General features: G+C 33.5%; 3 protein-coding genes and 1 non-coding gene across 7 annotated transcripts; 2 read left to right on the top strand and 2 right to left on the bottom strand.

The window, feature by feature from the left end:
• Positions 1–12,080: 12,080 nt before the first annotated feature.
• Positions 12,081–16,174, bottom strand: LOC120067446 (dehydrodolichyl diphosphate synthase CPT3-like). Of its 2 annotated transcripts, XM_039019014.1 has the most exons (4): positions 15,691–16,174; positions 15,354–15,439; positions 13,131–13,187; positions 12,081–12,996 (listed from the first exon to the last, which is right to left on the bottom strand). In XM_039019014.1, coding segments are annotated over exons 3-4 (735 nt in total). In that variant the 5' UTR covers positions 13,133–13,187; positions 15,354–15,439; positions 15,691–16,174; the 3' UTR covers positions 12,081–12,263. The 2 variants fall into 2 exon arrangements, with proteins under 2 accessions (XP_038874942.1, XP_038874938.1); XM_039019010.1 differs by having other exon boundaries at positions 12,081–13,187; positions 15,691–16,173.
• A 14,128-nt stretch (positions 16,175–30,302) lies between these two features.
• LOC120070226 (dehydrodolichyl diphosphate synthase CPT3-like) lies at positions 30,303–32,580 on the bottom strand. 3 transcript variants are annotated; one of them, XM_039022108.1, is made up of 3 exons: positions 32,399–32,580; positions 31,805–31,840; positions 30,303–31,398 (listed from the first exon to the last, which is right to left on the bottom strand). In XM_039022108.1, exon 3 carries the CDS (start codon positions 31,360–31,362, stop codon positions 30,481–30,483), a length of 882 nt encoding a protein of 293 aa, XP_038878036.1. In that variant the 5' UTR covers positions 31,363–31,398; positions 31,805–31,840; positions 32,399–32,580; the 3' UTR covers positions 30,303–30,480. The 3 variants fall into 3 exon arrangements, with proteins under 3 accessions (XP_038878036.1, XP_038878035.1, XP_038878033.1); XM_039022107.1 differs by having other exon boundaries at positions 31,805–31,837; XM_039022105.1 differs by lacking the exon at positions 31,805–31,840.
• A 15,203-nt stretch (positions 32,581–47,783) lies between these two features.
• On the top strand, positions 47,784–54,702 carry LOC120091678 (UTP--glucose-1-phosphate uridylyltransferase). Its single transcript, XM_039049786.1, has 21 exons — positions 47,784–48,227; positions 48,424–48,471; positions 48,863–48,954; positions 49,235–49,325; positions 50,782–50,842; positions 50,953–51,030; positions 51,105–51,155; positions 51,251–51,324; positions 51,672–51,744; positions 51,821–51,878; positions 52,016–52,062; positions 52,176–52,241; positions 52,406–52,438; positions 52,560–52,612; positions 52,702–52,777; positions 53,011–53,067; positions 53,154–53,237; positions 53,328–53,426; positions 53,521–53,625; positions 54,246–54,317; positions 54,417–54,702. The coding sequence occupies exons 1-21, from the start codon at positions 48,142–48,144 to the stop codon at positions 54,441–54,443; spliced, it is 1,431 nt and encodes a 476-aa protein (XP_038905714.1). The 5' UTR covers positions 47,784–48,141; the 3' UTR covers positions 54,444–54,702.
• Positions 53,819–53,963, top strand: LOC120070437. The gene has a single exon (XR_005479933.1). It is a non-coding gene; the product is annotated as a small nucleolar RNA snoR2/U65 (small nucleolar RNA).
• Positions 54,703–72,089: the final 17,387 nt, after the last annotated feature.

The raw sequence follows: 72,089 nt of genomic DNA, 5'->3' as shown, positions 1-72,089 counted from the left end.
CAATCTCTCAATCTTATTGAGATTAATGTGACCAAGTCTCCAATGCCAAAGATAGGCCTTTTGAGAAATCTTTCTTTTCTTATTTTGAGTCTCTGTTGTTTTAAACATCTATATATTTAAAATGGCTTTTACCTCAGTTGGTTTTAACACGTATAAGTTATTTTCTATATTTGCATAACATATTTTAATATCTTTCGAAATAATGAACACTTCGTTATTTTCAAAAGAGACTTTGTAATTTTGTTCAAGCAAATAAGAGATAGATATTAAATTCCTTTTCATAGAAGAAATATAATAAACATTTTCTAGTAAAATATGTTTATCTCCAATAAATAACTTCATATCTCCCACTGCTTTGGCTGAAACAACATCCCCGGTCCCTACCTTAAAAGTTGTTTTGCTTTCTGTAAGCTGTCTCCAAGAACTAGTTTCTTGAGCAAAAGCACAGATATGATTAGCGACACTTGAATCTATTATCCAGATCTTTTGATCATGTTCCACTAAGCACATCTCTATGACAAACAAATCGTATTTACTTTGTCGTGCTTTCTTTGTTTCTTCTTCTATGGTATTCTTGATTTCTTTAGTAGAAGCCATGTTCTTAGTTTTCTTAGCAATAGAATAATGTTTCAGGCCCTTTTATTTGCCTTAATCCATTTGTCATATTCATTCCAACCATTTTGGTCTACTAAAGATTTGAGAGATTGAGGACATTTCTCTGTTAAAATAAATTTTAAATCATCGTTTGCTAGTATATTTGATTTCAATGTTGAATGATTTTTACCATTAAACATATCGAAAGTGAGTAAATTTGAGGAATTCAACATGCTGGAAATTTAAACAAATTCTAATTAGTAAATTGTGTCTAAATCCAATACAATTTTAGCAAAAAGAAATAATGTATCTAATATTTATTATTTATTTGCAACGATATATAGTGAGTCGGAATAAGTGCTACCGAGGGGCAATCAAATAATCCTTCACTAAAGCAAGACATTCTTGACTAAATACTATCTCCAAAATAACTCTTATTCCTCTAGTCATTTAGTTATCATTTTTGGTCAAGAATTTACTAATACTTAGTAATTTTGTAAATGTACCATCCATTTTTAGACTTCAAAGGTTGACTCAAATGATGCTTTAGAATTGGATAGTCAAGGTTGGGTACTGACCTAAAAAATCTTGTCCATTTCTGGAGTTTGAGTTGTTCTGAATCCCATGATACGACCCTCCAAGGGGATAGTCGTTTGTCAAGCGACTAATAAAGGTTTCTTAAAGTCAACAAGAAGGTGCAACATAGGAATCTCATAGTCCAAACTAATGGAAGAGACCACAGGACACATTGACACATATCCTTCACCCACTTATTATGAGTCACTTCCTCTATTTACCTTGCTATTAACCCATACAAATACTTTCTGAATGGAGGTCACTTCTAGGGTGACTCGAAGCCGAGCATGAATCTCACTGTGTGAACTCTTAGGGATGTGAGAGCTAAAAACAGCATATCATATATGTTATTAATCTCCTACTGAAGTGTTCTAAATGTTTGGGTATAATTTGTACTTAGGTATATTTCGGCTAACAAACAAGTCTATGTGATTTATCTAAGTATAACATTTATATTTGAATTTAACCTATGATGTCTAGGTGATAAACCAGTTTTAAAACCTCACACGCTCACGCATGCTCATGAAACTGGTTAACAACACTCAGTATATCGGCTAAAATCCCCAGGTAGGAGGTGTAACATAAACCGTCAACTTAAGGACCTTAAGCCTTAGACAGGATTATAGACCGATCGAGTTTGTAACCACATTTTATAAGATAATGGCCTATTTTAACTATGAAAAGAAGTTGTTATTCAACCTAAGTGAGCATGCATCTTGTCTTTGTTATACATTTTAAATGTCTGACTCACTTTATAACCCATATAAAAAAAAAATAGACATACTATAATATTCACATAAGAATTTCATACATTAATATAACACTTATATTAAACTTATGAAACCCAACTCATGCATACTATATACATTATAACTAATTTATAACATACATCAATGTATGGAACATGCTTTCCTATGGTGGGATTTTAAATCTACATCGCATACAATATGCACATACATGTTTAATTTAAATATAACATACATTACATGCATAAAATATTTAAATAACACTTGATATGGATCAACTTTGGCATCCTAAGCAAGCAAAAACTAAATTTATTACAATAATAAATGTTAAAAAAAAACACTTGAGGAAGCCTTTGGACTGCTCGAATCACCCCTTCAAAGCTCTAAAAGAGGTCGAACCAGTCTATTTAGGGTTGAATCGGACCCCAAGCCACCAAACCGGTTGAATCGGACCGTCCCACGAACCAATTTGTGGACGGGTGCATTTCTGGGCTAGGATGAGCAGCATTGCAACACTTCAAATTCACAAAGAACAGCGTTGCAACGCTATCTGGGCAGCGTCGGCAGTAGCATCTTCTCTAGATTTTCCAGTTAAGCTTGCTTGCTTCAATCTTCAATTACAACCTAGTTTCAACTCTATTGACTCTATTAAAATGACAGACCCTTAGTCAAAAATTAAGTCTCATAAACTAAGAGCCAATTACAAATTTAACACTTCGATCAAAGAGAAATCTAAAGCCAAAGTTGAATTAAAAACTATATCAGTCACCAAACATGCATTGATAGAAATTCACCCACCAAACTCAAATTAACGTTAATTGAATGCTTCTATCATGCTCTGATACCACTTGAAGATTAAACATGCATAAAGCAGAAGTAAACAGAATCATTAAGTAATCTAATTACTTTTAATTTGAGCTACAAAAGCATGCTTAAAACAAATTTAAGAGAAAGAGGGTTTCAAGCATGTATACCTTTGAAGAATCCCTCTTGATCCTTGCTATACACCACGAATTTGACCTTTAAATCACTAGTACACCACCAAAATAATTTTCTCTACTATTCTCAGCCTTGGATTTGAGTGGATGAACTCTCAATTGAGATGGATCTCAAGTGGTTAGGAGAGTGTTTTTTGGAGAATTTCATAAAATAAGATTTTTCAGCAAATTCTCCATGCAAGCACACTTCAAATCTGAAGTTCTTTTAATCAATGAAAGCATGCAAAAACTTAGTCTTTGAGCTAATTGACACCTTAATTAGCACTAAGTGAGTGGGGAAGGTGTCCAAATATGGAAAAATCCACTACCAGCTTCAAAAGTTGGTTTTTTCCACTAAAGCTCATTTTTCAATTTTTAAATTAATTCAAAATAAGAATAATTTAAAAACTAAATTCAATTTCCATAAATTGAATTTAAAGAATGAAAAATGATTTTAATTTTGATTAATTAATTAAACAAATTTAATTAGTAATTAATTAATAATTTCATATCAAATATTAAATTAATAAAACGTCTAATTTAAACATGAATCTTATTCATGTAAGCAATATTTAAATCAACATTTAAATATCTTAAACTCTCCAAATACGTTTAATTTTGATAAATTTAAACGTTAATTATTTCAAATATAATTGTCCAAACCCTGGTTTGAAATTGTACACTTCAATATTCAAACCTTAAATTGAAATTTGAACACTTCAAATTGAAACCCTAATTTCAAATTTAAACACTTCAAATTCCTCAATTTTCTAATCCAAGATTTAATCTTTTACGAATTAGTAGAGTGATCTTATGGACCTACAGATCATGAGCTCTAACGATCTAAGATTAATCGGTTAAACTCTTTAATCCGAATTAATCAATATTCGTTAACCACCAAGACACACCACTATAGCTCGATGGTTGCACTCTCCTCACTGTAGATATATTTCTGCCCACTTGATTTAACCATAATTAGTAAGTCAACTCTTCATAGGTTGTTCGTAATAACGGCTGAGTCAAATGTTGTTTTACCCCCGAAATTACATCTTGCTCCTTAAATCTCATTGATCCTCTAATGAACAATTAGTTTATGATCCAATTACTGAACTGAGTCCCTTTCAGGCCAATGAAAGGGTGGGGCCCTTTGTTCAAGACTTGGAATAAGCACTTAAGAGAACAACCTCTCTACTAACCCTAAAACGGTAGGAGTGAATTCCATCTTACACTCTATATCCCCAGCTATCTACCCGGTCTTATTCCTAAAATGGGAAGCTTATTGAGCCGACGTTGTTGAGCCAACCCTTACCTATGCAAATCTAAGGATAATCTCGAATAAACAGGAGTTCATAGTTAGCTCAGAATTCAGGTTGAGTTATCTAGATCATCGATTTGAAACAATCAGTCTTAAACAATAACCAACATTATAAAGTAAGAGTGACTTATTTATTGGTCCCGGTCTTATACAAACTCATTGCATAGGACGCCTCCACTCACATGTCTCCACATGAACGATTGAGGATCACATCATTTGTACTATCTACAAAGTGGATCGCGTCTAATAGTGTTATCAGAATAAGGTACTCAACCTTATTCATAAACTATAGACTGTTTTTGCTATTTACTCGAACTTGACCCATCTTTATGTCTCCAAATAAAGTTCAAACATTCATGTAATAGTCATGGATCTTAGTTTATTGGATTTATTCTATGCAAGTACAATTTACCTATTCAACAATAATTTTTATTGAATAAATATCAATAACATCTTTATTTCAAATAGAATATATTAAACATTACAAACTTCAAGTTTTAGGACATACAACCCAACAGGAACCTCATTCGAAAGTATGCCTATTTGTAGGCTATCCCAAGGAAACGAGAGGTGGGTACTTCTTTGATCCAAGTGAGAATACAGTGTTTGTATCGAAAATGCTACCTTCTTGAAAAAAGACCACATGAGGGATCATAAACCACAAAGCAAAATTTTTTTAAGTGAAATTTCTAATGAATCTACTGAGACTTCAACAAAGGTTGTTAAAGGGGCTGATACATCAACAAGAGTTGTTGACATCAGCTCATCTAGTAATTCACATCCATCTCAAGAGTTGAGATTGCCTCGACGTAGTAGGAAGTTTATGAACTCATCTGTATGCTACATGGGTTTAACAGAAGCCCAAGACATCATAGTTGATGATGGTCTTAAGGATCCATTGTCTTATAAACAATCAATTGATAAGGATTAATGGATTAAAGTCATGAATTAAGAAGTGGAGTCTATGTACTTCAATTTTGTCTAGGAGCTTATAGATCAACCTGATGGGGTAAAGCCTATATGTTATTAATGTATCTATAAGAGAAAGAGAGGTGTAAATAGAAAGGTACAGACCTTTAAAGCTAGACTTATAGCAAAGGGTTATACCCGGGTTGAAAGAGTGGACTATGAAGAAACTTTCTCACCTATTGTCATGTTAAATTCTATTAGAATTCTCTTGTCCATAGTCAAATATTATGACTATGAAATATGGAAAATAGATGTTAAGACTACCTTTTTGAATGGAAATCTTGAAGAGATCATCTACATGAATCAACCAGAAGGATTCATTGAACAAGATCAAGAGTAAAAGGTTTGCAAGCTTAATCGGTCCATTTATGGACTGAAACAAGCATCTCAATCTTGGAATATAAGATTTTATATTGTGATCAAATCTTATGGCTTTCATCAGAATATTGATGAGCCTTGTGTTTATAAGAAAATCATCAACAGCTCAGTAGCTTTCCTTGTGTTGTATATGGATAATATCCTACTCATTGGAAATGATATAGGTTTTCTGACTAACGTAAAAAAATGGTTGGCCGTCCAATTCCAAATGAAAGATTTGGGAGAGGTGCAGTTTGTTCTAGGGATCCAAATCATTAGGAATCGTAAGAACAAAAGGTTGGCCTTGTCTCAAGCATCGTATATTAGCATGATGCATGTCAAATATTTGATGCAAAATTCCAAGAATGGTTTATTAAAAGAACTATGAAGTTTCGTAGCGGAAGCAGGGATCGACCCAATCTTCAATTTTTCACAGAACAATGAAATTTACAGAACCAAACAAAAAAATTATACATTCATTCTAAATTTATAGCATGTGTTTAAAGAGGAAAAAAGGGAGAAGAAATTCATACCTTTGAAGATCACAAATCTTCTTCACGAAATCCCTTCTCCACAAACAGACACGATCCAACAAACAAAATTCCAATGAGGACCACCATAAGTGAGACCTCTGTATTCTCTTTTAGGATGAGAATCTCTCAGGAGTAATGGGTATCTGATGCTCTAGTTTAAATATTCATATTGTAGTCATGGGTTAGTTTATTAGATTTATAAAAGAATGCAATTCAATAACATCTTTATTGATAGAAAATTTAAATAATATCTTTATTGTGAATAGAATATGTTTAATGCTTATAAACTACGAGCTTTAGGAAATTCCCAACAAACTTCCACTTGGACTAGAACTCCAGTGGGTTTTAAATATATACATATAAATATACAATGTTGAGTATGAGAGACCCTATGTTTAGAGCTACTAGGTGTCAATCTTGGGTGCAATGAGATTACATAAGGAATCTCACCAAAACTGCGACATTTTGGTGCTGAGAAGAAGACATGCAACTGGTTTTTTCTTGGCTGAAAATAGGTTGAAGAAGAGTTCTTCAAATTTTTGCAGAAAAAATCCATTTTGCTCTTCAAAACTCCCTAAATTCGGCTTATTTTGAATCCTGCAATTTAATCTAAGGTCTTAGAGAATAGTAGGGAAGATCCAGTTGTGGTCTAAACGAACTGCTGAGGAGAATCAAGCTCAATTTGAAGATTAAAGAGTTCTTCAAACGTATATTACTGAAACCCTCTTTTTATTTGATGAACATGCTTACTTAGATGCTAAAATTAATGAATTAAAGTGCTTAATGATCCTAATTTCTTCCGCTAATTGATGAATTAGAGTGCACCTCTCTCAAACTTACCATTGAGGATCTAGTTGGTCCTAGTGTTGAGGTGGATGCATCCCTCTTTCTGTTTGATCAGAACCATTCAAGTAACGTTCCTGTGTATGTCTCCCCTATTGCTAAAATTGTCAAAGTCATATATGTTGTTGAGAAAGATCAATCATTGAATGTTGAAAATAGAAAACAGTTCCAGGAATTCTGAAATTGTTGAATCGTTAAGGGATAGTTTATCTGATAACAGTCCAAATGTGGGTGATGTTGAGTCAAACACACTTTAAATGTTGATACTATTGAGAATGATGCATTAAATGTGTTGTCAAATTTCATTACATCTGGGGTGTTGAATGATGTTAAATGTGTTGAAAATGAAAATGATCATAGAGATACTGACAGTCAAATGGACAAAAGCAACTCAAGTAAGTCAAGTTCAAAAATTGAATATGAAAATAACGAATTTGATAAGGCTTAGGAGAGAAGAAGTTCTTTTGAGGAAAGTGATTGAGGCTCTAAGGAGAAAGAATCAAATGAGAGTTCAACCAGCCCTGTTGATGACTTTTCATTATACCAATTAGTCAGTTGAAACAAAAGGAAAAGAACAAAGGTGTTAGTAAAGATGCTGGTATCTGGAAGAAAAACTCTAAAAGTACTTAGTAAAGATGTTGGTATCTGGAAGAAAAACTCTAAAAGTACTGATGTCTCTGACACTGAATGGATTAATGTATAAGAGAATTTTTCTAAAGAAGATTATCAAAGTGCGCAGATTGAGGATATTAAAAAATCTGACACCAAGAGGAGAGTGAAAAAGAAAGACATCCCTTTTGTGCCTCTAGATGGTATATCCTTCCACACTGAAGATAGTGCAAAGATGTTAAAGTTTATGGTAAATAGAAGGATTTATATTGAAAGAGATCATTCAGAACAAGCTCAAGTTTGCTTAGAAATTACGGAGTCACTCGTGAAGGCTGATATTGTTCGTTTTGTGTTGAACCTTGGGCCCTACTACCCTCAATTGGTTCATGAATTCTTTGTGAATCTCTCTTGACAATTTAACAGTGAAAGCAGCTCTGACTATAAAAGAGTTCATGTGAGAGGGCATTGTTTTATTTTTTCAGCCTCTCTCATCAACAAGTTCCTAAATCTTCGTGTTCCTAAAAATGTCACTAAACAACGACCCTCTATGTCTGATCTTGTTTTTGAACTCACAAAAGGTGTTAAGCGTGCTTGGCCCAAGAAGGGTCAATTACCTTGTTCTGATCTTAGCGTGAAATATGTGTTGCTTCACAATATATGGGTTGAAAACTGGTGTCCATCATCTCACACATCTGGTCTCTCTACCATGTCGGTAAGTCTCCTCTTTCAGATTGGCATAAGGGTTACATTTAATTATGGTGCTTTCATTCTTAATCAAATCAAACATCATTGGTTCCCATGCCGCTAAATGCCGCTTATATTTTCCTCATTTTATTTGTGGGATTCTTCTTACTCAAATGTATGATATTCTTAAGGACTTGGATGTGCCTAGTCCTCTGCCTACTGCTCTATCTTTCAGCTATAGATTATATCAAGGAAAACACATACCTGACCTGGTTCATCCTGATGTTCCTGCAACTGACAGTGGTTCTATTAGAGAGTTTCTTTTGACTCTGTGTGGGAAAAAGGTGATGTGCATTCTAGAAAATGAGTCCAAAGATCTTGGTGTGTTGATTCAGAAATATATGCTTGAAAGTCTGAAGTGGATGATATGCTAAATTTGCTTCGTGGCTCTTTAAACAATCTTGATCATGGTGAAACCTCTAGTGCTCAAGATGTTGTGGTGAAGTTTGATGTTGATGATTGGATGTGTTAATTGTCTCCCTGCATGATTTTTTTTTTAAGCTTGCCAAAAAGGGGAGAAGTGTTTGTTGTCGGGTTATTGTTTGTTCTTTTGTGTTATCAAATGTTGTTGGTTTGTTCATTAGATTGTTCTACTTTGTTTCTATCACATTATGGTTTTGATTCTCTGATGGTTGTGTTCTGGGGTTTTTTTTTTTTTTTTAAATTTGTCGTAGCTTAAAAAATATTGGCAAAGGAGAAATTTGTTAGAGTTTGTGTGGTTGGAAATACTTGTTTAAGCATCTCAAGTATTATGAGATGTGTATCTGCATTGGTGGTTTTAGGAAAAGGAATGTTTACGACAATGTTGATCCTACAAAATACTTTCCTTATTAGTGGTTTCCTTTATTATCTTATTTTGTTGATATCTTTTCCTTTTTAGCTTGTGTTTCTATGGAAGTTAGGGTTTCTTGTTGTGTTTCCACTGTACATATTTAAAGGGATTTTAGTTTTTCAAAAAAGGCTGACCATTCTATTTTGTGTGAAACTTGTGTTTGAAAAACAACTCAGTGTGTATTTGATTAACATTGCAGTGTATTGACAGAGTTGAGTTTCTTGAAGACGTACTTTGTATTCCTCACATCGAGGCTAAGAAAATCCTTTAAGAAAGGATTCTCAAGCTTAAGGGGAGCCTAAGCCATTCGAACAAAGGGGACTTTGTTCTTAAAAGGAAAGATACAATACGATTGGGAAGGGGTCTCATGACTTGAGGTAAGCTCAAGTCTTATAGAGGGGAAGTCTCGATCTTAAAGGAAGCCTAAGATTTTCTTCACCGACAATACAACTTAGGGGAAGTCTAAGACACCGTGAGAAGGAGTGTCACACCTAGAGGCCAGGGAACCTAGATTATTAGTTGAGTGATAAAGTTGTATGAGTGTCATTGTTATCGTGCGTCTATTACATATAAGTATTTTTTTAAAATTACTTATCATTGATATTAGTAAAATTATCTTTCCTGGGTACACTATCCCCAAATGTAAGTGATTCACACCGAATTGGGTTGCCAACCTCTGGTGTTATTAATTGTCTTGTGGAATGTTATAGCATTGCTCGTAACATAGTTAACTTGCAGTAGGTACCTCCTTATCTCTTTTCACCTTGAATCCTAATTAGAATTGGTTTAGAAGATTTCAAGTCAAGGTAGATATTTGTTGGGATGTCTTAAATCCTAATTAGAATTGGTCTAGGAGATGATTTGGTATGTTTATTTGAATGCCTTGAATCCTAATCAAAATTGGTTTAGGAGATGTTTAATTATTTATTTAATTTGTTTCATTTCCCACTTTGGGTTTAGATAAATGCATTATATAAGTACTTTAACTCTTGAGGCATTATTAATTCTGGTCATTCTATATTATTTGTGACATTCTCTCTAATAAAATTGTTTTCACTAAACTCCATGGACATAGCTAACATATTGGTAGTGAACCATGTAAATCTATATTTCGGTCTTCTCTATTCTTTTATTTTTCTTTTGTACTCTTTACTTGTCAATTTTGTAACACAAGTTGAGAAAGTCTTTGTACAGTTAGAACAACCTCTTCGTGCTTGGTTTGACAAACTTGCCAAATTTATGATTAATAATGATTATCATCAATGTCAAGCTGATCATACTCTGTTTCTGAAATATGCAAATAACAAAACTGTAATCTTGACTATATACGTAGATGATGTCATCATCACAAGAAATGATCTACGAGAAATCCTTAATTTGAAAAAGATGCTTGCAACTGAGTTATTGAGTTATTCATTGAGTTATTCATTGTGATTAAATATGCTTAATTTATTTATGGACTAATTAAGTTAGACCACTTAAATGCTCGTTTTATATTTAATTAGTCATTGATTAACCATATATTTTCGAATTGAATTTAGAATGTATTAAGAACGTAAATGAAAAAAATATGTATCCTAGAACTCATGAACGATTAGCATCCCAATCAAATTCTGCCTAGAATACTGTTTTCTTGGAAATATTGACTATAGAACTGGACAAAATAGATTGTTCTAGTGGTTTTAATTGGTATAACATTAAACATAGCATCTATACATTTGATAGAATTCATTACTATTAATCATTGTTGAAGAATTGAAGGGATAAGACTAAAATAGATAGACGTGTCAAATTTAACTTCATCTTGCATCAAATTTAACCTCATCTTACGATGTTAAATCCAATTTGATAACTATTTGATTTTTTTATTTTTAAATTTAAATATACTTCTTCCTAGTTTCTTAAGGTATTTGCATTTTTTTTAAGTAAAATGTTGAATTCTTAACCAAATTCTAAAACAAAAACAACTTTTTTAAAACTTCTTTTTTCAGTTTTAAAATTTAACTTGATTTTTTAAATCTTTGATAAAAATTAGATAACAATACAATAAATTTAAAAATAGAAGAGTTGTATATAGATTAAATTTTCAAAGATTTAAAATTAAAAACTAAATAGTTACCAAATGGACAATAGATATAAATTACAATTATTTAAGAATTAATGAGTAAATTGCTTAGATAAGCATTTGAACACAATAATGCATCCTATAAAAGAACCAAACCACTGTTGTGCAAGAACAAGTTTGAATGAACATGGTATAGCAAGAGACCAATAATAGAAAGAAAAGATGTTTTTAGTTCCACTTAAAGGTAAAGAACTAAAAATATGATCACTTTTGAGCAGCAAACTTTATCAGTAAATGCACACAACCTAATAGAATGGAACATAACAAACTAGTAAATGTTAATATTAACATCCATTGACCAAATCAACCATCGCACCTCAATCATTTTTCTCATTTTTCTAAAGATATGTTTGAAAATGATTCTAAAATAATTAAAATCACATTTATCATTTTTTAAATCATTTTAGAACAGGCTCTAAATCATTCAAGACAATTTTGATATGAAAATTGCATTTATAAGTATAAGATAAAATGCCAAGTTAATGTGAGTGATAAAAAACGTGTTTTAAAACGATTTTAAGCACGACACCCAACAACTGATATAAATTCTAAAGGAAACAGAATAAGGGAAAAACCATATATAGGTATAGCCAAACAAATGATATTTTTAGTAAACAAATTAACATCTGTATATCCTATAGATGACAAGATCCATGTTCAAATCCCCTACCCATTTGTATATTAAAGAAATAATAATAAATAAATAAAAACCCCTAAGTTTTGTCATAGTTCTTCCAGTTGAGAAAGGTAATATAAACTTAACTCAAGTAGTTTGATAAAGATGTTGAAATTAGGAAAATTGAACCAAAAAAAGTGAACTCTGATTCTCACTTCATATCAATCGTAATTCAGAGTACCTGTAGTTGAAACAGTGTCCTGTTTGTTCAACCAATACTAACATAACAATAAGTTGCCAAAAAAGTTGTACAGTTATTATAACCTGTGTACAACATACATAAGAGGTGTTCTAGTGTTACATTAACTTACCCAATAATACGAAGGGAATTAAAAAAAAAAAAAAGAAACACAACTAGGAATGAAAATTATAACTGTTTCCTCTTCTTTACCAAATGATGATTGTTTCTTTGAAAATTCAACATTGCCCACAAAAAATGCCAAAAATTCATTTCTGGCCAAAGTACAGAAGGAGAATACAAATAACATAAAGAGGTCTGCCACAAAAGGAAATTGCTCAAGCGGGCCTCTCCAGATGTGCGAATTAACATATCAGGGTCGGGAGCAACTCTGGTATACATATGCTTCTCGACATCGGCTACTGTTATGGAGTTCTCACCATTTTTAGCCACACCTAATTTGCTTAAACCATATCCTACTCCACTTGCACTTTTTGAATTCATCCCATTCCATTTCTCTTCACAAGACCTTTCAACAGCATGAACAATTTCATCAGTGGAAGTGTAAGCAACACAGATAGCAAGTTCTGCTCTGTTATTGTTTCTAGTGGCTTCCATAGCTCTTTGAACTGCTCTCCTGACAGGTTCACTCAATAGATTTAAGTTTCCTAAAAAGTGAAGTCTAACTCCATATTGATTCACAAGGCTTTCTTCTCTAATCAACAATTCAACTTTTTCCAACATCAGATCCATCACACTTTGAACTTCTTTAGGACTTCTTCGAAAATTATCGATGCTGAAGGCATAAACGGTTACATACTTCACACCCAATTCATAGCAGTACTTGAGCATGAATGTCAAAGCCAAATACCCAATCCTATGGCCAGCCCCTTCTGCCAGCTTTTTTTTCTTTGCAAATCTCCTGTTCCCATCCATTATGAAAGCAACATGAACAGGAATCGAACCCATCGATAGAACAATGAAAGCGCAACTCCTAAATAAACTAATTACATATTCAAATATCTGATTAAGTATAACCCAAATATTCATACACACATTTCCAACTCTCATTCTGCTTTGATTGTTTGATGTGTATGTGTAGCACCAAGACGCCTGTCAATGAAGCCAAGATTTATTAAATATAAAAAGAACCTTAGTTTCACTCCAATCTACAACTTTCTTGAAGGTATAAATGTATTGAACCAAATATCTAAAGTTTTATCTTCGAAATTTGTCAGAAATTATCCCCAATCGGATATGGTACTCATAGAAAACACTCCATCAATCCATCTAATCGCAACAAGGTAATAGAAACAAATCCCGTCATTTATATTAGAAATAATAGAGGTGAAAGCCCAGTTCAGGTAAGATGACGAAATGGGTAGTCATAAAATAGCAAAGAAGATTAGGAAAAAAAAAACAAGACAGGTGTAATCTATCAGTTCAATTGTTAAAAAAATATTAAAGAACAGAGATATTTAATAGATAAAACATATAAAACAATAGAAATTCTAGGCTGTTCAACTAGCAAGAACGTGTGAAGGTGAAAACTGACAAAAGATAAGGAAAAGAAAAACTAAGCAAAAAACGCATAATTTATCAGCTGAATTGGTCAAAACAAAATGTGAAATAACATTTAATCAATAAAACATATAAACCAATCGAAATCAAACCAAATCAACTAGCAAAAAGCTAAACAAAAACTGGGGGGAAGAAAACTAAATAAAAAAACAAAAAACGCATAATCTATTAGTTGAATCAGTCAAAACAAAATATGAAAGAACAGACACATATAATCGATAGAAAACATAAAACAACAAAAATCTAGGGTGTTGAACTAGGAACAACGTAATTGAAGCAGAATATTCAAAAAAGAGAAGGGAAAGAGAAAATGGAGTTGGAATGTGGGGGTGTGGAATGAAGAAGAGACGAGAGCACCCTACAAAGGTGTGTTGGAGTACGAACGGTGTCATCAAATATATGTGTTAAACGAGAGAGTTAGAAGAAAGAAAAAGCAGGGAGAAGAAGGAAAGAGCAAAGAACATGTGCTCTGATTTATTACCACAATCCAATTTAGGACGTAAGCTTCACGAGTAATAAAAGGGTTATATAGAAGGTTTTCTCACGGAAGGTCCATTTTGAAGCCCAAATCAAATCTAACTTTTTATTTAGCACTAACAATTGCAATGGTGGAGATGGAAGATCGAACCTCCGACTTCTAAAGAGGAAGATCATACTTGTTAGCTATGTTTATTTTCGCTTAAGCTAATTTTTTTAAAGAATAAATTGAAAAAAAAAGTCACTGAACTTTGTATTTTGTGTCAAAAATATTCCTGAACTTTCAAAAGTTTCAAAAGTATACTTGGAGAGCATTCGGGGCGCCAGTTCGAAATCAAAAGCTTGGAAATAAAATTCATGGTGACTTATTTGAGGTTTTGAAGCCTAAGAATCACAAATGTATGTGTTTGAGGTGCATGGTTTGAAAGTCTAGGTTTTTGAAGTTTGTGTTTGGAGTACAGGTTACTTATGCCTAAGTTTGGGTAATTTGATTTTTTTCTAGTGTTTTAGTGGTTGATTTATGAACTATATAACTCTGGTGTATCATGGATTGATTTTTTATTTTTTTTATAAGAAACAAATGAAATTTACAAAAGGAGGGCATGAAGCCTTAACCAAAGGAATTAATGAAGACTTCTCCAATTGGTCAAAAGAGATGTAAAATCATGGATCGATTTTTATTATAATTTTAAATGAAAAATTTAATCTATTCATGTTAAAATGATTTTATATTTGATATGTCTATTGTACACGTCAATTAATTTCCTTGGTCTATTAACTTCTATGATAATAATGTAGAAATGAAGATAAATTAATTATTTTTATTTAGAAAAAAATAATTTTAGTAACACAGTAACAAAGCTTTGAAATTTAGTTTTATGAGAAATTCATAACAACTGTTCTTGGATGGCCATCTAGTAAACTTGTTAACTCTTCCTATCATAGATATAGATTTACATAGCATAGATAGTGAACCCGAACACACATAAACAGTCACTAACTTATCTAGCATGCGAAATACAGTCAATTGGACTCGTATCATAGTCATATTATTATAGCTAATTTATCCAGCATACAAAATACAATCAATGAATCTCATGTCATAATCACATTATTATAGCTCATAGATGTCAGCATGCTCCTATCGACCTTATCTAGCTTAGCATAATCATCTTAGTTTGGGCATTGGCTCAAAGGCATTTCAGTAGTAGTGTCACTTACCTCGAATTTAAGCTCAAGTATTAAAACAATCTCAAGCGTAGATTTGTCCAAAATCACTTCCAATCCTTCAAACAAAAACCTTGAACCTACACCGATCATGCAATAAAAAAAAAATTAGGATTCCAATTCCACCATTTAAGATGTCAATTAGAGTGTTTCGGAGAGGTAAATTCTTGCCGAAAAGTGGTTATAACCTCTTCGAAATTGCTGTACGACTCTTGACACCCAAAACTTACCTCTAAAGTACAAAACATATTGGATATCGATCCATTGAAGCTAAAAGTTAATAGATATTCAAGATATTCCCTAAAAATCCTTTAAAATACCAAAACCTTACCCCAAAAAACCAAGATTCCGACAACTTCCAGCGGCTTCCGGCGTCAATAAAGGGCTGGGCGGTGACGGCAGAGGGCGGAGGTGCAGCGGCGTGCGAGTCTGCGAGGCGCTAATTGGAAGAAACGCCAAATCGAACGACCTAGCGATTAGTGATGATGCAGCGAACGCCGGCGACCGATCCTGAGTACCGAAAACGTGGGCGGACGGTGACTGGTGTGCGCGAGGGAGACCGACGGTGAGCGGCGCGTCTGGCGGTCACGACTAGATCTGTGCATAAACGGAGGCGAACAACTGTTGTGCAGAACTCACCGGCGAACTCCCTACAAATCGATGACAACGGGCGGACGAAGGACGCGGCAGCCGACTCGACGATCGGCTGGGTTGAAGAGTGAGAGCGAAGAAGATGAACATTATGGGGGTTCGTGCGGCGTCCAGACAAGGGGAAATTTTAATTTTTCCTTTTTTTTTTTTTTTTTTTTATTCACATGTGTATGCATAACCCCAAATTTCATATAACTATATCAAATCAACTTCGAAATTTCAAATCTCTCCTCTAATTATATTTGAATTAATTGCTCTTCACACTAATTAAATTTTAAACCCAAAAATATTGAAATTTACGCCAATCAATTCAAGATAATTATTTTAAAATTACTTGAAAGGGTGCAATACTTCAACCATTGGAAGTCCCAGATGGAAGAGCCAATTTCTTGTTTTTGTTGGTGTGTGTGTGAAAATGAGTAAGAAAAGGAAGTGGAGAAAAAAGAATGTATGATAGGAAAAAAGTTGTCAACGGCCAATGGCCAATAACAACTTTCTTATGACAATGGTCGACTATCATAGATAAGTCATGCATCAATCCACAATCATAGTAGTTGGTCACTGATAAATGTGATGGTCAAGGGTCAACGCTCACGACGGTCGGTGATCGACAATTACAATAGTTGGTCGCTGACGATCGTGATGGTCAGTAGCCATCATAGAGTTTGGTCGCTAGATGTCATCATGGTCAATCGTTGATGGTCATGACGTTTGGTCACCAATGGTCAAAAGGTTTGGTCGTTGATCGTCAAGATGTATTAGCTTATGATGGTTGGTCTTCGATAGTCAACATGATCAGATGCCCATGATCAATCAAGATAATCGGTTGACGTTCACCAACAATTGATAAGAAGTAGGAGATGAAGCAAACATTTTCTCAAACTCATGACATTCATTTAAAAAAATAAATAAATAAATCATATTCCAAACTCTTTTATTCTAAGGGCCAAACATGGGTTTGGCTTCAAATATCAAATCCCCTAATTTTAACTCTATTGGACAAGTACTCACTTGAGCTTTCAAAAAGAGTTCAAAAATACTCTTACCATTAATTTTGAATGGAAACTATTCATGTTTTATTTTAAAAATACCTTTGAATTTTCAAAAGTTTAAAAAATACCCTTTACTTGAAGAAAAACACAAAATTGATCTTACTTAATATATGAACATAAATTGTTGAATACCTCGTTGCAAAAATACTTCCAATCTCAAAAGTAGCATTAGTACTCTTACCTTAAAAAAAAGTTAAAAATATTTTTATTGTTTTATCAACAATTTCCCTCTTCCATGTTTTCTCTCTCCCTACTTTAATTTATGACCTAAACTTCTCTATTTCTTTTTTTTTTCTTTTTTTTTTTTACTATCTTGTTCTCTTTCTTGTTAGTTGTTTGACGTTTGTTGATCTCATTTAACAAATAGTAAAAGAAATTACCCATTCAGTTATGATATATAGATTATAACAGAAGGATAATAATCAAAGTCCAAGGGAGTCTTAAGACTTAAAATGCTTTAATGAAATTGTATGTTAATAATTGAGCGTATTCATAGCCTAAAAAGTCCTTTTTGTATTTGGATATTTATCGTTTTGGTAAGTTTTAAAAAGAGATTTTGAATTTTGAATTTTGAATTTTTTTTTTTTTTTTTTTGAGATTTTGTGGAATTTTATGAACTAGTGTTGGTTTATATTTTTTTATAAGAAAAAAATTGGTACGACAATAGGACAAATGGGAGAAAAATGATATATATAATTTGTTTTAAAATTGACGAATGGAATAAAATTTCAAACAAATTAGTCGCTTTATTTTTATTTTTTATTTTGTAAGGTTAAGAGTATCAATGCAACTTTTGAAAGTTTAAGAATATTTTTATGAATATTAATGCTTTGGGTCCCAACTAAGAGGTTTTTTTTTTTTTTTTTTTTGAGTTTAAGCATATTTTTTAAACTTTAAAAAATTCAAAGGTACTTTTAATTAAATCAAACATTAACGATTTCCATCTAAAACCAATGATAAATATATTTTTAACCTTTTTTTAAGTTTATGGGTATTATTTAAACGTTTGAAATTTCAAAGATAGTCACAAAATACAAAGTTTAAGCCTATTTTGTATAATTTAGTCTTTAAAAGAAACTATATATCGGAAAAATACATTTTTGGTCCTTAGATTTTGGTGTCTGTTTTCATTTGGACCTTAAGTTTCAAAATATTGTACTTTTAGTCCTTAAATTTTTAACATCAGTTTCATTTTAGTTCATATGTTACAAAATGTTATAATTTCATTATTTGTATTTGAGTTTTCTTTCAATTTGGTCTCTAAGTTTTAAGATTTATATTTTAACCTTTTTTTTCATGAAATATTCACTTTTAGTCTTTAATATTAATGTCTATTAATTAATATAAAAAAGTAAAAAAAAAAATTTGTGATTAATTAAGTTTCATTATCTTCTTCATCGATATTAAATTTAAATTTTTATTTTTATTTTATAATTATTTTTAATTAATTAATAGACATTTACGGTACAAATAAAAGTGAGTCTTTGATAAAAAAAAATCGAGTTTAAAAATTTTAATCTTCAAATCTAAAGATCAAATTAAAGCAAAACACAAAATTGACTAGAAGTATAATATTTTGAAACATACTAACTCAAAACTTAAGAATGAAACAAGTATGACCAAAAAAGTATTTTTTTCAAAAATAAAAAAAGGTTTTTGACCTTCTACTTCCTTAATTGGGATCTTCCTACTCTCACTTTTAAAATCATTAAATGCTAACAAAGAGCTTACTACATATGTAATAAAAAAATCCGTAAGCTCTCTATTAACATTTAACAGTTCTTTTAGAACTGAGAGATTATTTAAAACTATTCTAGAAAACTAGAATAAAATGGTTCATTTTAAAAATTCAGAACCAAACAAACACGTTAAAAATATGTTTGGTCCTTTTACTTTCATGTAAGTAATAATCTGGCCTCTATACATAGTTACAAATTTTAGTTTATAATAATTTAGTCGTTGTACTATAAACTTTAAAATAATTTAATTGAGCAATAAACATTTCCATTAATTTGTATTATGTAACAACATGGTCTTAATTTGTAATTTATAAATACATTTGATCACCCATCAGTTTATCAATCTACATTCATTAGAAATTCCATCAAGTTTTAATAATACTTTTTATGACACGGACTTGTTATCAAAATTTTTAAGATACAGGGACTAAATCATTATATATTAAAGCTTAAAGACTAAATTGATACAAAATTGAAAGTGCACATATTAAAATGTTCCAAAACTTTCATAGATTAAAGGGAAATTGTTTCAAATGGCAAAACTGTTGAAAATACTTATAAATATAGTAAAATTTTACTTTTTATTTTGATAGTGTTGAGATTGATGTCCTAAATCTAGTGTATCTCGTTGTTTGTAACACAAATTATTTATCTAATAAAATCAGAAGAAGTTTATTTGACATTTAGACAACATTAATTCAATCCAATAAACTAAGATCCAAAGTTATATGATGTCACTTGAACAGTATGTGGTTGAAATATAAGTGGTTCATGTTTAAGTAATAACCTAAAAGGCTTGCAGTAAATGGATGAAGGTCGGGTACTTATTCTAATAACACTACGGATACAACCCACTTTGTAATTGTTACATGAGATGTAAGTGTTACAAACAATATGAACCATATTGTTCGTGTAAAGACATGTGAATGAGGATATCCTGTATAAAGGAGTTTATACATAGACCGGACCATGAATAATTAGTTTCTCTTTATAACACGATTACTTGAAGAAACTAATATTTTACTAGGATGACCATAGGAGACTTGATCTTAATCTTAAGTGAGTTGTGAACTTCTATTTATGACGACAATCCTTTGATTTATGTGGGTGAGAGTGACCATGATAGCCAACCCAATAAGCCTACAACTTTGGGGATTTATCTGATTAGGGAGCTGGGAACACAGCTACACAAGATGGAATTCACTCATTCTCATTGAAGGAACTCTTATATAAGAGTACCTCTGAGCGGAAGCGGATCGTTCCAAACTCAATGTGATAGAATTACCGCATTTACATTCTAACAAAATAGATATGCAATATACAACAAATTACTGGCATGCTTTTAAAACTAAACAACAAAGAGAAGAGATACGTACCAGTTGAAGAACCTTTCTTCACCAAACCTCGTTTTCTCCAAGGATTGCTCCTCTCGCTAAGCACGTCCAAGTAATCGTTCACCAAAATACCAGACGTCTACCCACAAACGACCTCCACATGAATACAGTAATGGGGATGACACCACCACTTAGAACCCTCGGTATTCTCGTTGTGAGAATCTAGGAGATGTGGGCTCTGTTAGATTTGGTAGAGGGGAGGAGGAGGAGAGGATCGTATACCACGACTAAGCAAGTGGGAGAATATCGAGTCTATCATATAGACAATGCTTGATCATTTAGGAAAAGGTACACGATCATTTAATAAATAGGTTGCGATTGTATAGATGATTTTTTAGTAAACGCTTGGGCACACGATCATTTATGAAAGAGCTAGACGATCGTTTAGCAAATTCTATGCGATCGTTTAGAAAGAGGTGCGCGTGTATCCTATCGTGTAGAAATTTTGAGCCATCATGTAGTCTCTCAGTTTGCTATGCGATAGGCTGTATACATAAAGCGTAAGTAAATGACCAATCTCTTTGCAAAATGAAAACGATTTTCATTTTATTCTTCAGTTACAAAAACTGAATGAAACCTCCCACTATCACACGGTTACGGAGAAAACGTTGACATAATTATTCCATAATTTTCCAACTAAAAAAAATAAATATAATCATATTATATTCATTAACCTATGGTTTAATATCACATATAAACCATAGTGTTTTCTCCTCAACTAGATATAAATCATATTTATATCATTTTCCTCCAAATTAATGTATCTCATACATAATGTCAATCATATCATATATAATTAACCAGTTCAATTATATCATATATAATTAGACTTCCTCTTGTCAATTTGAACACTTCAAAATGACCGAAAACTGATTCTCAACTTGAATCCATTGAGCTACCAATGGGACCTTATGAACCTATGACTCGAAGCTCCAACGGTGTGTGAATAACTTACTAAACTCTTTAGCCACGAGATTCGCCATCTATTAATTGTCAGACATTCCACTAAAGACCGACAGTTGTACTCTTCTCACCACAAATATATTTCTGTGTCCATCAAATATAACAAATCAACAGTACGATAACCCTTCACAGATGCTCATAAGTACAGTTGGGTCGATTTACCATTTTCCCCCTGTAGTTACATCTAACGCCTTAAGTACCATTGATCCCTCTAATGAAAAATACAACATAGTCCTACTATGTGTGGACATCTCTTAGGCCATGAGAAGGTGTGTGGCGCCACATCGTTCAAGCCTCGAGATTAGCTCTTAAGAAAGCAATCTATCTACTTACCCCTACTTCGGGGAAGGAGTGAATTCCATCTTGTGTAGCTGAGTTCTCAACTCCCAAATCAGACGAATCTCTAAAGTGGTAGGTTTGAGTCGACGATCTGGCCACTCGCACCCATGCAAATCAAAGGACCGCCCTCAAAGGCAAGAGTTCCCAACTCACTCAGGATTGAGGTCATGATACCTATGGTCATCTTAATGAAATGAAGTCTCTATCATGAACGACGTTATATAGCGAGACTATAATACTTCGTGGTCCGGTCTTATACAAACTTCTTTGTATAGGACGCCCTTACTCGCATGTCCCCACATAAATGATCAGAATCAGACATTTGTAGCAATTCATAATACTTGTAACTATTCTACAAAGCGGGCCGCATCCGTAGCATTACCAGGATAAGGTTTCCCTCTTATATCCATATACTACAGACAATTTTGGTTATCACTTAAGACATGATCCACCTGTATGTCACCATATACATGCTTAAGTTATAAACGACAATAAGAGATTTTAGTTTATTGGTTTATAGTAAAACAAATAAAACATCCAATGTTCATAGACAATAAGTGAAGAAAATATCATATATTATACATCACAAGCGTTTGTTCAAAACTATGTTTACAAACTACAGGACACGAAAGTTTAGGGCATCATCCCCAACACCCATTCCTTGGGAAAGTAGATAAATTATTTCCTTAATAGCTGGTTTCGGGTTTTGAACAATGAGGCTTCAACCTCTCACTAGCAAGTATTAGTTTATAGTTGGATATAATTTGTTTGTTCATTAGAGAAATCAGTGGTACTTAAGGAGTTAGATGTAACTGTAGGGGTAAAACGATATTTGACCCAACTGTAGTTATAAGCATTTGTGAATGGTCATCGCTCTATTGATTGGTTATATCCATGGACACATAAATATATCTACAGTGCGAAGAATGTAGCTATCGGTCTTTAGTTGAGTGATCGGTAGCTAATGAATATTGATTAATTGGATTAAAGGAGTTTAATCAATTAATCTCATATCATTGGAGCTTCTAATTTGTAGGTCCATCTTGTTAGTTCACTAAATGATAGTAATGAGGAATGATTTAAATTGTTCAAATCAAATGAGAGAATTTTATATTAGGGAGATTAATATATAATGGTTAATTATAGATATGATATATAATCCAAATTAGGAAGAGAGAGATATTTGAATAAGATTCAAATATTAAATTTATATAAATTGGATTCATAAAGAGACATACACATATAAATATTTGATATTTATATGTTAATTAACTCCATATTAAATATGATTTAATATAGTTATTTAATTGATTAATTAATGATTAATTAATTGATTAAGAAATAGTAGAGATTGGAGGTTAGTATAAATATATGATATTTATGATAATTAAATAAATGTGTATTGAATAGGATTTGATATATGGTTATTTAATTAATGTGTAAATTAATTAAATAAGGGTTATTTAATTAGTTAGCACTAAAGGAATAAAGAGAAATTTTTAGAGAAAGGGTTAACCTTTTTCCATATAAATATGTCCTTAAAGCCCATTTAGGACAATGAGTTTTTTACACAAGCCTCCACCTTCTCTCTAGAATTTTCTACCATTTTCTTCCTTATAAGTTCTTGGAGACCACTCTTCCAAGTTCTTTGGAGCCACAGAGAATAGCAAGGTAACTTTGTTGGTGATATCCTTCTTCTTGGAGAAATTTGAGATCACCGATACTGGTGGAAGAGGAAAACTAGAGGAATCAACAAAGGTAAATTTTAATTTATTCTCTTCTTCCTCTTTTCTAGCATGCCTATGTTTTTGTTTGAATGTTTATCCTACAAATACATGTGTTTATTTTACTGTTTTTGTTTCCATAATAAATGACTGTCTAAATGCAAGACGCTCACACGCTTTTGCGAGAATGCGATTCCTTCAAATAGATCGTAATAGACTCAGATAGACATCTATCACTTTAGCGATAGACCCAGATAGACATCTGATGTCTATATGGGTCTATCGCAGTCTATCACAACTAGAAAGTAAACTTTTGTTATATTTGTAAATATTTTCAATAGTTTTGCTATATTTGAAAACATATTTGAACCTTGTTGGTCCGTGATGAGCTAGCAAGAGCACCTTTTAGACTTACAGGTTATAAACTCCAATGATCTAAGAATAATAAATTAAACTTTTTAAACTAACCTTCATTCATTAACTACATAGTTGACTTTTATGCACTGCATAACAACTTGCGTCCATGGATATAATCAATATAAGCAAGTCGATTCTTCACGCGTTGTTCATGTTTACAGCTCAATTGTTCGTTTAAGCTTTACAATTACCTTTTTTTCTCTTAAGTACCACTGATTCCTCTAATGAACAATTTGTTTATGGTCCAACCATAAACTAAATTCTCTTGAGATAGTGAAAGGGTGTGGTTCCTTGTTCATGATCCAAATCACAACTTAAGGGATCTACTTACCCTATACAGGAAGGAGCGAATTTCATCTTGTAAAATTATGTTCCCAGCTCCTCATTTAGTCAAGTTCTCAAAATAATAAACTTATTGAGTCACAACCCGGACCATCTCACATGTGCAAATCAAAGTACTAATCTTATAGATATGAATTCATAAATCATTCAAGATTAAGATCAAGTTGCACATGATCATCCTATGAAATATTAATCTTATCAATTAAGGGATTTAAAAGGAGAGATTAAATATTCCACGATCCAATCTTATACAAACTCTTTGTATAGGATACTCCCACTCACATGTATAGGATCAAACCATTTGTAACTATAACAAAGTAGGTTGTATCCATAGTGTCACCAAGCTAATACATCAAACATCATCCATTTACTATAGATCTTTAGGTTATTTCTTGAACATGATTCAACTTGTATGTCAACTACACATTGTTTAATACTACATGTAATAACCTTGAATGTTTAAATGTTAATAGATAATTTAATTTTACATGATTAATAATTACATTAATTAACTAATAAACGATGAGAGTTTACGGCATAAGTTCCAACAATCAACTCCACCAACATTTAAAGTTGGTGGGCCAAACATCCCCTTGGAGATTTTTGTGTATATTTTGATTCTGCTTTGGTTTTCCCTTTTATTTAACCATATTCATGCAAGAAATGTAGTTGGTTGATTGTTATTCATTACAAAGAAAAACTTAAAAATAAAAGAAAATTAAAAAAATAAAAGAAAAAGAAAATACAATCCATATTTTATTCAAACAAAGATAGGTAGAATTATTGAATAAAAAAAAATTTAAACAAAGATAATAATCATAAAACCATTATGAAGAATTAAAAAAATATACCAGATATCTTTGACATATGAACTCAACTCTGTACTCAAAATACAAACATATAAACTTAGACAAAATAACTCTACACCCCAAACACAGATAAATGAACTTCACAGATATGATCTTCACAAATATATAAATTCAAGTCATCTTGTTTCAACTCAACGTTTCAAATAATCTCTTAAAAGTTCTTCAAAGGGTGCCAGTTTTTCACTAATACAAGTCCCATAATATCTAGAAGAAAGTGCCAAGAATAGCCAATTAGTTTTGCACCAATATAATTAGGTTAAAAAATTATTATTCAGCAAGTGACTTATCAACCATTTGAGACTAAAAATAATACTCCACAAATTTTATAAAACAAACTTTATAATAGAAAGTTGTTTAAGGATCGACAACATTAATAAGTGCAATGGATATCTCACTTAAGAGTGTCAAATCAAAATTCAAAATACTTAAGATAGAATTAGATTTGTTTGCACTGAAAAGATAAATTGAGTTCATTAAAATTTGATTATAGACTTAACTTACGAATGAATAGAAATGAAGCAAATATTGCAAATATTGCAAATATAAAATAAATATACTCATACATTATTGCGTTGAGAAATAAACTTAAATATATTATGGAGATTCAAAAACATTAAATAAACATTAAGCATATATTGAACTCCTTATTTGGAAGATACGACAATATATAACATTTAAATATAATTGATGCTAAATTTAGTTTCACGTGATTAAATTAGATACATTAGTTATCTTTGGATATACCAAAATATCTAACCAAACATCTCAATCAACATTTGGATGATTCAAAATGTTTTATAATAATGATCATTAATATATTCCTGATCAAATCTTTAGTCTTTTCTTTATTTAGTTTTCAATTGGAATCTCTTTTGAAATCATTTTTAAGTGCTTGGGGTCTCTTCTTATTTCAAGATTCCATATCTAAGAAAAATTTTTAAACAAGAAATTGAATATAGATAAGATGGAGATTCTATATAAAATTGTTGGAGACCAAATTGAAAGTAGATAAATATTCTTAAATTCATACTAATTGAATGATCAAATTAAAATATCGATGTCGATATTGTTATCATTATTTTAGTTTTATAGATATATTGATAGATCTACAATAAAATATCAACATCAAAAGATATATATATATATATAGTAGAAAAAAATCAGATATTTATCTTAATTTACAAGTTATTTCACAAATGTCTTAAATTTAAATTATACTTCATAACTAAATTTCTACATAAATTTGAGATAAGTTTAACCTTATAACATGGGTCTCTTATTAAATTTTTGTATTTTTGTATAATTAAATATTAATAAAAAAAATGGTATGAATTTTAAATCATGTAGAGTTTGTTTTTGAATAATCACTAATTGTTGTATATATCATAATTAATGTTGTATTGTTCATTTGATGATTATTATTATCCCTTATCGTTGACCGTATTGATCTTACCGTTGATAGTGTGGATGATATGCACAAATGAAAAACTTCAAATTGGTTGTGTTTGGGAAAAAAAAAAGAAAAAAAAAAGAACAGTTTAGGAAAGAACTTCTTATAAGCATGTATTTCTAATATTTTCCATATGTAACGTTTCATATTTAATTTCTTTTAACCGTCACAATTATGTAAGGTTGTATATGATTTTGGGGCTAAATTTTTATGAAATATCCTAACACATTAAGCTATTCGTGAAAAATATAGTGACTTTAGGCTATTTCCATAATTAGGCCTATTTAAATAGATTATTAATGTAGAAAACTTTTTTTTTTTTAAATGATGAGAGAGAAATTGTTACATTTGGGTTAGAGATATGAATTGTTATTTATTTATTTTAATATGGACAAGAAGTAAAAGATTACTAATGTGAAAAATGAAGTCATGTGTAAAAGACATTAATGTAATATAGACTTATATTTAAGCATTATATGTAGACATCCTTTCCTTATGTATTAATTACGATATTATAACTAAAATGTTAAATCACTCCCATGTCAATGATAAACTCATAAAAATATAAAAATATTGACAAAAACATGAGAAATTGTGCCACATGAATTTACATTAGAGCATATTTTAAAAGTTGTTTTCTACCAAACCATGATATTGATCTTGTTAGTGATATTTATATTTATATTTGGTGAATATAGATATTGACCAAGTATTTATATTTATCTTTAAATGAATTTCTTGAATTATTTATTTTTTAAGCTCTTTCAACAAAGGTTGGATTTCCTTTACTTCTTTATTTTCTCCAATACTTCAAGATTGATGTATAAATTGGATATTCTTGAATAAACTTCAACATCATACTTGTTGTAGAACCACCGATTCTTGAAATTTTTTTGAACATGTCTCAATCTTTTGTGGTCGTTCTCCATGACCAAAATAATAACTTTTTGAAAAAGAGGGAAAAACATGTTTTACCAAACATGTAAAAGGGTTACATCACCATAATTACAAATTCCTCTTCCTTTTCTAAAGTAATTAGAAATATAATTTTATTTTCACAAGGTCAAATAAACGGTAAGTTATTCTTATCAACTTATGGGTTCGTTTGGATTGACTTGAAACAAAATGTTTTTCAAAAAATACTTTTGACAAAGATTATTGAAAATACACTTCAAAAGTTACTTTGAGCGGTTGTCAAACACTTCAATTTTTTTTCTAAAATGACTTATTTTTTAAATTAAACATTCAAAAATACATTTCAAACACACACTAAATCAGCCTTTTTAGTTTTCTTCAATTGATCAAGTATAAGTTGTTCAGTATTATGAGCAGCCCATTAAACATGTATAAAACATCTAAGTTTCATCAATAAAACACCTACATGATCAGAAACTTCCTTGACCTCTCCTCATCTGAAGATCTAAAATTGAAATGCCACCTACCTCAAAATTAGACCTACTCAATGAAGCAGCTCCTTGCCATGTGTTCTGCTTAGAAATGTTAGAGATGACTATTATAGATTAGGGGTTTTCAGAAATCCAATGATCCAAAAAAACCGATTAACCTAATCCAATTCGTACGGGTTGGGTTGGGTTCAAATAAATGAAAATTTTAAAGGTTAGGTTGGTTCATAGGTTCACCTAATATAACTCAAACCAACTCGAACCAATCCAAATTTATTATTAACTTTAAAATATATTTTTTATTATTTATAACACAATTATTTATATATATATATTAATTTTAATTTTATTTAATTCTAATATTTTTTGAATAGTTTATTCTTCAACAACTCTTAAAAGTAGTTTCTTTGTACTTTAGAAAAAAAAATTCACTATATAAATTAAAATTGAGTTGTTAATCTTAATTCAATATATGAAAATAATTAAATTTGATTTTTACATATTTACGTTTTGCTACTTTTTAGAACAAAATTTTAAATAAATGATCCGATTAACCCGAACCAACCCAACCTAAATATTTCATGATTGGGTTGGGTTGGATTCATTTTTTAATAAGGGTTATTTGGGTTAAAAAAATTTACAATTCAAACAATTAGATTGGGTCTAAAAAATCTTTCAACTCAACCCAACCCATGAACACCTCTATTATAGATCGAGTTTGATTTGGTAACTATTTGATTTTATATATTTCCACTCAATTTTTTTAAAGGGTACGCGTTTTTCTTAAATAACAGGTCGATAACCGAATTCCAAAATCAAAAATAAGTTTGTAAAATTATTGTATTTTTTATATTGGATTAATTTAAAAAAAAAAGAAATACAAACCAAAAGATTATCAAACGAAATAATAGAGATAAATTTCAAGTATTTAAGAGTAATGAGTAAATTGTATATGAAAGATAATAATGCAATCCTATAAAAGAGCCAAACCATTGTTGTGCAAGAACAAGTTTGAATGAACAAAGTAATGCAAGATACCAAAGATAGAAAGAAGATATTTCTAGTTCCCCATGGAGGGAAATGAACCAAAAATATGATCCACCTATGATAAGGAGCAACAAAACTTTATCACTAAATGCACAAAAGATAATAGAGATGGGACATAACAAATTAATAACTGTTGTTCATTCTTCTAACAAGTAACATTTCGTTTGAAATTGCTGTAACTTTTAGAATAATTATTGACAGTTGTATTTCAAAAAAATTCAATTATGAAAAGAAGTAAAATAATTTTTGGTGAATTCTAGCTTAAACTTGAAAAAGTAGATTAGAGTATTTGGTAAATAAATACAAAAAATCTTATTTTAGATATAGTAACTAAAATAGACTTATAGTCCATTTTTTGTTTTTAAAAAATTGTAATGTAAAATTTTAAATAATTGTTTAATATGATAAATTTTGTTTGTTATAGATTAGTTTTTAAATATTTTGACAAATAACTTTATTTAGAAAAATGAAGATGGTATACATTTTTAAAGAATGATGCATTTAACTCGTGAAAAATAGAAAATAGATTCAATTAGGTGAGAAATGATAGATATATAAAATAAACCTTTTGTTTAAAGTATAAAATTGAGAACTAAATATTAATTAAAAATTCTACCTGATTTTAGGAAAATCTAAAACCTAGAAGGATAATGCTTTTAAAGTATGAAATTAATTGATTTTTAAAAGTGATTTTAATATATTTAATTTAAATCTTGTTTTACAAAAAACGAAAAACAATTAAGATTTTTTCCAAATGGTTTTTTCACACGGCTAACACAATGCCAAACGTAGCCTAACATACGTTTTAGAGTGATTATGAAATGATTAAAATCACTTTTATCATTTAGCCCCGTTACTTATGAAAATCAAAGTGATAATGATTAAAATCACTTTTTTTCACACGGCTAAAAATGTTAATTATGAAAATTGAAGTGATAATGATTAAAGAAATGTTAATTATTGAAGTGATTAAAACGTGTTTCAAAGTAATTTTAAACATGACAAAAGTAATTTTAACCATTTAAAAATCGTGGTCAGAAGTTACTTAAAAATATATTCTAAAGGAAATAGAAGAGGTATAAAAAAAACCATAAATAGGTGCAACCAAATAAATGAACAATTGAAATACTTTGAATCTATTTGCTGACACTTCAAACAACCAAGTACGAGGGATTATGACTTTAGGATTTAGAGTAGTGCACTATATAAACTCTTTAACCCTAGAGGTGCGGTGCCATTACCACATATATCTGTGTGTTAGTCTTCCCTATCTCTACGTCCTTTTTGTGTTCTTTAATTGACGTTTTCGCAACATGAACACATTTAGGAAACAAGTTAATTATGGTATATATAAAGTGTTGCCATAGTTCTTCCAATTGAGAAACGTAAGCATGTAAGCATATAAACTTAACTCAAGTAGTTGGATAAAAATGTTGAAATTAGGAAACTTAAGACAAAAAATGAACCCTGATTCTCACTTCATATAAATTCTAATATAGAATGCCTGTTATTGAGACATTGTTCTGTTTGTTCAAGCAAAACCAACATAACAATAAGCGGCAAAAAAGTTGTACTATTATTATAACTTGTATACAACATACATAAGAGGTGTTCCAAGAGAAGATAATAGAGTTACATTAACTTACCCAATAATATTAAGGGAAAACAAAACATGAACCTCCATAACAATAATCATCAAATCTATTTCCTTGAGAAAACTAGGAATGGAGATTATAATTGTTTCCTTTTCTTTACCAAATGATGATTGTTTCTTTGAAAATTCAACATTGCCCACAAAAAATGCCAAAAATTTATTTCTGGCCAAAGAACAGAAGGAGAATACAAATAACATAAAGAGGTCTGCCATAGAAGGAAATTGCTCAAGCGGGCCTCTCCAGATGTGCGAATTAACATATCAGGGTCGGGAGCAACTCCGGTATACATATGCTTCTCGACATCGGCTAATGTTATGGAGTTCTCACCATTTTTAGCCACACCTAATTTGCTTAAACCATATCCTACTCCACTTGCACTTTTTGAATTCATCTCATTCCATTTCTCTTCACAAGACCTTTCAACAGCATGAACAATTTCATCAGTGGAAGTGTAAGCAACACAGATAGCAAGGTCTGCTCTGTTATTGTTTCTAGTGGCTTCCATAGCTCTTTGAACTGCTTTCCTGACAGGTTCACTCAATAGATTTAAGTTTCCTAAAAAGTGAAGTCTAACTCCATATTGATTCACAAGGCTTTCTTCTCTAATCAGCAATTCAACTTTTTCCAACATCAGATCCATCACACTTTGAACTTCTTCAGGACTTCTTCTAAAATTATCGATGCTGAAGGCATAAACAGTTACATACTTCACACCCAATTCATAGCAATACTTGAGCATGAATGTCAAAGCCAAATACCCAATCCTATGGCCAGCCCCTTCTGCCAACTTTCTTTTCTTTGCAAATCTCCTATTCCCATCCATTATGAAAGCAACATGAACAGGAATTGAACCCATAGATAGAACAACGAATGTGCATCTCCTAAATAAACTAATTACACGTTCAAAAATCTGATTAAGTATAACCCAAATATTCGTACACACATTTCCAACTCTCATTCTGTTTTGATTGCTTGATGTGAAGCACCAAGATGCCTGTCAATGAAGCCTAGATTTATTAAATTGAAAAAGAAACCCTTAATTTCATTCCTATCTACAACTTTCTTGAAGATATATATGTATTGAACCAAATACTCAAATATCTATAGTTTAGGCCCGTAACCATTTGATTTTTTGTTTTTGTATTTTGAAAATTAAGCTATAGACACTACTTCTACCTCCAAATTTCTTCCTCTGTTATCAACTTTTTATCAATAGTTTAAAAAACCAAGCTAAATTATGAAAACTAAAAAAAATAAGTAACTTTTTAAAATTTGATTTTGTTTTTGAAATTTTGCTAAAAATTTAATGATTGTACTTAATAAAGTTGCAAATAATCGTAAGAAAGAGAAGACAATCGACATAATTTTCAAAAACCAAAAATAAAAAACGAAATAGTTACCAAACGGACGCATAAATCCCCAATCAAGCAGAGCTCCTCATATAGAAAAAAACCTCATCAGTCCACATAATCGCAACAAATGTAAGAGAAAGAAATCTCGCCATTTCTATTAAAAAGAATAGAGGTAAAGGCCTAGTTCAAGTAAGATAGCGACATAGGTGGTTCTTTTAATAATGAAAACAACAACTTTCATTCATGAAAAATGAAAGAATACCTCCAACAAAAAAACACAACATGGGTGTTAATAAAATGGCGAGGAAAGATTAGAAAACAAGAAACATGTAATCTATCAGTTTAATCGGGAAACAAATACTAAATACCAGAAATATTTAATTGAAAAAACATATAAAACAATAGATATCTGGGTTGTTCAACTAGCAAGAACGTACGTGAAGGCGAAAACTGACAAAGGAGAGGGGAAAGAAAAGCTAATGTATAATCTATCAATTGAATCCGTCGAAACAACATATGGAAGAACAGAAACATATAATCGATAAAAACACATAAAACAACAGAAATCTAGGTTGTTGAACTAAGAAGAATCTAATTGAAGGAGAAAAATCAGAAAGAAAAAAAAAGGGAAAGAGAAAATACTTGGAGTTGGAATGTGGGGGTGTGGAGTGAAGAAGAGACGAGAGCGCCCAACGGAGGTGTGTTGGAGAACAAACATTGTCGTAAGATATATATGAGATGTTGAAAGGGAGAGTTAGAAGAAAGAAAAAGGGCAAAGAGAAGAAGGAAAGAGCAAGGAATGTGTGTCTAATTTGTTATCACAATCATGTCTAGGGCATGAGTCTCGCGTGAGTAAGAGGGGGTTATATAGGGGGTTTTCCCACTTAAAATCAAATCTAACTTTTTATTTAGTTCCAACAATTGTGGATATGGGAGTGAACTTTGTGTAAAAAATATTCATGATTTTTTAAAGGTTTTAAAAATATTTTTATGAGGTATTTAGAGTGTAAGTTCGAAATCAAAAGCCTGAGAATCAAATGCTTAGAGACTTATTAAAGGGGTTCTAAAACATGAGATTTACAAATGACTATGTTTCGATGGTAGGGTTTGAAAGTTTGGTTCTAAAATCTAACTTTAAAAAATAAAGTTTGAAAGTTTGGAACAAACTCTTTATGTAATTAATAATATATGATATTTTATTCACTTTGTCTATAAAATATGTGATCTTTTAGTTGCATTAACCACAAACCAATAAACAAACATTCAAGGTTATCATTGTAACTTAAACATGTATATGGAAACATACATGTGGATCATGTTTAAGTGATAACCCTAATGGTCTATAGTATATGGATAAGGCTGGTACCTTACCCTGGTGACACTACGAGTATGATTCGCTTTGTAGTTGTTACAATCGTTGTAAAGTGCTATAAATGATCTGATTCTGATCATTCATGTATTAGACATGTCAGCGGGGATATTCTATACAAAGAAGTTTGTATAAGACCGAACCACAAAATGTTTAGTCTCATTATATAACACCGTTCATAATAGAGACTTATATTTCACCAAGATGACCATAGATAACATGACCTGAATCCTGAGTGAGTTGTGAACTCCTGCCTATAAGGTTGGTCCTTTGATTTGTATGGGTGAGAGTGGCCAAATCGCCGACTCAACAAACCTACCATTTTCGGGATTCGTCTGATTGGGGAACTGGGAATACAGCTACACAAGATGAAATTCACTTCTTCCTGAAGCAGGGGTAAGTAGATAAATTGCTCCTTAAGGTCTGATTCCGGGTCTTGAACAATGTGGAGCCACACTCTCTCCTAGTTCGAGAGGGGTTTAATCATAATAGAACTATGATCTATTGTTCATTAGAAGGATAAGTGATACTCAAGAAGTTAGATGTAACTACAAGGGGAAAACGGTAATTTGGTCCAGTTGTACTTACATGCAATCTGTGAAGGGTCATCGTACTGTTGATTGGTTATATCCAATGGACATAGAAATATATCTATAATGCGAAGAGTGCAGCTATCGGTCTTTAGTGGAGTGCCCGACAGCTAACAGATGGTGAATAATGTAATTAAAGAGTTTAATTAATTATTCATGTACCATTGGAGCTTCAAGCTACAGGTCCATAATATTCCTTTGGCAGCTCAAAAGGATTTAGTTGAGAATCAGTTTTTTTGGTTAATTTGAATTGTTCAAATTAATAAAATGGATTTAATTATATATGATATAATTAAAATGAATTTAATTATATATGATATAATTAAATTTAATTTAATTATATATGATATAATTAAATTGTTTTAATTATATATGATATAATTGTCATAATGTATTTGATACATTATAGTTTAATGGGAAGAAATAAATATTTGAATGAGATTCAAATATACTTTCTATGAATGTGATTCGTAGTTGTTAAATTTAATATAAATATAATTTATATTAAATGCCATAAAATAGAGAAAAGAAACTATAGTCTATATTGTATGTGATACAATATTAAAATTATAGGTTATATGTTATTTTTGATATAATATATAATTTAATATAAATATAATATGATAAGTTAGTTATCATATTTATTTATATTGTTTTATTATTATTTGAATAATAACTTCCCCATTTTTTCTCCCCAACCACCTTAGTGGGTGGTTATTAATTTTATGGTAAAAATGAGTAAAAGAAAAGTGTGGTTTTCTCTTCTCGCTCAATGATTGCATTTTTCCGTTGAATGATTGAGTTGTAGAAAAGTTCCGTGAGTTTTTGAGAGAATCCTCAATCTACTTCCTCCACCAAATCCTATCCCTTCTTACCAAAATAGTCAGAGCCCACCACTCCTGGATTCCCACCTCGAGAATACTAAGGACTCTTTGTGGTTGTATCCGGTTGTTTGGTTCGAGTTTTCTTGAAGAAGGTCTTCAAGAAGTTGCTCAATTTGTGATTGTTCGAGGGATACGTGAAGGAAAAGGTCTTCAAAGGTAATGTATCTTAAAACCATTTTTCTTGTAAATAGCATGCTGTAATTTATTTTGAATGCTTATCTATTGTATGTTTACTGTAAATTATGTTTTCAATAATTAATGGAATTTGGACGATCCGCTTCCGCTCTCTCTTCAAACAAATTCTTTCAATTGGTATCAGAGCCAAGTTGTTGGTTTCTGATTCCAAATTCCATTCTTGTATTGAATCATTTACAGTACTGGTGGGTTCTATAATCTGTATTGCGTTTATATGATAAACGTTTGTGGATGATTTGTTGATGGATGTTTACGGGATAGAAGTCTCAGTTTTAAGGCTTTCTTTATTTTTACAAAGTTGTTTTATAAGGCCCCCTACATTTTTGGGCAATATATTGCAATCAACTATGTATTTGTTAAGTTTTTTAGTCACTCGTGAGGCTTTAGAAGAAGGATTGCAATATGTTTTGATGGAGAAGATGAAACAAAGGTTACCATGTCGTGTAGCTAGAGCTAAACGATCGGATAGCTTTTGTTATGCGATCGTGTAGAGTTTACTACGTGATCGTATAACATTTGCTAAACGATCACATAACTAATGCTACATGATCGTGTAGAGTTTGCTACACAATCGTATTGCGTTGGCTGCATGATCACGTAAGTGCTCGCTTGGTGGACGATCGCACAATATACGATCGTGTAGAATATCATGCTCATCGCATAGTCATTAGCTACATGATCGCATAGTATATGATACTCGACACATGGATGATTACTACACGATCGCGTAGACTTTCATGCTCATCGCATCGTCATAACTACGCGATCGGATATAAACGATCGTATATACTCGATGCCTCGTTGCTCAAGGATGGGGTGTTTGCTACACGATCAACTGTAAGGGTTCTTTGTGGAGCGGTTTGAGGCGAGCGGTTCAAGACCCGGTTCACTTGTTCTGAACCGATGGACTCAAATTTGTAATAGTTAGCCTTTTCATTTCTGTTTTGGAGATGTTCTATCCCGATCCATCAACTTTTATTATAAATATACATGTGATGTATGTTTTTTATTATATGCCATAATGTATGTCATATAGTTTTAAAACCCACCATAGGTTATGCATTTATTTTCATGCATCATTTTATATTATAAGTGTTATAATATATTAGTATGCATGATTTTAATTACATAAAGCATGCTTATGTATCATATAATATAAGAGTTATAGTATATGTATGCATGCATTATAGCATATCCATGCATCATTTATATCATAAGTGTTATAATATAAGGTTGAATGGTTGTATGGAATGTATACCATAGCATGGTTCATTACTTAGTTTTACAAAAGTTATATATTAGTAATAAATGAACATTGCATGAAGCATGACATTACCTTAGGTAAATTATAAATATTATAATTAACTTATATATGTCTTTCATGTAATGATTGGTTTTAATTGTTTCATTTACTTATAATTGTTATAATAAATGAAATTAGAATTAAAATCAATAATAAAGAGTTGCATGCAAACCTTAGGCTATAATCATTTTTTTAAATTGTTTTAAAATTTGATTAAGATAGACCTAAGATCACGTTTCTAATGAGATTAGAAATCTAAGTTTAATCTTTTATATCGGTTTAATAGAATTAAATTGATTCCTAAAAAGATTAAATATGTAACAAATGTATCTATAAGGGTCCTTTTGTCTAAGGTTGGTTCTAGCTAGGCTGAGGTACTTGATGGAAGCGTTGCACCCCTATCTAGGAACCTACCTGGAAAGGTGAATTAGATAGATTTGTTACATGCCTGCAAGTTTGATGAAAGTCGGTTAAAGAGTTTAATAAGACTTAAATTAAAGTTGTTTAATCATCAAAGACAAGAGTTGTTTGAGAAAATTAAACAAACACTTATATAAAATCAGTAGTCGGATTTTCTAAGTTAATTAACCCCAGGTAGAACACTTAGTGGGAGGAAAATGGGGTATATGATACTTCGTTTTACCTCTACACATTTCTCCCTAAAATTTCACACCGTGAGATCTACTATCGGCCTTGAGGCATCATGGGTGTCCTTCTACGGGTGGCATTTGGGTAGATCAATACCAAGGTGAATGGAGAGAGTGTTTATAGTAAGTGGGAGCAGGACGTGTGACAACATAACCCTTAATCTCTCTCATTAGGTTGGATAAAGTTTCATGCATCGCCTCGAGGCGTTGTGGGTGTCCCCCTAAAGGATGGTAGTATTGCATGACGCTTGATTTGATCTTCAGAAATGGATAAGGTTGCTTTAGTCTCTTGTTCCAATCGACTTTTCCCTAAGGTTGGCTTATTGGGGTGGGACTCTAGAACCTAAAATGAGGGGTTACACTTATACAAAATTGTTAAGGATGTTAACAAATTCTTGACCGAACAATGATGACTATTATTTTTAGTTACAAGGAATTGTTTCTATCTAATAGTTGAGAATGTTTCATTTCAGTGAAGGGGCACTTGATCACCCTATGGCGACTTTTGTCCTGCCTCACTGAAAGCATCATTGTAAAATAGATGTCACTTAGGGTACACTAGACTATTTTTCTAAAACTTGATTGGTTTTCTAAAAGTGGTTTAATGCAAGTAGACTAAATTAAGTTTGTTCTTTTTCATCGATTTAAAATAGCTACCGTTACACTTAGTTTGCTTACCATCGATAAATTAACTGGCGAGAACTACGCTAGTTAAAAAACATGATAAACACAATTTTAATCATCGATGACCTGCGTTTTGTCCTGATGGAGGAGTGTCCTCCCATTCCGCCTCCTATTGCTCCTCGAAACGTTCGAGAAGCATATGAGCATTGGACAAGGACAAACGAGAAGGCCTGAGCGTATATCTTGGCAAGCCTTAAGGAAGTCTTGGCCAAGAAGCATGAGCCCATGCTCACAACCTGTGAGATCATGGAGTCTTTAGGGGGAATGTTTGGACAACCGTCCGCACAACTCAGACACGACACTCTCAAGTACATCTTCAATGCCCGTATGCAAGAAGGGGCATCTGTTCGAGAACACGTTCTCAACATGATGATCCACTTCAATGTGGCAGAGATGAACGGGTCAAGCATCGATGAGGCCAGCCAGATTAGCATCATATTGGAATCTTTACCTAAAAGTTTCCTTCACTTTCATAACAATGTTATTTTGAATAGGATTGACTACAATCTGACTACCCTACTCAATGAATTGCAAACTTTCCAATCCTTGTTAAAAAGCAAGGAGAAGAAAGGTGAAGCAAATGTTGCTTCATCATCTAAAAAGTTCCATAAAGGTTCGACCTCCGAAACTAAGTTTGTACCTTCTTCTTTGGCACCAAAAAGTGGAATAAGAAAAAGGGTGGAAAGGGGAAGACTGTTGCTAACCCAAGAGTTGTTGCTCCAAAGGGTAGACAAGGGAAAATATTTTCATTGCAACCAGGATGGACACTTGAAGAGGAACTGCCCCAGATATTTAGCAGAAAAGAAGAAGGCCAAACAAGGTAAATGTGATCTGCTTGTCTTGGAAACTTGTTTAATGGAGAATGATGATTCTGCCTAGATTATTGACTCTGGGGCCAATAATTATGTTTGTTCTTCATTTCAGGGAATTATTTCCTTGCGGCAACTTGATTCTGTTGAGATGACGATGCGAGTTGGAACCGGACACGTTGTCTTAGTTGTGGCAGTGGAAGGTCTCCGGTTAACTTTACAGAACAAATTTCTCATTCTGAATAATGTATGTTGTTCTTAATTTAAAAAGGAACTTAGTTTCTGTAAAGTGTCTTTTGGAACATGATTATCAATTCAACTTTTCTTTTAATAAGGTGTTTATTACAAATAATGGTGTTGATATATGTTCTGCTAAACTGGAAAACAATTTGTATGTGCTAAGGCTGTTAGCAACAAATGCCCTTCATAACATAGAGATGTTTAAAACTGTTGTAACTCAACATAAAAGACCTAGAATTTCTTATAAGGAAAATGCCCAACTTTGACACCTAAGACTAGGATACATTAATCTCAATAGAATCGAAAGGTTGGTGAAGAACGAACTTCTAAGCGAGTTAGAAAAAAAATTCTTTACCTGTGCGTTAGTAGATGACTAAAAGGTCTTTTACTGGAAAATGTCATAGGGCCAAAGAACCTCTAGAGCTAGTGCATTCAGACCTTTGTGGTTCGATGAATGTAAGAGCTAAGGGAGGTTATGAATATTTCATCACTTTTATTGATGATTATTCAAGATATGGGTACGTTTATTTAACATAATATAAGTCTGAATCTTTTGAAAAGTTCAAAGAATTCAAGGCTAAAGTTGAAAATGCATTAAATAGAACGATTAAAACATTTCGATCTAATCGAGGTGGAGAGTTTATGGATTTAACATTCCAGAATTATATGATAGAACATGGAATTGTCTCCCAACTCTCAGCACCTGGTACACCTTAGCAAAATGGTGTATCAGAAAGGAGAAATCGAACCCTATTGGACATGGTTCGGTCTGTGATGAGTTACGCTTCCTTACCTGACTCATTTTGGGGTTATGCAGTGGAAACTGCAACGTATATCCTGAATTGCGTTCCCTCTAAGTGTGTTGCCAAAACACCTTTGGAGTTATGGAATGGTCGTAAAGCTAGTTTACGTCATTTCAGAATATGAGGTTGCCCAACACATGTGCTTGAGGCCAATCCTAAGAAATTGGAATAACTTTCAAGGTTATGCCTATTTGTAGGCTACCCTAAGGGAACAAGAGGTGGTTATTTCTTTGATCATAAAGAAAACAAAGTATTTGTGTCGACAAGTGCTACTTTTCTTGAAGAAGACCACATAAGGGAGCACAGACTCAGAAGTAAAGTCGTGTTGAATGAGATTTCCAAAGAAACTACTGAATCTTCAACAAGAGTTGTTGAAGAGCCTAGTACCTCAACAAGAATTGTTAAAGTAGGTTCATCTAGTAGGTAAAATACACCTCAAGTGTTGAGGGAATCTCGACGTAGTGGAAGGGTTGCGAACCCATCCGTTGTATGAGTTTAACTGAAATCCTAGTTATGGTAGCTGATGGCGAAGTTGAGGATCCATTGTCTTACAATAAGGTAATGGAGTATGTTGACAGAGATGAATGGATCAAAGCCATGGATCTCGAAATGGAGTCTATGTACTTCAATTCAGTATGAGATCTTATAGGTCAACCTGATGGTATTACACCTATAAGTTGTAAATGGATTTACAAGAGGAAACAAGATGCTGATGGGAAAGTGCAAACCTTCAAGGCTAGACTGGTGGCAAAGGGTTATACCCAGGTAGAGAGAGTCGACTATGAGGAGACTTTCTCGCCTGTTGCCATGCTGAAGTCTATCCGGATCCTTCTATCCATTGCCTCATATTATGACTATGAGATATAGCAAATGGATGTCAAGACTGCTTTTCTGAATGACAATCTTGAGGAGACCATTTATATGGTGCAGCTCGAGGGATTCATAATCCAAGGTCAAGAGCAAAAGGTCTGCAAGCTTAATCGGTCTATTTATGGACTGAAACAAGCATTTCGATCTTGGAACATAACGTTTAATACTGTGATCAAATCTTATGGCTTTGATCAGAATGTCGATGAACCTTGTGTCTACAAGAAGATTATCAACAATTAGTAGTTTTTCTAGTGTTGTATGTAGATGATATCCTACTTATTGGGAATGATGTAGGTTTACTGACTGCAGTTAAGAACTGGCTAGCGATCCAATTCCAAATGAAAGATTTGGGAGAGGCTCAGTTTGTTCTGGGTATTCATATCTTTCAAGATCGAAAGAACAAAATGCTAGCACTGTTTTAGGCGTCGTATATTGACAAGATGCTTGTCAAATATTCGATGCAGAACTCCAAGAAAGACTTATTGCCTTTCAGGCACAGAGTTACATTGTCTAAGGAATAGTGTCCTAAGACACCTCAAGAGGTTAAGGATATGAGACAGATCCCCTATGCATCTACCGTGGGTAGTTTGATGTATGCGATGTGTACTAGACCTGATATCTACTAGATTATGGGGATAGTTAGTAGATATCAATCTAATTTAGGATTAGATCACTGGACAACCGTTAAGAACATCCTCAAGTATGTACGGAGAATGAGGGACTACATGCTTGTGTAGGGTTCTAAGGATTTTATTCTTAAAAGATATACGAACTTTGATTTTCAGACCAATAGGGATTCTCAGAAATCCACATTAGGATCAGTGTTCACTCTTAACGGATGGGCAGTAGTATGGCGAAGCACCAAGAAGAGGTGCATTGCTGACTCCACCATGGAGGCTGAGTACGTAGTGGCTTATGAAGCTGTTAGGGAGGTTGTTTGGCTTAGAAAATTCTTGACTGATCTGGAAGTTATTTCAAACATGTCGAAGCCCATCACATTTTATTGTGATAATATTGATGTTATCCCAAGAGCCTAGGATTTATACGCGGGGCAAGCACATAGAGCGGAAGTATCATCTCATCCGAGAGATTGTATATCGAGGGGACGTATATTGTCACGAAGATAGCTTCGGAGCATAACGTTATTGATTCGTTTATGAAGACCTTCACGACTACAGTGTTTGAGGGCCGCCTGTAGAGTATGGGTCTATGGGACAGACCATGATTGGACTAGGCAAATGAGAGATATTGTACTGGGCGTGTTATGCCCTAGTTTATTGTTTGTATACTTTATATTTTGTTTACATTGTACACCCTACTAGCTTTATGTCAAATGAGAGATTGTTGGGATTGATGTCCTAAATCTCGTAGGGTTCTATAGTTCGTAAACATTGTATGAACATACTCTTTATGTGATTAATAATATATGATATTTTATTCACTTTTTCTATAAATATATGTGAAATTTTAGTTACATTAACCACAAACTAATAAACAAATATCCAAGGTTATCATTATAACTTAAACATGTATGTGGAGACATACAGATGGATCATATTTAAGTGATAACTCAAATGGTCTGTAGTATATGGATAAGACTGCGTACCTTATCCTAGTGACACTACGAGTATGCCCCGCTTTGTAGGTGTTACAATTGTTGTAAAGTGCTACAAATGAGCTGATTTTGATCATTCATATATTAGACATGCAAGCGGGGATATTCTATACAAAGGAGTTTGTATAAGACCGGATCACAAAATGTTTAGTCTCATTATATAACACCGTTCATAATAAAGACTTACATTTCACCAGGATGACCATAGGTAACATGACCTGAATCCTGAGTGAGTTGTGAACTCCTGTCTATGAGGGTGGTTCTTTGATTTGTATGGGTGAGAGTGTCCAGATCGCCGACTCAACAAGCCTACCATTTTCAGAATTCGTCTGATTGGGGAGTTGGGAACACAGCTACACAAGATGAAATTCACTCCTTTCCCGAAGCAGAGGTAAATAGATAAATTTCTCTCTTAAGGTATGATTTCGGGTCTTGAACAAATGTGGCGTCACGCCCTCCCTTGGCCCGAGAGGGGTTTAATCATAGTAGGACTATGATCTATTATTCATTAGAGGGATCAGTGGTACTTAAGAAGTTAGATGTAACTACAAGAGCAAAACGGTAATTTGGCCCAACTGTACTTACGAGCAATTTATGAAGGGTCACTGTACTGTTGATTAGTTATATCCAATGGATACATAAATATATATGTTGTGCGAAGAGTACAACTGTCGATCTGTAATGAAGTGTCCGACAGTTAACGGATGGTGAATAATGTAATTAAAGAGTTTAATTAATTATTCATGTACCGTTGGAGCTTTAAGCTACATGTCCATAAGGTCCCCTTGGTAGCTTAAAAGGATTTAGTTGAGAATCAATTTTTGGATTAATTTGAATTGTTCCAATTAATAGGAGGGATTTAATTATATATGATATAATTAATTTTTTTTAAATTATATATGATATAATTATCATAATGTATTTGATACATTATAGTTTAATGGGAGAAATAATATTTGAATGAGATTCAAATATATTTTCTATGAATATGATTCATAGTTGTTAAATTTAATATAAATATGATTTATATTAAATGCCATAAAATAGAGAAAAGAAACTATAGTTTATACTGTATGTAATACAATATTAAAACTATACGTTATATATTATATAATTTAATATAAATATAATATAGTAAGTTAGTTATCATATTTATTTATATTATTTTATTATTAATTGAATAATAACTTTCTCATTTTTCTCTCCAACCACCTTAGTGGGTGATTATTAATTTTATGGTAAAAGGAATAAAAGAAAAGTGTGGTTTTCTCTTCTTGCTCAATGATTGTATTTTGCTGTTGAACGATTGAGTTGTAGAAAAGTTCTATGAGTTCTTGAGAGAATCCTCAATCTACTTCCTTTACCAAATCTTATCCCTCCTAACCAAAATAGTCAGAGCTCACCACTCCTGAGTTCTCATCCGAGAATACCAAGGACTCTTTGTGGTTGTGTCCGGTTGTTTGGTTCGAGTTTTCTTGAAGAAGGTCTTCAAGAAGTTACTGGGTTTGTGATTGTTCGAGGGATATGTGAAAGAAAAGGTATTCAAAGGTAATGTATCTTGAAACCATTTTTCTTATAAATAGCATGCTGTAATTTATTTTGAATGCATATCTATTGTATGTTTACTGTAAATTATGTTTTCAATGATCAATGGAATTTGGATGATCCGCTTTTACTCAAGGATCTCTTTAAATGAGTTTCTTCAATAACATCCTTAATCCATCTGTCAATTTCTACATTTTTTGTGTGTGTATGAAAATGAAGAAGAATAAGGGAATGAGAAATTAATATAAAAGAGGGAGGAAGAAATAAAGAACATAAATCATAGGTGTTGTCAATGGGTTACTAGTTCAGATACATGTTTTTGGTGAGTAAGACTTCTTAAGCTCACGACAATTCTCACAGTTCTCAGAGTGAACGTATTAAAGTATTGTTGATTATCAGCATCTTAAGTTTCATAGTTATATATGGAAGAGGTTGTCATACTTTTTGAGGCACCCATTTTATACCTTTTTTTTTGGGAAGGTGTTAGGTACTCAATTAGAATTCAATACAACCGTTCATCAACAAACTGATGGTTAGACTAAGCGTTGAATCGGACTCTAGTGCACATGTTACATGCTTATGTGTTAGGTTTGGTAGGAAGTTGGGACTCTCACTTGCACCCTATGGAGTTTGCATACACTAGTAGTTATCAAGCTATGATCGACATGACACCATTGGAAGTGCTTTAAAGAGAGAGTTTTAGGTCTCCCATTTATTGATATGAGGTTGGGGAACAAAAATTATTAGAACCCCAATTAGTGCAGACTACTAATGAGGCTATTCAGAAGATTAGAGCAAAATGCAAAATACATAACAAAAGAAAAGTTACATGGATGTTGGAGACAGAGACTTGAGTTTGAAGTAGGTGATAAAATGTTCTTAAAAATAACACCTACGAAGGATGATTAGAGCTTGATTTGTCTTCCATTCTCCACAGTGGCCAAATTGATTTTAGAATTGCCCTTACCAAAATCACTTTCCCCTTCCTTAGCACCAATGCCGCCTTCATCCTTTGTAAAATCGTTTGATGCAACCAATAAGATCGGCTACAACTAGTTCATTGTATTCATGGGAGTCGATTTATCCATCATCCTCTTTTTCTGCTTTTGGCCTGCATTTTGATCGAGCTCAAACTTCTCACACTTGAAGTCGACAAAATTGTCGTGATAGTCATTGACTAGATCTTCCTCACACTTATTGTTGCTGGTAGTGACACCAAAGATAAGGGGAACACAAGAGTTTGTTTGTTTATGTGTAGATCTTACCTTTTAGAGTCGAGTTAGTAGTTTCCATGATGGTGGTCGCTCAATATGAAATGGTTTAGTTATTTTGTCGGTAATATCTTTATAATAACAAATAACACCTTTCATAGAGTAACATGTAATTTTGAGCCTGTAAGGAAAATCATTCTAATATTGATTGAAAAGAAAATTTAACCATGAATGTAAAGTTGTCTAATTATTGAAATTTTGAAACTTAAATTGATGAAATTGAAAGATTAAAATTGATCCAACCAACCAAGTTTAGGTTAATACAATCTTCCCAATAACAAATCTATTATTTATCATTCAAATTTCATGATCAATGTTTAAAATGTTAATGTAATGGAAATGTAAGGATCTTAATTTTATGAAAACATCGATACAATATCAATGTTAATAGTTTTATTAATAATAAATGCAAAAAATTCATAGAAATATATTTAAATAAATAAATGAATATTTTAAAATAAGTTAACATGTTTATTATTTATATTATATTCAAATAATAACATTTTTTTCTTATTTTATGTTCCATTATTTTTTAAGTACAAGTGGGCGTAACTGGATTCAAATCACACAGGCATCGTGGTCATTAGCATACTCAATTTTGAGCTATGCTTGTTTTGACATGTTCTATTGACTTTGTATGAATATAAAATACAAATGTAAATTCACTCTTTTCGTCAATATCAAATTCATAGATATATGAAAGTATCAATAAAAATATCGATATATCAACGAAAATTTAATAGCATGCTAATTTAACTTATGAATATCCAACGTTTATTCCCATACTCTTTAGAAAAGAATAAACTAAATGACTAAAAGAGTTGTTTCTTTTTTTTTTTTGAACCTTTTGAGTATCTCTTATTCTCATCTTCTCCATGAGGTCGTTGCCCACTTGTTCATTATTCTAGTTGAAAACGAAAACTCACATTTTATTTCATTTAAAAAAAAATTAAACTGATAAAAAATCATTTTAAAAAAAATTAAACTGATAAAAAATCGGTGGAAATGATTTTTATGATTTTTTTATTAGCGTCATCTTAAAGCATATAAATCACTTTCTCTTTTTCTTTTTCTTTTCCCCTTCTTTGCCCCACCTTCGAATCTACTTATTTGGTCCCATTTTTTTCCCTTTCCCCTTCTCCACTTTCATTATTCTATGTTATCCTTCCTTAAATTCCTTTCCTTTTCGAGATTTAAAAAAACATCTTACTGTGAATGGATTTTAGAATCAAGGGTAAAATGATCAACGAACAGTAAAAATAGGAAAGAAGAGCAATCCAAAAGAAAGATGGTCTGATCGACGTCGGTCAAGCTGAGACCAAGCCCATCAATAAGAACCCAAGGTTGATGAGACCAACATAAACTTAACTAAAAAGGATGGAACCCTAAAAGCACTAGGTAACAATGTTGGACTGGACGATTTCAACTCTAAAAGAATCTAGGAACAGTCGGCCCAGAAACCCTAATCAAATAAGGAATAGAAGAAGGATTGAAATCTATACATACATCATTATAACTCCATATGAGGTAACTTAAACTTCCAAGTTATTTTCTATTTCATATTCTCTTATTGACTTAGGCATCATGGTAATTTTTCTTTATTTTGCAGGTTCATTTACCGTTGATGGTGTGCAAAGTTCAGGTACGCTTTCTCTTGGCCAAGATTTGACATCCACACTAATAAATAAAGTTATGTTTTACAATTTTTTAAAAATGTTTTGTTATCAAATTAACCTTTACATATTATAAAATAAAGACTAAACTATAGAAAATATCTCTAAATTTTGGAGTAAAAAATATCATTCAACTTTTAAAAGTTTCATATTTTCCTTAAATTTTCACAAATAGTTTTAAAATATCCTTATAATTAATTTTGGATAGAATTGACTAGTTCTTTGGGGTAAAAATAATCCTAAATTTCAGAAATTTTAAAAATACCCTTAAAACTTTAAGGAAAAAAAAAACCTTAACTAATATAGGAACAAAAATCATTAATATACTCTCTAAATTAAGAGAACATTAAAGAAGGAGGAGAAAATGGAGGGAAAATAGAGAAGTGAAAGGATATTAACCGTTTCTATTCATATACGCGCGGTAGGGGTATTTTTTTTAGTGATTTTTTTTATTTGTTTTTTAAGTTTAAGGGTAAGTTTAAAATAATTATTTTTTTCTATCTTTAAAATTTATTCTAACAACGTTGCATATTCAATTCCTGCCATTATAATTTTTCATTAATGATGGTTCAAATCTTCATTAATGAAAGAGTAACATGCATGAATTCATTTCTCTTCGTAGTTGTTTGACATTTAAAATATTGACTGAAAGTTTCATATAAGATTTCTTTTAATTAAGGTTAACTTAAACTGATTTAACTTTCAACTTTTATTAACAAAAATAATAATAATAACAACAACATATATTATCAAACGTGAGATTCAATCTTCCGTCCATCAATTATTATACTAAAAGAAAGTTGACTATGTAATATAGGAGGTCCATAAAACAAAGTTGAGACTCATTGTAAAAATTCTGAAGCATATAAGTTGAATAGTTTTGCCCCGAAATAATAATTTAGTTTAAGAATTTTGATGTGGGGCGATTTCATCTTTTATTTTTAATTTCGTAATAATTTAGTCATTTTATGACAATTTGGAAATTATCGTGAAATTTATCTATCAAAGTGAAATTATCAACTACTATGTGATAATATCACACTAAATTAGTTTTTTAATCTGCATGTACAAAAAAAAACCTCTATAAATTCAAACCAGATGTCACATAGTATAAAATTAATCAAAAAGAAGTGTTTGGAGGAAGGAATTTAGTAGGATGAAGCATAATTTACTCTGCTCCTTATTTAGTTTAAAGGGTTCTTAAATTCATTGAGAATTCACATCTTATTAATATCAAACAACTTTATCTTTTGTTTTAAATGTTTTTTAAAATTTTAAAACTATAGAAATTAAATAGTCACGTGTCAACATTTAGAGACTAAAATATTACATGAACTGATAAATCTTACGTTAAAACTCATAGTTTTACCAATTTCAACATTCAAAACTTACTCTATAACATGATTACATTACAAATCTGAGTAATTACAGAAACATGAATTTTGGTCATAGAACCAAAGTTTCACTGGATCAATGAAACATGATAGAGAATCATAGTGTCATTCTCTCATTGTTCCATAGTAGAAACAGCTCAAAGTTGGTTCCTTTCCTTAACATGGGAAAGAGATTCGCAGGCGTAAAAGAGAAAAGAAGGCCATGAATGGCGTAAAACAGGCGCTACCACACTCTTCTCTCAGACCCCACCGCATAATTCGGCCTCAAATCCGAATTTAACCCGTTCTATACACTTGTCTTCAATTTCACAAAAACGCTCATTCACTCGCCACTCCCTCCCCAATTCCCCTAACCGACCATCTGGCACCACGTTTTGCTTCGAAGTTTGGGGATTCTTCCTGTTTTGTCATATAAATCCCTTGTTTTCCCACTTGAGTCGTCCTCTTCAACACTTTTCTCTCTCGCTTTGCATTCATTGTTTGTTGTTACACCATGGCCTCTGCTGCTACTCTTAGCCCTGCTGATACTGAGAAGCTTTCCAAGCTTAAAGCTGCTGTTTCTGGTCTTACCCAGATAAGGTATGGGAATGTGGATTTAAGCCCATGTGTATCTCTGTATTTGTGGCTGTTTTTGGTTGTGATTTGGATCTGTGGGATCTGTTTGAGAAATGGGTTGTGGGTTTTGATTTCTGTTTATGATGTTTTTGTGCTGTAATGGGTTTTCGTTGAACTTGGGTTTGGGTTATTAGATCTGATTCTCTCTTGGTTTTGGCAGTGAGAATGAGAAATCTGGATTTATCAACCTTGTCTCCCGCTATCTCAGGTAATTTCTATCTAATACGTTTTGTTTACCTTGCAATGGGAGAGAATGTGGTTGTTTTTTTGAACCTAAGAAGGTCTAATTATCTAGTCGAGCTTTCAGATTCATGATTGATATGATTTGAGAATGGGGATTTTCTTTAGTGATATTAGTTTATGATTACAAAATGTTTAGTTACTGTTCTTCTGGAGGTTTTTGCACCTGCTAGAGGGATGTTCTTCCCCACATTTGAATCAAGAGATTTCAATGCGGAATTTTGCTGAATCTCAATCCGGAATTAAAAGGAATTCTAAAAATGATTGATTAATGGATTTCATCGCAAGTGTGGTACTGTCTATTGTAACAACTGAAAATTTAATTTCTTCTTCTTGATCTTATGAATTTCTGGTTGAAGTGGGGAAGCACAACATGTTGAATGGAGCAAGATCCAGACTCCAACAGACGAAGTAGTGGTTCCTTATGATTCCTTGGCACCTGTACCTAATGGTATCATCAACCGTCAACTATTTTTGGCTTCTTTAATTAATTAGAAAAATATTCTCTACTTGGTCTTTTTATCCCTTTGTTTTTATCCTTCTTTCCATTTCTCAAAGGGTTTATCATTATTTGGCATTATCTACATCTTGGATTCATGTGATATTTTCTTAATTTTTAGAACTCAAGGACACACTTGTACAATCTATAGAACAGATCTTGTTCATGTAATATTCTCAAGATCATGTAATATTCTCTTAATAGAAGCTTATATAGATCTTTCTTAACGTAGATCCTGCTGAAACCAAGAAACTATTGGACAAGCTTGTCGTTTTGAAGCTTAATGGAGGTTTGGGGACAACAATGGGCTGCACAGGTCCTAAGTATGTCACTTTCAACCCATTTTCTTTCATTCCCCCCCTCTTATTATCTTCTGCCGGTGCTGAAGTTATTATCATGCATTTGATTATCGATTTGTTTCATTTTGTCATTTTTGCTATTAAGTTCATGCTGAGGGAATAAACTTTGAGTTTCAATACGAGCACGGGATCACTTTTTTGCGTCCCATAACGTAGTCTGCTTGAGCTTTGAAACCTATACCCTTCAGGACTTCCTCAAAGTGGTCTGTTGGTCTGCCAGAACGTTTACAAAGACATTATACACATGTAGGTCAACACATAGGGCTGAAATCTACCGCCAAAATTGCATTACTCCACTTGGGGAAGAGAGTAAAGGGTCTGTTTGGGAGTAATAGCTGGTAGTGATTTTAGAAGAAGAGATTTATGTACCATTGATTTTGTAAATGTGATTTTTTGACAATTAAATTTATGTTTGCTTCCAAACTTTTAAAAGTAATTTTGAATTATTATGTTTTTGTTCGAAAAGTGACTTTAAAATTACCAAATTCTATTTTATATTTGGAAATTTATTTAACTAGTTAATTATAATAAATATATATTTTTTAATTAGCTTATTTTTTTAATTGTTTTAAAAAATGTTTTTATATAAAAGTTGGCCACCGACGATCGTCAGCAAACAGTCGCTGGAGGCGGTGGTCAGAGGTGGCTGACACCGGTTGCTGAAAAATGGTGATGGAGGTTGGCAGCAGCGGTTACTGGAAGTTGGCTGACGACAGTCACCAAAAAATGGTCATCGGCAGTTGGGTGGCAACGGTTGCCGAGAAAACGGTCGCCCGAAGTTGGTCTATGGCGGTCGCAGAAAAATAATCATCAGAGATGGCCTAAGTGTTTTTATGTCAAACGCTTTTTTAAATGCACTTTCTGGAAAATTAAATATCATGGACGGTCTTTTTCCTCTAAGTTTTTGCGGATCCACTAAGTTTAGAAATTGAAGGAAGAGAATTATTCAAAGGAGAGAACTAAAAATTTTCTACCAGTTTTTTAGAAATTGGAAGGAAGAGTTAGAAACTTTCCTTTCTAAGTTTCTTAGATGATTTTTGATCCACTAAATTTTTGTGAATAAACTAAGTATCATGTCATGCAAGTTTAATATGAGCCAATTTAACATAGAGACTAAATTGGGGAAAAAACCCCAAATATTAGGAACTAAAACATATAATTAACCTTAAAAATAATTGAAGAAAGTACAAAGATTAAGGAGAGACTTGATATTCTTCTTGAAAATTTTGGCTTTAAAACCATGAGGTCTGGGGGACCTTTATAATTATGCTTTTCTTATTAATTACAATGTTAATTTTTTTTTTTTGTGGGAAGAAATTAATGTTTCATTTTGTTTTCCATCTAAATCTTCTTCATGAGGTCTTTAGGTAGGTAAACTGTAAACATATTAACCGGTTCTTGTTTATCTTCTGTGCTGCAGGTCAGTCATTGAAGTCCGGAATGGTTTGACATTTCTTGACTTGATTGTTATCCAAATAGAGGTTTTACTCCTCATCCTATTTTCTCTATCATGAATTTATTTACATTCTCTCTTTTATTTATATTGGTTTTTATACTTGATTTTGAGAACCATCCTTGTCAACTTTGACAGAACCTTAATTCCAAATATGGGTGCAACGTTCCTTTACTTCTGATGAACTCATTTAACACTCATGATGATACTCAAAAGGTATTTGAATTGGTCTGCTTATTACCCACGTTTTCCTCAATATCTTGTGCTTTACTAACGCTTCTTCAAATCAGATCATTGAAAAATACAAAGGTTCAAATGTGGAGATTCATACTTTCAATCAGGTGTGTGCAAGATAAACTAGGTTGGCTTTTTTCATATCTTCTTTTTATTCTTTGGAATAACGTGTTTCTCTTTCCTATCCCTGGACTATAAACAGAGCCAATATCCACGTTTGGTTGTTGAGGACTATCTTCCACTCCCTAGCAAAGGACGCACTGACAAGGATGGATGGTATGATAAAAGTACTCAGTTTATCAACTTGTCTCCTTCGGCATTTTCTCATTAAAATTAATAGTGTTTTTGCCTAGAACCACTTTTATTTTGGTCTGAGGTGCCAATATGTACGTTTTTGCTTCATGTCTTTATTTCTATGTTGATTGATCAACAAATAGAGGAGATTTTTTATGCCTTCTTACGTTTACCCTTTTTTTTTTATTGGGAGTCTGACAAAAGAATATATACACACACCTCTTTTTAAATGTTATAAAATAAAAAGACTATTAAAATTTATAATTAATTATACAATACTGTTAGTGTTTATTTTAATTTCGTCGTACTTGTGTACATGTGATGTGAAGGTACCCTCCTGGACATGGTGACGTTTTCCCATCCTTGAAAAACAGTGGCAAACTTGATGCCCTGATATCTCAGGTCTTTGCACATGATCCACTGAACATTTATTACTCAGATGAGTCCTTGTAGTTTACTTTCCATGTTTCTTGTGCAGGGTAAGGAATATGTCTTTGTTGCCAACTCGGACAACTTAGGTGCTGTTGTGGACTTGCGTATCCATATTTAATTTTTCAGAGGCCTTAGTTTCTTTTAAGCCTCTAGTTTACTTCTTACCGTACTTGTTGCTTACTACACATAACATGAAATTAGTTCCTTGGGCTTTCATTATCCTTGACCCTATATATTATAGAAATCTTAAATCATTTGATTCGGAACAAGAATGAGTATTGCATGGAGGTACGGAAACCAGTTCAATCATTTCATGAGTGAAAAATAGTTTGTTACATATTCATTTCTTATTCTCAGTGTTTCTCGTGTTTATAAAATTTTTCATCATTGATTACGTGTAGGTGACACCCAAAACTTTGGCTGATGTGAAGGGTGGTACTCTTATTTCTTACGAAGGGAAGGTTCAGGTATATATTACAGAATATTAACAAAGTGTATCTTGATAGGGTGATTCATCACCTATGCTTCCTTAGTTTCCCGATCGTCTTTGTTTCAATGCATCACATGTTCAGTTGGTCTGCAAACAATAAATAATTTTCGTTTGTAACCTTCTTTTCATCTTATGATGCAGCTACTTGAAATTGCTCAAGTCCCTGATGAACACGTAAGTATATTAGTGATGATTTTGTTATTTCACGTTGGTAGAACTCTTTGTGTTTTTCAAGTGGTTATCTGTGCTTTTCATATTATAGAATATGACTTTTATTGTTCTTTGTTTGGTACAGGTCAACGAATTCAAGTCAATTCAGAAATTCAAAATTTTCAACACTAATAATTTGTAAGTCATGTTTCTAGAGAGTTTTTGACACACATTTATCAACCACTGAGAATGCCTAGCTAATAAACTACTTCTAATGTATGATTCAGGTGGGTGAACTTGAAAGCAATTAAAAGGCTTGTGGAAGCCAATGCACTTAAGATGGAGATTATTCCAAATCCCAAGGTAGTTTCTGTTCCTTGTAATGGCGGGCCAATGCATGCATCTTTAAAATAATGTTGGTCTGCATATCAATCCATAGGTTCTTAGTTAGGTGATTAATTTTTTGTAGTTAAAAGATAATTAGTAAGATCCACTAATCTATTAAATGCAATATCAATAGATCCATCGAAATGAACTACATTAGTGTTGTTTCTAAATGGTCAGGGACTGACATACATGTACTGTAATCATTCTAGGAAGTTGATGGGATTAAAGTTCTTCAGCTTGAAACAGCAGCTGGTGCAGCAATCAGGGTACGCTTTCTTCTTGATTTTGTGTGTGCTACGTTTGTATACATGGATTTCTAATGCCTTGTACTTATCTATCTTTTTCCAAATAGTTCTTCGATCATGCCATCGGTATTAATGTACCACGATCGCGATTTCTTCCTGTCAAGGCAACTTCAGATTTGCTTCTTGTCCAGGTTCGTTATTTCATCCATCATCACAGGCTGCTATTGTATTGGCTTGGTGTTTCTTAATAAACTAATATTATGGTTTGCCTTTCTCTGCAGTCTGATCTGTATACTTTATTTGATGGCTTTGTCCTTCGCAACAAGGCTAGAAAAGATCCTTCCAATCCTTCTATTGAACTGGGGCCTGAATTCAAAAAGGCAGGATATTTTTCTGTGGACTTGGTGTCCTAAATGCATGTAATTTATTGAATGGGTTAGTTACTGTAGTGTTTTCTTTTTCCTACTTTCGCAGGTTGGTAACTTCTTGAGCCGATTCAAGTCAATCCCCAGCATCATTGAACTCGATAGCCTTAAAGTGGTTGGCGATGTTTCTTTCGGGGCTGGTGTCGTTCTCAAAGTATGAATCTTCTTCCATCTTCTGGTTTCCTTCCCTTTCTCTTTCCTAGATTTTATTATCCAATTAGCAGATACCATATAACATAATGGCCCTATAATTAGGAATGCAAGTTTGTTGGTTTGGGTAGTGGTAACCAAATGAAACCAAACTAAATATTTTCAATTTTATACTTCAGAAATCAAACTAACCCTTCGGTTCGTGCCACGTTGTCGATAGCTTAAGGGCGGTGACAGATGATGCTATGATCGAACCAAAAACAAGCTTTTTTACATCTTGATAGGAATCTGTTCATCTTTTTTTTCTATAGATTTACGGAGCCGTTTCGTATGAATTCTAATAATAGTTTACTTTAAACAAACTGAACTGATTCAATTCTAATAGTTTTGCCATTTTATCTCTAGGCTTTTTAGATGTCGGTTTGTAACCTTGTAGATAACTAACAAAATCTATGGGCCTCACACGGACATGTAACTACCCCTTACACGGCTTTCCCTTTCTTCACTCGCTTGCGTGTTCTCATACATGTTATTTGAGGTCTAAAAAATATCACAAGAGTTTGAACACTGTTAATTCATACTTTCATGTCATATTAAATCATCACTTCTAACTATGACTTACAGGGGAAGGTGACTATCTCGGCTAAACCAGGGACAAAATTGGCGGTACCCGATAATGCTGTAATTGAAAACAAGGTAAGAGAGAAAAAAAAAGAGTTAAAATCTGTTATTGAGGATCATGATTCTGTGCTGTGGATACACTGAGCTGAATGTTTTGATAAATTTCATATACAGGAAATCAATGGAACAGAAGATCTCTAAACCTTTGGTTGCCTTCACAAGTTTTTCAGAGCAGGAGCTTTATGGCATCTGAGTACTTTTTTCTTTTAATACCAACAAAATCATGCAGTTCTACCTGTAATATGTGTCCAGTTTGGCAACTGTTGTTTTTGATATGATGAACTTTGTTGGCATTAAAACCAAAATGAGTTTATATTAATGTAATACAGAATAAGCGAGATTCCTAAAGCCTCGTTTTGTAACCATTTTGTTTTTGAAAATTAAGTCTATTTCCTCTCAATTTCTTACAAGAATTTGTATATTATCAAGTACAGTTGTTGAATTTTTAACTCAATTCCAAAAATAAAAACAAATTTCTAAAAGTTACTTTTTTTTTTTTTTTTAGTTTTCAAAGTTTGGTTTGGTTTTTTAAACTAATGTTAAAAAATATAACTACGGAAGAAATTTGGAAGAAGTAACGGTTTATAGGCTTAATTTTTTTAAAAAAATAAATAAATAAAATGATTATCAAACGAAGTCTTAAATATTAGGAATATGTGTTCATTGAACATTTTAGATAAAAGGTGTTTAGATACATATTGAATAGTTCATGACTAGAAAATTAGAATTTTTTAAATTAAGGAAAAAAAATATCTTTTTGGTCATTGAGTTTTGAAAAATAGGTGTGTCTAGTCTCTCATGTTTGAATTAGCCAATTTAGTCCCTAAGGGACCGTTTAGGACAAAAGTTATCATCAAATAAAAACTATTTCAAAACCTTCCATTAGCTACCATTAACATTATTTCAAAACTTTCATTTACTACTGTATTTACTATTTACTATCTTTTTATTATTTTACATTAATTATTTTTTTTTATTTTCTTCCTAAACTAAAATAGTTTACACCTCAAACACATATTATTATAATCCAAACTAAAATAAAACGCCTCCTAAGTTTTCAAAAATAGATTTAAAAAATCCCTCAATTAAAAAGTCATTAACTTTGAATAAAAAAAATTGATTAGATGAGTTGGAAAAAAAATATATTTTTTAATATTTCTCTCATCTTTCTTCTTTCCCTCTCCTTTTTCTTTGTCTCCAAGCTCTTCTCAATAAAAATCTTTAATTCTCATATTCTCTCACCTAAATTAAAAAAAAAAAAGAAAAATTAAACAATTGTTTTTTCTAATAGGAATATGAGCCGTAGCAGCGACAGTTCTAATAGTTGTGTATAGAAATGGCGAACATGATGATGAACTATTGTGACTCAACCATGGCTAACTATTAATGTTGATTTAGTCCCACTGGATAATCTTTATGTTTTTTGAAAATTAATTCTATTTTCTCTTATTTTTTGTAATGATTTACATCTTTATTAAGTATTAAAGTTGAATTCGCAGCAAAATTTTAAAAACAAAAAAAAGTAGACAATAATATAATAAATTTAGAGATATAAAAAGTGTTTATATATTTAATTTTTAAAAATCAAAATTAAAAACTAAATAGTTTACATGTGCTTCGTTACGTGTGGATCTAAATCAAAATTTTATCTTCACATTTATTGTACTAGAAATAAAAAATATGTTGAAACAACTCGCATCATCACCTTAAATGTTATCATTAAGAACCCCTTGAAGTATTTATTGTCAAAATATTACTCATACGTGTGGCATAGATGAGTTAAATCCTTCGTTTTTATACGCAAGACTCAAATTCTAATCAATCAAAGCAGTAGTAAAAACCAAATTAGGATTTAGTCAATATACTTTTCATACGTCTTAAAATTAGTTAGAGTTAGTATGAAGTTTTTTTTAAAGTAAAATAATAATAATAATAATAAAAAATATTGGTAATAGATAGTAAAATTTGGGAAAATTTAAAAATGTATCATCTCTTTAAAATATTTGCAAATATGGAAATATTAATTCAACAATCTTTGAATTTTTTCTAATTTCCAATTTCGCTCTCCCTTGTCTTGTCTTGTTGTACACATTCTTTTTCTTTTTATCTTGTTTTTTAAATTTTATTTTCTTTCTCCAGTTTTTGCTTCCGCTTTTTGCTTTTTGTCTTTTTTTTTTTTTAATTTTCTTTTATTTCTCAAGTTTTTGCTTCTTTTCTTTTCTTTCTCTAGTTTTTGCTTCTTCTTCTTCTTCTTCTTCTTCTTCTTCTTTTTTTTACTTTCTTTTATTCCTCCAATTTTGCATCATTTAGATAGAATTTAATTTCTATTTTCAGTTTGGACAAATTTGGTTGTTCTTGTTCTTTTGAAAATAATAAAGTTAGTCTTTTTCAAGATTTCAAGCTTATTGGTACCGGTCTTTAATTGATAATCTATATATGCTTGATTATTTTGCTTCATTTAACAAGATTCTATTATCTAATTCATGTGGTACAAAGTGTAAACTAAATGAGAATTCCACTATGTTATGGCACAAACGTTTAGGTCACATCTCTAAACAAAGTATTCAGAGACTTGTGTCAGATGGAATTCTTGATTCCCTTGATTTAAGTAACTTTGACGTTTGTGTGGAATATATTAAGGAAAAACAGACGAACATAAGAAAATTAGGTGCCAACGGATACTCAAACGTCTTAGATACATACAGACATTTGTGGTTCATTCCCTACGATTTTTTGGAATGGACAACAATATTTTATTACGTTCATAAACGAATTTTCAAAATATGGGTACCTATATTTAATTCATGAGAAGTCTAAATCTTTGGACGTTTTCAAGTCTTTCAAAGCTGAAGTTGAACTTCAACTTAGAAAGAAAATTAAGGCTGTCAAATCTGATTGTGGTGATAAATACTATGGTAGATATGATGGATTAGGTGAACAACATCCAGGGCCCTTTTCCAAATACCAAGAGGAATGTGGAATTGTCCCGCAATATACTATGCCAGGCAAATCCATCATGAATGGTGTGGCAGAAAGGTGAAATAGAACACTCAAGAATATGGTAAGAAGTATGATTAGTTATTTTTCTCTACCTGAATCCTTCTGGGGTGAGGCACTAAAGACTGCAACATATTCTTGATAGAGTACCTAGTAAAGCAGTAGCTAAAACCCCTTATGAGTTGTGGACAGGAAAGAAGCCTAGTATTAGGCATCTTCACATCTGGGATTGTCCAGCTGAGGCTAGGCCTTACAGGCTTAATGAAAGAAAATTGGACTCAAGAATTATTAGCTGCTATTTTATTGGGTATTTTAAGCGCTCTCGAGGTTTCAAGTTTTATGATCTCATATCTAGATCATTGTTTGAGACGAAAAATGCAAGATTCCTTGAGGATGTTGAATTTGGGGGAAGATAATATAAGAAAAGATATCTTCGAAGATAAATTAGTTTCTTTTCCTAATGTGCTTATAAATGATGTTCAAGCTCTAATTCCTGACTTCACTATCGAACCACTTATAGAAGAAGACAACATTGAAGTCCCTGTTGTTAAAACTGAAGTTTTAACTCAACAACTTTAAGAAGTGCCACTAAGGAGATCCACTAGAGAGAAAAAGTGCAATTCCAGATGATTATATTATATTTCTTCAAGAACATAAGGATGATGTGGGCATAATAGAAGAAGATCCAATTGAAAGAACTCTTATACAAGAGTACCTCTAAGCGGAAGCGGATCTTTCCAAACCATTATGATAGAATTTCTACATTTACATTCACACGTACAGATATGCATTCAAACTACTAAATTACCGGCATGCTTCTAGATAAAAAAACAAGGGAACGAGTGAACTTACCAGCTGAAGACTCTCTTCACTTGAAATCTCACTCTCTCCACGAACGGCATTCTTGCACTCTCGCTAGAAGAACAAGCTATGGTTTAGCAACACCTCGGTCGTCTACCAAGAACGACTTCACACAAACAGCAGGAAATGGGGACCACACCACTATTTGGAGCCCTTAGTATTCACGGAGTGAGAATCCAAAGAGTGGGCTCTGTTCGGATTTGGTAGAGGAAATGAGGAAAAGAGATCGTATACAACGATCAAGCAAGTGGGAGAAGGCAACGACTATTGTATAGTCAAGATGCTTGATCGTTTAGGCAAGGTACACAATCGTGTAGGAAAAGCTAGGCGATTGTCTATACGATCGTTTAGTAAACTCGGGCGTTAAGCAATCGTTTAGTAAAATGTGGGCAATTGTTTAGAGAAATGTGCGCAGGTGTATGTGATCGTCTAGTAAACTGGCGTTATCGTATAGGCTATGAATTACTAAGCGATTGAATGCAAAATAGTCCGTGAGAAATTTAGCGTGTTCTTTTCAAAATGAAAACCATTTTCATTTTATTCTTCAGTTATGAAAACTGAATTGAACTTCCCACTAACATATGGTTACGGAGAAAACGCCGGGCAATTATCCCATAACTGTCCCATTAATAAAATAATAAATATAATCACATTATATTCATAACCTATAGTTTGATATCATATATCAACCATAGTGTTTTCTCCTCTACTAGATATGAATCATATTTATATCCAATTTCCTCCAAATTAATGTATCTCATATATAAAGCCAATTATATCATATATAATTAACTAGCTCAATCATATCATATATAATCAAACTTCCTCTTGTCAATTTGAACATTTCAAACTGACCCAAAAATTGATTCTCAACTTGTATCCAAGCTACTAAAGGGACCTTATGAACCTATGGCTCGAAGCTCCAACGGTATGTGAATAGCTGACTAAACTCTTTTGCCATGAGACCCACCATCTGTTAACTGCCAGTCATTCCACTAAAGACCTGTTGGGATTGGTGTCCTAATTCTCCTGGAGTCTTGTTGTTTTGTAAAGATACACCTTGTTTAATGAATAAAATAAGTGTTATTTAATTCTGACATTTACTCATATACAATAAACAAAGCTCCTTGGGTATCTTATGTGAACTTAAGCATGTAAATGTGATATACAAGTGGATCATGCCTTAAGTGATAACCTAAATAGGTCTGTAGTATAAGGATTAAGGTGGGATACCTGATCCTGGTGACACTACGGATAACCCGCTTTGTAGAGGTTTTCAAGTATTGTAAACTACTACAGATGGTTGATCCTGACCATTCATGTGGAGACGTGCGAACGGGGGTGCCCTATACAAAGAGCTTGTATAAGACCTAGACCACGAGATGACTAAACTCTGTATATAACGTCGTTGATACTAGAGACTTGCATCTCACGAAACGACCATAGGTGACACAACCTCAATCCTGAGTGTTTTAGGAACTTCTGCCTTTGAGGGCGGTCCTTCGATTAGTATGGGTGAGAGTGGCCAGATTGCCAACTCAACATGCCTACCTCTTTGGGGACTTGTCTGATCTGGGAGCTGGGAACTCAATCCACAAGATGGAACTCACTTCTTTCCCGAAGCAGGGATAAGTAGAGAGATTGCTCCCTCAAGGGCTGATTCCGAGGCTTGAACATAGTGGCCACAGCTTCTTTTTGGAAGAGAAGACTAAGTCATAGTAGACTATGACTTATGTTTATTAGAGGGATAAATGGTACTTAAGGAGACAGATGTAACTATAGGGGCATAACGGTTATTGGCCCAGCTGTACTTACGAACGATCTGTGAAGGGTTGTCACACTGCTGATTGGTTAAGATGGACAAATAATATATCTGTGGTAAGGAGAGTTCAGCTGTCGATCTTTAGTATAGTGCCTGGCAGTTAACGGATGGTGGATCCCATGACTAAAGAGTTTAGTTAGTTATTCATGTACCGTTGGAGCTTCGAGCTACAGGTCCATGAAGCCCCTTTGGTAGCTCAATGGATTCAGTTGAGGATCAGTTCTAGTGTTGGTTTGAAATGTTCAAATTGACAAGAGGTATTTGGATTATATATGATATAATCGGTATGATGTATGAGATACATCTAATGGAGGATTGATGTAAATGAGATTTACATTAAGTACCATAGAATAGAAAAAGAACTATGGTTTATATGTTTCATGAGATGAAATATTAAAACTATAGGTTATAAATATAGTATGATAAGTTGTTTATCATTTATATTTATAATAATATTAATTATTGGATAATTAATTCTTTTTCTTTAATAACCAAGTGAATGGATGGTTATTGGAATCATGGTAACCGTGAGTTTAAAAGAAAAATGGTTTTCCTATTTTGAAAAGAAGTTTTTACAAAAGGTTGAAATTTTTTTTTGAGATTTCTCTCGGCAAAAAGGGATCTCACGGTAGTCGTCAAGTAAATACAGATTTACTAAACGATGACTGGGCGAGCTAAACGATTGTGCAATATTTACTAAACGATCACATAGTTGTGCTAGATGATCGCTTGCCCTAAGTAAACGACCGTGTAGAGTCTGTAGGCGATAAACCGAGCTAAACGATGCACTAAACGATCCATAGCTTTTGCTANAAGTAAACGACCGTGTAGAGTCTGTAGGCGATAAACCGAGCTAAACGATGCACTAAACGATCCATAGCTTTTGCTAGACGATCGCTTAGCTTTATCTAAATGATTGGGCATCGACCTATACAATAGGTCTCCGCCATCTCCCACTTGCCCAATCGTGTACGCAATCGATGTTTCCTCCTTCGTCTGCCTTACACCAAGTCCGAACAGAGCCCACCCTCTGATTCTCACAACGAGAATACCAAGGTAGCCTTGTTGGTGGTGTCAGACTCAACTCGACACCGTCGAGGTTTTCTGGAGGCCATTCGTGGTGCTGTGGAGGCCGTTCACTGTTGTGAAGGAGATTATGACCGAGGCGATCGTTGAGGATGAGTGCAAAGTGTTCGTTGCGGTGTTGAAGTCGTGTAGATCGAGCATTTGAGGTTGCTATTGTTCGAGCGATCGCGCAACGGAGCATAGAGACACATCTTCAAATGTGCGTAGAGTTTGCCTTTTGTGCATTTTAGTTTTCATACTGTAATTTTTGCATTTTAATTGTATAATCGTTTGTTTGAAGTCGACTGTTAATGTTATGTTCATTCATGATTGTGATTCGGAATTATCTTTCTTCCGCTGCTCATGGAAATCTCAAATCTGATTTCCTTCAAGACCGACAACTTAACTTTTCTTACCACAGATATATTTCTGTGTCCATCGGATATAATCAATCATGAGTACGATAACCCTTCACAGATGCTCGTAAGTACAGCTGGACTAATTTACCGTTTTTCCCTTGTAGTTATATTTTACTTCTTAAGTACCACTGATCCCTCTAATGAACAATACAACATTGTCCTACTATGTGTGAACACATCTCGGGCCATGAGAAGAAGTGTGGCGCCACATCGTTCGAGCCCTGAGATCAAACCTTAAGGGAGCAATCTATCTACTTACCTCTGCTTCAGGGAATGCGTAAATTTCATCTTGTGTAGTTGAGTTCCCAGCTCCTAAATCAGACAAATCCCCAAAGTGGTAGGTTTGAGTCGGCACTCGCACCCATGCAAATCAAAAGACCGCCCTCAATGGTAGGAGTTCCCAACTCAATCAGGATTGAGGTCATGTTACCTATGGTCATCCTAGTGAAGTGAAGTCTCAATCATGAACACGTTATATAACGCGACGTTAACACTTCGTGGTTAGGTCTTATACAAATTTTTGTATAGGACGCCCCCGCTCGCATGTCCCTACACGAATGATCATGATCAGACCATCTGTGGCAAGTATCAACACTTGTAACCATTCCACAAAGCGGACCGCATCAGTAGTGTTACCAGGATAAGGTTTCTCTCTATATCCATATACTACAGACCATTTTGGTTTTCACTTAAGACATGATCCACTTGTATGACACTTAATACATGCTTAAGTTACATAATGACAACCAGGGATTTTAGTTTATTGGTTTGTGGTAAAGCAAATAAAACATTCAATGTGCAAAATCAAGTAGTGAAGAAAATACCATATATTATACATCACAAGCATTTATACAAACTATTTACAAACTACAGGACACGAGACTTTAAGGCATCATCCCTAACATCAATCAACTTCCAACAAGCTCTACAAAGTTTTAACTCTCAAAAGTAGAATGAAACGCATAAAAAATGTGCATTATTGCCTTAGATTTAGAATGGTTTTTAATATGATTTTATAAGATTTGATGTGTTTGCAAGTTATTTTTAGGTTTTATGTCCAAAACTGGAATTATACCCAAAGTTAGCTAAAAAGGATCAAATTATGCCTAAAGAAGTCAAAACCGAGCAGTGGATCAAAAGGAGAGAAGAAAAGAAGGAAGAAAATATAAAGATGTGAAAATCTGTCGACTACCATCTTTTGCCTGTCATAAAAAAGACAGCATAATGCTCAGGGTAGCTACACTGCCTCATTACGCTGAAAGACAATAGCTACCTTAATTGGAGCGTTGCGACGCTAGGGCATAGTGTTGCAACACTACTGTTGAATGAGAAATTTTGGACCAATCACAAGTTGCCACGTCATTTACTAAATTAATGACGAAATTCCAAATCATTAAATTGGGCTCAATTATGAGATGACACCACGTGATTTTATTATGACCGTTGAATCAGATAAGATTAATTTGACCCAATTTGATATTATTATTTGGGTCAAAGGCCAACTAAGCCCAAAAATAGGTTGAATTTGACCCAAATGTCAAATCAGGCCTAAATCCGATTAATTGGGCCCAAAGGCCAGACCCATGGATCAACTAAGCCCAAGTCCAACTAATTGGGCCCAAAGGCCAGACCCATGAATCAACCAAGCCCAAGCCCACCTGTGAACTCTATAAATAAAGAAGCTCTCCTCATTTGGAGGGATCAACAAATTCCTATAGCTCTAGAGAGCTTATAAGGAATTCTCTACAATCAGAAGACTCTTGACTTCTGAAGCTGACCACGCCTGAAGAATAAAATCCACTGAAGTCCTTTGAAGATACAAGAAATCTGAAGACTGAAGTCCTTTGAAGATGCAAGCATCCTGAAGACTGAAGTCTTTGAAGATACAGCATTCTGACCACGCTTGAAGATTGAAGTCCCTTAAAAGATACAAGCAATTCTACATTCAGAGAGCCCAGAGAGAAATTTATCAACAAGCAGAAGACTCCTAAGACTTCTAAAGTTGCACTCCTAGAAGACAGAAGACCCTTGAAGATACAAACACTCTTCAAGACTTTCTACTTTAAGAACGTTCGGTGTTTTTCTTCTTCAAGTCAAGCACACCCACCAACTGAGAGAGAAATCAGAGGATCAAGTATTAGAGATCGAACCACATCGCATCAAATCAACCTCAACATCAACACAAACTCAAGTTCAACTCCACGAAACAAGTTTCTCCGGAAACCTCATGTGAACACTAATCCTCCAAGAAGGTCAACAAGCTCAAAGGTCGATCGTCCAAGAAAATCAACAAGCCAAGGCCAAATCATCTAAAGAAGATCCAAACAAGTCCAAAGGCCGGTCATCCAAGAAGATCAACAAGCCCAAAGGCCGATCATCCAAGAAGATCAACAAGCTCAAAGGCCAATCATCCAAGTAGATCAACAAGCCCAAAGGCCGATCGTCCAAGAAGATCAACAAGTCCAAATGTCGATCATCCAAGAAGATCAACAAACCCAAAAGTCGATCATCTAAGAAGTTCAATAAGCCCAAAGGTCGATCATCTAAGGAGATCAACAAACCCAAAGGCCGATCACCCAAGGAAATCAACAAGCCCAAAGGCTGATCGTTCAAGAAGATCAACTACTTAAAGATTATAATTTATTTTGAAGGCATCAAAATACTATGTATTAGAATTGTACTCACTTTCCACAAGATTAATGCAAATACAAAATTCAAGTTCCACGAAATAAATTTCTCTTGAAATCTCATGCGAACAAATTGGCACACTCGGTGGGACCTTTCTACCTCTCATCTCTCTCTCGTCATCCAAGTCAACAAATTTACAAATGGCATCAAAGAAAGCTCCATCCAAAGCTACCGTCGCAAGCAACACTTACATAAGCTGTGTCATCATGGGGAAAATTTGGGATTAGCTGATGGAATCTTCTAAAGGCGAGATCGTCATCAGAGAAAATCCCTTGTTCGATAACTATTCTTCTACTACCGATCTATCAGAGAAAGAATCATATTTTGATGTAGTGTCTATCATGATGACTGACGTAACGACTGAGTCGATCATGGCTGAGATGGAGATAAAGATAAATCTTCTAATGAAGGCTATAGAGGAGCGAGATCATGAAATCGTTGCTTTAAGAGATCAGATACAGGCTCGGGATACTGCTGAGTCAAGTCAATCTCCAACTACAAAAGCCAATGATAAAGGAAAGGTTGTCTTGCAGGAAAGTCAGCCACAACAATCTACCTCTGTCGCCACCCTGTCAATTCAACAGCTGTAGGATATAATTACAAACTCCTTAAGAGCTTAGTATGGAAGACCATCACAGTTCTCCTTTATGTACTCCAAGCCGTACACCAAGAGAATCGACAACCTGAGAATGCCAACTGGGTATCAACCTCCAAAGTTCCAGCAATTCGATGGAAAGGGAAATCCAAAACAACATGTTACACATGGGAAGGGCAATCCAAAACAACATGTTACACACTTTATTGAAACCTGTAAAAATGCAGGAACCAGAGGAGACCAGCTAGTCAAGTAGTTTGTTCGTACCTTGAAAGGAAATGCTTTCGATTGGTATTCTGGTTTGGAGCCAAAAGTGATTGACAGTTGGGAACAACTAGAAAGGAAGTTCCTGAACCGCTTCTACAATACAAGGCGCAGCGTTAGCTTAATGGAGCTGACGAACACAAAAAAGCATAAAGAAGAGTCGGTCATCGACTACATCAACCGATGGAGAGCTTTGAGTCTGGATTGCAAAGATAGACTCACTGAATTATCTGTAGTGGAGATGTGGACTTAGGGCATGTACTGGGAGCTTCTATACATCCTACAAGGGATAAAACCTCGTACGTTTGAGGAGTTGGCAACACGTGCTCATGATATGGAGCTGAGCATCGCCAATAGGGAAACTAAATATTTCCTAGTCCCTAAAGGGAGAAAATACAAGAATGAATCCAAGGGCACTGAAAAGACCGTGGATAGTGCCACAAAAGAATCTATGGTCGTTCATGTGACTCCGCTGAAATTTCCCTCCAAAGGAAAACAAACAAAATTTGAAAGAAGGCACAATGAGGGTGAGAAATGCTGTCCAACTCTTAAAGAAAGACAAGAGAAAGTTTATCCATTCCCTGACTCTGAGTTTAAAATGTGAATGGCCCAAAAAAAAAAAATCTTTATACAAACTATGTTATGACTTGATCCTTGTCATTATAAAGGGTACGTAGGCAACTTAGAAAAATTTAAGTTCAGTCGCGCATAAAAAAAAAACATTCTTTTTTAACTATGTCATGACTTGATCCCTTTCTTTAAGGGTTGATAACGGGCAGAAATGCACGTTATTATAGCACAAAGATATAAAACAAATGTGAGAATGCGATGGTAAAAATATGTAAAATCATGTTCAAAAGCATTAAACTGGGAATATTGCGATCGCATGCGCCCATCGCATTAAAACACCTAATTCACTTATTTTGTGTAGGAAAATGCGTTAGCGTAAAGCAAAATGCGATCCAAGGACTTTGGCTCCTGAGCGCATTGGAAGATTGCGACCGCAAAGTCATGCGATCGTATGCGCTCGCGAAAATTCGCTCAAGAAGGTGGCCGCATAAAGATGACGCATCAAGGTGAAAGCATAATAAATCATGATGGGACGAAAAGCTGATGACAGTCGAATCCAAATTTAGTTGACAAGCCGTTAACGACACACTGTAGTAAGTACATTCAACTTTTCAGTGACCATTAATCGACGCATCAGAAAGAGATTTAGTGACCTCCCATCATTGCAATCATTTGAGAGAAAAGATTCTTCACATTGAGCTCTATAAATACCAAGGGCGAGCATTGTTAAAGAAGTTCGACATAGTTTATCCGAATTCTACACAGTTTGCCATATACTTAGAAGATAGAATGTACATTTTGTTAGCCATTAGTCTGTAATTGTTCATATACTTAGAAGGCGGAGGCGAGCGAAGAGAAGAAGACGCCGAGAGATCACTCCTAGATAGCTTGAAAGACTGCTGGGAGGCACTACAACCGGAGAGAGGGCTGACACTTGTGAAAGGAAGCACATTCTTCTGAGCAGAGTAGAGTAAAAGACAGTGTAAAAGCCTCGGGAAGCAAGACATTGCTATCGGGCTTCTTATCCTTATTTTCCATTGTCGTTTTGTATTCTGACATTATTTATAAAATGAAATTTTCATCTCAACATCTGTTCAATCTCTTCACATTTCGCATGAGTAGCTAAACTTCTGAATGGGTTGGGAAGCACTTAGCAAGCATGACCTAAGATCTTCACTTTATGCGATCATCTTTTCTTATGTATGCGTCCTTCACCCTTTAAATATACTTGAGAAAGTAGTCTAAAGAAAGAACCTAGACTTGAGAAAGTTAGGTTAGAATCTAAGCTTGAAAAAGTTAGATTAGAACTGCATAAGCAAGAGATAGAAACTTAGAGATAAGTTCTATTTACTATTATGCATCGCATGCACCCTAGAAATAGGACATGATAGTATGCTATCACCTTGTGTATGTGTGTATCATTCATCATCGCATAGACAAGAATAGAGGCTTAGACATAAGTCCTATCGACATTATCGTATACATCGCATGCATCCTAGTAATAGAAACTTTGACATTTGCATTGAGAAATGACATGCTATCGTGCATTGTAGCATGATCGCATAGCTTGAACGCAATCTTAGGAAGTGTTAGCTAAATCCTTTCTCAACTCGTTCCCCGCACACTCATTGTAACTTTTGCTGTCATTAACTCTTTACTCATTCCACCGCATAGGATTTACACTTAAAAAAATACACCAACCAATTTATTTGTTTTCGTCACCACAAAGAAATCAAAATTTACCATCGCATATTGTCTCAGCAGTCCCTGTGTTCAACCTTGGGCTTACCAGGCAACCTAGTAGGATTTATACTTGGGTTTTACTAGGAAAATTTGCATGTGCAACGCATAATTCACCACCGCAATTTCATACCATTATTTCATCACATTCACAACGTAGGCAACTTAAAGAAATTTAAGTTCAGTTCATAAAAAAAGAGTACCACAATCACCCTATGTATGACACTACATGACAGATTGAAGATGTTCATCCCTGTTGGGGGCAACACAACAAATTAAAGATGTTCATCCCTTTAAGGAACTAACACAGTAAACTAAAAGCACACACTTAGAATGGCGCTTCGATTCCTCTTCGAAGTCAAGTTCAGAGGCTTCATCGCTTCCTCTTCGAAGTCAAATTTGGATGTTTCGTTTCTCCCTCTTCAAAGTTCAAGTTTGGTGCGACTTCCCTTACTTCCCCTAAAAAAAATATTATTACCTGCAACTTCGTTCACTTTTTAAAAGTTGATGCAGTTTTGCCTCCTCTACAAAGATGTTAGCGTTGTTGTTTCTTCATCTTCAAGTTCGAGGATCAAACCCTTGCTTTGATGGTTGCACCGCTATTTCTCCATCTCTGAATTTTGGTCGCACTGCTGCTTCCCCGTCTCCAAGTTCAAGGGTTGCACTATTACTTCTACAACTCTAACTTCGATGGTTGCATTGATAACTCTCCATCTCCAAATTCGATGTTTGCATTGTTACTTCTCCGTCTCCAAGTTCAAGGGTTGGATCACATGCCCCTCCATCTCCAAGTTCAGAGGTTTCATCGATGCTCCATCTTCATGCTCAAGTTTGGAGGCTTCGCAATGCCATCTTCATGCTCAAAGTCGCAAAGTCAAGCCTACTGCCAAAGATTCATTGGTGCTTTGTCAAACTTAATTACGGAGAATTTGTCAATGCTTTGTCAAATTTAAGTGTGAAGGTCTCCTCGATGCTTCTCCATCTTCAAATTTAGAGGCTCCGTCGATACTTCTCCATCTTCAAGTTCAAGATCAGTGTACAGGGCTCGCTTCCATCTTTAAGTTCAAGATCAGTGTGTATGGCTTCGCTTCCATCTTCAAGTTTAAGATTGGTGTGCATGACTCCACTTCCATCTTCAAGTTCAAGGTCAATGTGTCTGGCTTCGCTCTATCTTCAAGTTCAAAGTCGGTGTGCGTGGCTTCACTCCATCTTCAAGTTCAAGGTTGGTGTTCATGGCTCGACTCCATCTTCAAGTTCATGATCGATGTGTATGGATCGACTCCATCTTCAAGTTCATGGTCGGTTTGCATGGCTCAACTCCATCTTCAAGTTCATGGTTGGTGTGCATGGCTCAACTCCATCTTCAAATGTCTCCATCTCCAAAGTCTTGCGTGCCTCGCTTCATCTCCAAAGTCTTGCGTAGCCCGATTCATCTCCAAAGTCTAGCATAGCCCGCTTCATCTCCAAAGTCTAGCATGACCCACTTCATCTCCAAAATCTGGTGTGGTTCGCTTCATCTTCAAAGTATGGCGTGGCTCGTTTCATCTCCAAAGTCTGGCGTGGCCTGCTTCATCTCCAAAATTTGGCATGGCCCACTTCATCTCCAAAGTCTGGCGTGGCCCGCTTCATTTTCAAAGTCTGGTGTGGATCGCTTTACCTTGGCCTGGCTCACTTCATCTCCATAGTCTGACGTGGCTCACTTCATCTCCATAATCTGGTGCGGCTTCACTTCACCTTCACAAGTCAAGNACGTGGCTCACTTCATCTCCATAATCTGGTGCGGCTTCACTTCACCTTCACAAGTCAAGACGCGGCTTCGCTTCACTTTCACAAGTCAAGGCGCGGCTTCGCTTCACCTTCACAATTCAAGGCGCGACTTTGCTTCACCTTCACAAGTCAAGGCGCGGCTTTGCTTCACCTTCACAAGTCAAGGCACGGCTTCGCTTCACCTTCACAAGTCAAGGCGCAGCTTCGCTTCACCTTCACAAGTCAAGGCACGGATTCGCTTCACCTTCACAAGTCAAGGCACGGATTCGTTTCACCTTCATAAGTCAAGGTCGCTTCACCTTCACAAGTCAAGGTGTGGCTTCGCTTCACCTTCACAAGTCAAGGCGTAGCTTCGCTTCACCTTCACAAGTAAAGGCACGACTTCGTTTCACCTTCACAAGTCAAGGTGCAGCTTCACTTCACCTTCACAAGTCCAGGCGCGGCTTCGCTTCACCTTCACAAGTCAAGGCGCAGCTTCGCTTCACCTTTAAAAGTCAAGGCGCGGCTTCGCTTCACCTTCACAAGTCAAGATGCGACTTCGTTTCACCTTCACAAGTCAAGACGCGACTTCGCTTCACCTTCACAAGTCAAGCCGTGGCTTCGCTTCAACATCACAAGTCAAGGTGCGACTTCGCTTCATCTTCACAAGTCAAAACACGGCTTCTCTTATCTCCAAAAGTCAAGTGCGGCTTCACTTCATCTTCAAAAGTCAAGTGCGGCTTCGCTTCATCTCCAAAATTCAAATATGGCTTCATTTCATCTCCAAAATTCAAGTGCGGCTTCGCTTCATCTCCAAAATTCAAATGCAGCTTCACTTGGAAGAAAAAAAAGGAAGTTAATAAAAATGAAACAAAAAATATCAAAAGAAAGAGAAAAAGAAAAAGAAAAAGAAAAGAAAAAGGAAAGAAAGGAAGGAAAATTAAAAGGAAAAAAAGAAGGAGAAAAAAGGTGAAAAAAAAAAGAAATAAAGAAAGATAAAAAAGAAAAAAGAAAACATTGGAAGAAGAAGAGAAAAAGGAGAGAAAGAAAAGTATAGAAGAAAGGAGGGGATGAAGATAATGAAAGGGTTTAGGGTCCTATTTATAGAGGTTCCCTAATTTCATAATAAATTAGGAAATCAAAATCAAATAAAGATTTGATTCAAAATATCAGATTTTTATTAGAATTCTTAATTTGATTATATCTTAATTTAAAATTAAAAAAAATTAAATTAAACAAATTCCCTATCTAATTTGATTTTATTAGATTTTGTCATTAAATTTATCTTCAATTAAGATTTAGACATATTCCAAATTTTATTCAATCAAATTTAAATTGTGAATAAAATCACAAATTAAAATTTGGTCATATTCCAAATTTTATTCGAAATCAAATTGTTTAACATTGGGATTAAATTGTAAATAAAATCTCAAATTAAAATTTGGGCATATTCCAAATTTTATCCAAATCCAAATCATCATGCAATCCCAAACCTAAATCACCAAATCATCCGACTTTTATCCAGCCAAATTATTATGATAAAATCTCAAATTAAAATTTGGGCTTCTTCCAAATTTTATATTAAATTCATGGTTCTTATCTCTATTTCCAAATCAAGTTGTGGGAAAGATCTAAAATTCATCCCAAATTAAAATTTGGTCATATTCCAAATTCAAGTATCCTATTGAGTTCTTATCTTCAATCAAAATAAATTGCGGATAAGAAAAAAAAATCTCAATTGATCTTTTATTAAAATGTGGGCATATCCCAAATTTTATCTTAAATCCAAATCAAATGAAATTGGGATAAAACTCAAAATTTTTCATAAATTTGACGATATTCCAAATTTTATCCCAAATTCAAGTTAAACTTATGTACTAAATTCATAGTTTGACTGACACATCAATTAAGGTCAAATTCAAGAACAAATATATTTGGATTTTGATTCCAACTTTATAATTTTCGAGATTTATCCTTCCTATATGTGCATAAATCTCGAAAGAGGCATTTGTTGAATGAGAAATTTTGGATTTGTCACGTCATTTACTAAATTAATGACGAAATTCCAAATCATTAAATTTGGGCTCAATTAGGAGTTACATATGTCCTGAATGAAATTGAAGACAAATTTCGATGACGCACGTAGTTTTATCATGACCGTTGAATCAGATAAGATTAATTTGACCCAATTTGATATTATTATTTGGGTCAAAGTCCAACTAAGCCCAAAAAGAGGCTGAATTTGACACAAATGTCAAATCAGGCCTAAATCCAATTAATTGGGCCCAAAGACCAGATCCATGGACCAACTAAGCCCAAGTCCAACTAATTGGGCCCAAAGGCTAATCCCATGTATCAACCAAGCCCAAGCCCACCTGTGAACTCTATAAATAGAGAAGCTCTCCTCATTTGGAGGGGTCAACAATTCTATACTCTAGAGAGCTTATAAGGAATTCTCTACAATTAGAAGACTTCTTGACTCCTGAAACTGACCATGCATGAAGACTGAAGTCCACTAAAGTCCTTTGAAGATACAAGCAATTTGAAGATTGAAGTCCTTTGAAGATGCAAGCATCCTGAAGTCTGAAGTCCTTTGAAGATACAAGCATTTCTATATTCAGAGAGCCCAGAGAGAATTCATCAACAAGCAGAAGACTCCCAAGACTCCTAAAGTTGCACTCCCAGAAGACAGAAGACCCTTGAAGACACAAACACTCTTCCAAGACTTTCTACTTCAAGAACGTTCAGTGCTTTTCTTCTTCAAGTCAAGCACATCCACCCGACCGAGAGAGAATCAAGAATCAAGTACTAGAGATCGAACCACATCACATCAAATCAACCTCAACATCAACACAAACTCAAGTTCAACTTCACGAAACAAGTTTCTCCGGAAACCTCGTGCGAACACTAATCCTCCAAGAAGATCAACAAGCCCAAAGACCGATCGTCCAAGAAGATAAACAAGCCAAGGCCGATCGTCCAAGAAGATCAACAAGCCCAAAGGACGATCGTCCAAGAAG

The sequence above is a fragment of the Benincasa hispida genome, chromosome 1 (assembly GCF_009727055.1).
Source record: "Benincasa hispida cultivar B227 chromosome 1, ASM972705v1, whole genome shotgun sequence".
Taxonomy (NCBI): domain Eukaryota; kingdom Viridiplantae; phylum Streptophyta; class Magnoliopsida; order Cucurbitales; family Cucurbitaceae; genus Benincasa; species Benincasa hispida.
The sequence above is the reverse complement of the archived record's forward strand: the minus strand, read 5'-3'. Positions and strand labels throughout refer to the sequence as shown.

Bases quoted from the DNA above. Each gene is read 5' to 3' on its own strand.
- LOC120091678 (XM_039049786.1), top strand. From the start codon at position 48,142: ATGGCCTCTGCTGCTACTCTTAGCCCTGCTGATACTGAGAAGCTTTCC. The intron at 51,745-51,820 runs GTCTTTGCACAT...TTTCTTGTGCAG, and splicing joins TTGATGCCCTGATATCTCAG to GGTAAGGAATATGTCTTTGT. The intron at 52,778-53,010 runs GTAGTTTCTGTT...TAATCATTCTAG, and splicing joins AGATTATTCCAAATCCCAAG to GAAGTTGATGGGATTAAAGT.
- LOC120067446 (XM_039019010.1), bottom strand. From the start codon at position 13,145: ATGAGAGTTGGAAATGTGTGTATGAATATTTGGGTTATACTTAATCAG.
- LOC120070226 (XM_039022108.1), bottom strand. From the start codon at position 31,362: ATGAGAGTTGGAAATGTGTGTACGAATATTTGGGTTATACTTAATCAG.